Raw genomic sequence first — 72,089 nt, forward strand, 5'->3', positions numbered from 1 at the left:
AGCAATCTGGAACAATTTCACCATCCTTACAATTATACCATCTGACCAGGCTTAAATATGGGACAAATCACATCCCGTATTGATTTGATACAGGATGCATAATTTCATCTTTAAATACAGGACAATCCCATATTTTACGGGACAGGTGGGTGGACAACACGAACAGGGTGAACAACCACAATGAACTGGCATGGGACTGGAAACACAGTGAGGTTAAATAGGGAAGGAAATGAGGAGTGTAACAAGGGAAGGCAGGTGAGGTAAATTAACAAATAACAAGGTAACAAGGGGGGTGGGGTATCACTCACGACTGAACTGACACAAGTGCACATGACAATGAGAAAACACAAAGCCAAGTGCACTCACACAACAAAGGCCAAAACACAAGAACACGTGGCAATCAAAACCAAACAAAGCTGTGTTCACACAACATGACACAAAACATGAGTGTCAAAATTCAGCCACAAAAAGATCTAAACAAAACCAACAGAAGTGGCTGAACCCTGACAGTCATAATGGGAATTATTATAATTATATATATATATATATATATATATATATATATATATATATATATATATATATATATATATATATATATACTATACATGGTACAACAGGGCTAAAGGCACTCTGGAAAAATCCACATTTTATTTTATTTTATTTTCTCGCAAAACACTAAATAGCAACAAAAAAATACCACAACACTTTCCTAAACACCTGTCACCCACACTGCAAAATTTTCCTGATCCATGAAACTTTTTTGTTTTTTTCAGTCTTGTTCAAGAAGTGAAAGAATAGTAACGGGGTAAAAATCCCCCCTGTTGCAGGGCTAAATGTCCCCATAAGTGAGGCGAATAGATTTGATATGAAGAATGTTCAAAGTGGGCTCACATTGACTGATCCAATCACAATGAAGGATTTGTTTATACAGTAGAATAGTGTACAATGGGGCTAAAGGCTCTGTGGAGTAAAAGGCTCCTTTGATTTATTTTCTCCCAAAACGCTAAAATTTTCAAAAAATAGCACAAGACTATCCCAAAGACCTGTTTGTCTCTGTACAATGGATCATTGCATGTAAAGTCTAACGATCGATTTCAAGGTAATTTTTTTATAGTTTTTAAAATGTTGTAAATGTTTGTAGCTAATGAATATCCTGAAAATTATCACATTTATTTTGAGACAAAATATTAATTTGTCATTTTCAATTTGTTCAAAGTTTAAATAACTGTCCAATAAGAGAAAGGATAGCATTTGGGGTTAAAAGGGGTTAAAGGCCCTTATTAAACACATTGTTTTTCTTAAGTGAGGGGAATATTTGTTATGAAAAATATTCAAAGTGGGCTCGCATTGACTCATCCAAACATAATAGAGATTAGTTTGTTTATAGAATACTTGAGATGTAATAAAATGCCAAATGTGTTTAAAATTAACAGGAAATGGTTGACTTTTCTGAAGTTATTTATTTTAAGCATCATCTTAATTTTTTACTCAAAAAAGCACCTTGGTGTCTCAAAATTATTAGCATTAGTTGACACATTTTTTCACAATAACTATTGCCGCTGTATCTACATGATATAATTTAAAACCCCCATAGGGGCCTTTTACCCCAAGTTTTAATCGGAACAACCTAAACAATTAAAAAACGTAACATTCATAGTTTTATTAATTTCATTTTTTACCAGGCTACCAGGGTGCTATTCCCCTCAAGTGCCGAGGCCAAGGGATTAATGAGTACACTTTAGTAACTATTAACTAATATGGAAACATGATTAACCATTCAGTACGTAATAGTGAACTGATGACTGAGGTAGTTCACTTTTAAGTAATCACTAATTACTGAATTTGATCTGCCTCATTAAGAACTATCTACTAGCTGTGGCTAATTTAATAACCTCTGTATGTGCCCAACCTATGTATTCTTATATCTCTTCTGTTCATTAAAAAATACATTCTGCATGTTTCATATTGCTTTTTTTTTTATATATATAATTTTGGTAACCCATAAGTAATGAGTCAAGTGTTACCTCATAAGTATGACAGAATTACTAATGATCTGGACCATTATTTTAAAGTGAGGGCCATGCTAACAAATTATTAATTAATGAGATCTTACTGTTTCATTCCTTGGGAGTTAAAGGTTATCTGGACCATTATTCTAAAGTGAAAACACATTATAAACCATTAATAGTAACTGAGGTGTTACTTGTCAGTTAGAAATGAATACTCAAGTGTTTGTTCCTACATTTTATTCATTAAATCAAACATATCAAGAATTCACAGACATTTAAAAAAAATCTGCCATTGAATTATGATTTATTTAAATAATTTAACATAATTGCAAAGGCTACAAACCTTTGAATGGCTGGTGCTCACGGTTACTACATGCTTTAAAAGTCTTGTATCTTAACATAAAGTAAAATAATAAAATAATGTTTCTAAAGGACAAGCATGTTGATCTCTACAAGACTTCAACAGAAAACGAAGTGAAAACCGATGTGCAGCATGAGGCCGATTCCACATGTGTAATTCCGCCCTAGAACGTCCACTCTGTAAATGCGTAGTTTTTAGCAAATTAATTTGAATTGTTTCCTTTTTTGCCTATGTTCAGTATGAACAGAACAGAACCTATGTTAAAGTTTACCGCGTTCAAGCGGATCGACGGGAGGGCCGAGCAAAATCGCTCTCACTCTTCTTTCAGTTTCAGCATGAGCATTGAATATGGTAAACCCTGACTGGATTAGAAGCTTAATGGACCAAGCACTCATTCTTTTCTTTTCACAGGTTAAGCACATACATCTGTAAGTTGACTATGGTACACTACCAGACACTGTAGCCATGATTTAGAGAGCTGTTATGTTCATAAATTAATTCCCATAAAGGACACACGTGAGGTGCTTGTTTTTCATGATCATGCTCACAATAAAAACATAATCATTCACATGTTTTGATTACTAATTAATAAGGAGTTATTTTAAATTAGCCATGAGGAAAATCAAATTCAGTAATTAGTGATTACCTATCAGTTCACTATTACTTACTGATTGGTTAATCATGTTTCCATATAAGTAAATGGTAGTAACTAAAGTGTTAATGTAGTACTACTCATGAATCATGTATTCATTCCTGCATAATTACCTATTAATGACAGACCATTATTCTAAATTGTTACCCCTGATATTACTCAGGCCCCTGAAGCTATGGACGAATGCACAGTGCAGACACTGCACCGCTTGCCTATGTAGAATCCTGCATGTTGAGTATTTATAGCTGTACTCATGCAGCAAAGAGCCTGGTGTCATATCCCAGATGACTATGTGTGCATTAATATTGAGCCTCTGTATCTGTTACAGACAAGGGGACTAAATATAGTCTGAGCCAAACGACAGCATGCACATGGAACACACACACTCACATGTGACCTCACACACTTCGGCTCGCTTTAGAGAATTTCCAATTGTACACTGCTCCTCTGTCAGCTGTTCACTGGTCCTGAATGTTTTGTTTTAGCATGATTCACGTCTGTGCACAAGAAGGGTAAGTTACTAGAGCCTTTGCTGTAGTGTGTAGAGTGTTGTGTACTTCTTAGTATGCAATTTGATGTTTCCAATGATTGTTAAACATGCTGTGCCAGTAACAAAACAATGCGGACATAAATAAATGGTAACTATTTACTGCTCAACTATTTTCCTGAGTTTACATTTTGAAAACTGATTTTAAGAAATATTAAGACTTTTTAGGACCCTAGAGTTAGGTAACCCTGCAACTGCAGATTGTAAAGTTTCAGAACCTGGCAAAAACTGTGTGTTGAGCATCCAAAACGGTTGCTACTCCGGGACATCGTAGGACCATAGTCTGTCTTTGTGAGCATGTTTGTTGGAAACATCTGATCTGTGAATTTTCTTTCTCATTTACAGGGACATGAACCAACAGTCCTGGACACTGAATATCAGTGACAGGCAGTTTATGTAAACAATCCATGGCATGGAAGGTGACCTGGATGTCTAAAATGAGTGGGTGCTAAAGTGAGACGCCGTTTGGACATTGACATTGTAGCTTTAACTACCTGTTGATTACAGATTGTTGTTCTTTGAGGTTATGGGTCTGTCAGATGACACTGTGATTGGCCGGGGCATGAACAGCCCTGACCCACTGGTGCGTGAGGCCTATATGATGGCCTACGACTATATCAACTATGTGGCGGCAAAACCAGACAACCCACTAGGTCCTGCACCATCCTCTGCGACTGCTGCCCTGCGCTACGCGGGAGATGAGCTGCTTGTTCGCTTCCCCATCTTCTTTCGGCGCTGGCCAAGGGTTTTTCAGGACGTGACTGAACAAACGGCCTGCCCGACCCTTGTTTCCATCCTGGATGAGCACTTTGCCCCTGCACGGCGTAGAGACCTTGCCTGGAGTGCTGTGCTGTCCGTGTTCGTTCTAGCTGGCCAACTTGCTCTGCACTGTCAAGAGAGGGGTATGACAACAGTCCTGCCTCAGATTCAGGAGTGCGTGGGCAGCTACGTAGAGAGAGTCATCTGCCCAGAGATTAGGAATAAAGGAGGATGGGTGAGTATTAAGTGTAAAATTCAGTCTCCCTAAAAGTCAATGGCAAGAGACTCTTGTTGAGTCTCAGGATATGGTTCCATTCTAAAAACACTGATCTTGTCTAGATGGTAACCTTTGTTTTTCAAAAAAGTCCCACGTGCGTTATCCATTCACTGTGAATTTGGAGTCTGGCATCAACCCAGCCACTAACCCTAACTTAGCCCCTACTACTAAATTTGGTTGCAGCAAATGTACATTTTGCAAGTTACCACAATATGGAGGCTGTGGGAAAGGAAGTTCTGCCTTTAAGTTAAAAGAGTCTATTGGGTGAGGGCCACGTGGTCACTGTGCCATTCACCAACAAATATGCGCACTCCCCGATAATTATATGTACGAAAAGAAATAATAACAGTTCTTTTGATTAAAATGTATTTTTTAAAAAGGTGGCATTTTGCACCACACTTGGTCATAGTGATATAGTGTACAGTAAATATAGGGGCAATAGTTATAGTGCAAAATTTGTCAACTTATGAAAATAATTTTGAGAGAGCCAGACGCTTTTTCAGAATAACCACTTCAGAAAAGGGTGCAACCTTTTCTCTTAATTTCAATCACATTAGGTATTTCATAACATTTCAAGTATTTTCAAAACCTGAATCTGCATTGTTACTGGATCAGTCAATGTGAGCCCCCACTAATCACATATGTATTTAGTCTTAAAACAAAAGTAATGATTTCAGATTCTGAAATTCTCATTAGCTACATCATTTTGCAACATTTTAAAAGTCATTCAATTTGAGATAAAATTACCTAGAATCCCATCCTTTAAACATTGCATGTGATAACCTCATGGGACAATTTTTTAGTGCATGGTGACAAACAGGTGTTAAGGAAATTGATTTGATTGTTTTTGTTGCTATGTTTTGAAAGAGAACAAGTGCCTTTTACCCAAAGGGGCTTTGGGCACTTTATACCCTACTTGCCCGCCTTAAGGAATTTTACTCAAATAATTTACTGTCAATCACCTCACTTTTTTTTTTAAATTTGTGTCTGTCTCTATACATTGTTCTAAGTCGGGTTTCATCAGTCGTTTTGGAGAGAAGCAGAATCTTGAAGACCAGGTGAAGAAGGTGTGCTGCTGGTCTCTACTCTTGCTGACTGTTGGGATCCTGAGCTACTTTGTATGGGCAAGAGGGAAAACTTAGACCACAGCGCCATCTGCTGAGAAAGTGTGCCAAGGACACACTTTTGAATGTCAGCTCTACAATGATTGGTTGGGTTAAAATAGTACACATATTTAGGGTGGCAAGTAGATTGTTTTGAAAATTGTAAACTGAACTTTGCCGTAAAATTATGGAATAAAATGTCCAATGATGACTATTTGTTTACACTTCCCATTTAGAACAGCTCTAGTTACACAAAGGCTGAAATCCAGTTATGATTTAGAATTTATTTTCAAGTTACACGCAAATGCTCCTATTCAAAATCTTCCTAAGTGTCAAAAACAGGGACACTTAACATGTTTAGCATTCTTAAACTCACAAGGCTAATTCTTAAAATTAGTTTTGACAAATACCATTGCAATGTATTTACCAAACTAGAATTTTTAAAGAGTTGACCCAGATACTGATTAAAAAGCAGTCAAGCATTGTTGAGAAATCCTTCTACCCTGTAGGAAAGTGTCTCAGGTTGAGTTAATTCGGTGTACTAAACCAACTGACTAAAATAGGCAATGAGTGGCTACTTTCAAAAATATAAAATGGGTTTAAAATTTTTGTTACTACAAAATACCCTACAATTGTTAATTCATTGTTTTTATTTAGTCACCCACAATCCATCCCAGATGTGGATGACTTCTGCAGAACACAAAGATTTTTAGAAAGATAGCTCAGAAATATCTGCTGGTCCTTACAAGAAAAGTGAATAGTATTCATACCATTATAGCTTTAAATATCACTTAAATGAAACCACAGAAGTGGTAGGTGTGGGAGAGAAACAAATAATATTGGTCTCTTTCACTTCAAATAACCACTTTCATATGTGAAATTAAATCCATATGTGACATTCAGATGGAGTAAAAAAATACTTCAGGTTTGAGGTTTCTCACCCACACCTATTATCCTGCTTGGAATATATGGATTAAACACTTAAGTATTATGGATTACTTCTATGGTTCCTCTGTGATTTTAAGAGCTACAAAAGGTCTGATAATCATTCACTTGCATTGTATGGACCAGGCCCATAGTCTTTGTATACGTTTAAAAAAAAAAAAAAAAAAAAAAAAAAGACACACTGTACCAAAAGGAAAGCCTTTTAATGACATGACATCTGTACAGACAAGAGACAAAAACAGCATAATTGAAACCACTTAAAAGAAAAAAAACATTTGAGCTTTGGAAAGGTTTATCATGTAGGTCAGCAAAATGATACATCCTGGAAAACACCACACACGCATATTAAGAGATTCAAGCCAGCTCTTCCTCTCCCTCTTCCTCAAACTCTCCTTCCTCCTCTGCAGTGGCATCCTGGTACTGCTGGTACTCAGACACCAGGTCATTCATGTTGCTCTCGGCCTCAGTGAATTCCATCTCATCCATACCTTCTCCTGTGTACCAATGGAGGAAAGCCTTGCGCCTGAACATGGCAGTGAACTGCTCTGAAATGCGCTTGAAGAGCTCCTGGATGGCTGTGCTGTTGCCGATGAAGGTGGCGGCCATTTTCAATCCTCTGGGTGGGATGTCGCAGACGGCGGTTTTGACATTGTTAGGGATCCATTCAACAAAGTAGCTGCTGTTCTTGTTCTGAACATTGAGCATTTGCTCGTCCACCTCCTTCATGGACATGCGGCCACGGAAGATAGCGGCGACTGTGAGGTACCGGCCATGGCGTGGTCGCAGGCGGCCATCATGTTCTTGGCATCGAACATCTGCTGTGTGAGTTCTGGTACAGTAAGAGCGCGGTACTGCTGGCTTCCTCTGCTGGTCAGAGGAGCGAATCCAGGCATGAAGAAATGGAGACGAGGGAAGGGCACCATGTTCACAGCCAGCTTCCGAAGATCAGCATTGAGCTGGCCAGGGAACCTGAGGCAGGTGGTGACACCGCTCATGGTGGCGGAGACAAGATGATTGAGGTCACCATATGAAGGTGTGGTAAGTTTTAGTGTGCGGAAGCAGATATCATACAACGCTTCATTGTCGATGCAGTAGGTCTCGTCTGTGTTCTCAACCAGTTGGTGGACAGACAGTGTGGCATTGTAAGGTTCTACCACAGTGTCGGACACCTTAGGAGAGGGCACCACGCTAAAGGTGTTCATGATACGGTCTGGGTACTCTTCACGGATCTTACTAATAAGGAGGGTACCCATGCCGGACCCAGTGCCCCCACCGAGAGAGTGGGTGAGCTGGAAGCCCTGCAGGCAGTCACAACTCTCTGCCTCTTTGCGAACAACATCTAGGACGGAGTCCACCAACTCCGCTCCCTCTGTGTAGTGGCCTTTGGCCCAGTTGTTTCCAGCACCACTCTGACCTGTAGATTAGGCAAAATATTTTAAATCTCACTTTTCTTCCCTTTTGACAAATATAAATAAAAAAAAGAAAATGAAATCAATACAAACCGAAAACAAAGTTGTCTGGTCTAAAGACTTGACCAAAAGGCCCAGACCTCACAGAGTCCATGGTACCAGGTTCCAAGTCCACCAGCACGGCACGGGGCACATATTTGCCACCTACAATAAAAGTCACAAAACAGGTTTAGAAAGAAAATAAAATGTTGCATGAACACCAATGCACTCTCAATTAAAGCATAAACTGTGAACAAACCCGATGCTTCGTTGTAATAGACATTGATCCTGTCGAGTTGAAGATCGCTGTCTCCATGATATGTGCCAGTGGGATCAATTCCATGCTCGTCACTGATGACCTCCCAGAACTGCAAAATGTTATAGATACATTATTGCATTTGGGGATTTGATTTAAAACAATATATATATATATATATATATATATATTTTTTATATAAATTTACAATATTTTTCAAAGGGGTAATTAATGTTGGATTCATATGTTTTGTAAATTGTAAGGCAACAATGCAGTCTTTCATGAAGTCGAATAACATTTTCTTCCAATGTGCATAGTGCTTTCATAACCGAGGGGTCATAAAAATGGCGCCAATTGTTCTCGCAAACTCCCACGTTTAGAACAATTGGCATGTAGTTGATGAAAGTATATGCCTTGTACATTGAATGAATAAATTGGATACACTTGTTGCATTTTTTGTACAACTGAAATGTCTCTAAAAAGTTTCCCATGACGGCTTAAAACGTTTTTTTTTTCCTTGCTTAACTCCTCCCTTCTGAAAAACGCGCGCGCGGCAAGCACCTCTGTTGGCTGAAATCCATATAAGCCGCGAGCTTTTTGAAAATTCTGCCTACGTCATAAACCTACGCATCACTTCCGGCTAAAGTTCCTGCGCGCTAACGCGTCATTAATGATTTTTCGAGGGCCTCAAAAAATCTTCCAATAAACAAATCGAAGCGATTGTATTTAACAGTATTTTATTAAAATCCGTTCAATTTAGTAATTCAAAAAGATGCTGTTATGACAGTATTTAGACAGCGGTTATTTCCTTTGTCGCATTGCAGTGAGGTTAACAAAGGGGAGTTCCAGACAGATGCCGCATTAACAGATGGCATGAAAATAGTCGCTTTGGAAAATAACTACTCGCATTCGTTTTCTTTGAAAACATTTCAAACCGCTTATGGTTTACATTTAAAATAATATATTCAAAGGTGGAAGCACATGTTTGACCCAGTTTGAACATACGGTTCGCGTTTTGACTGCTCGATTGCAGCATTATTTACTTTCAATAACTGCGCGCAATAAATGAAACTATAATAGGAAGAGGAGAATAGAACGTGCTGCTAATTTCATAAACACTACAACGATTAGTTAAATGTTGAAAATCTAATATAAATAGTTAATTTATTTAAGAGCAAACGCAAGAGTCATAAAGCACATACTTTGGCTCCAATCTGGTTACCGCATTGTCCGGCTTGAAGATGTACAATTTCTCTCATTTTCGTTCGGCTGTTCACAGATTTCAGGAAGCAGAAGAGCTCTTCTTTCTTCAACTGAGTTCAAAGAATAGGCACGACCCCCCTATTAATAGACTCCACATCTTCCGCCCCTGACTCTATGTATTAATATGTATCAGCATTTCATTGGACGTTTATTTTTAAAGCCCGCCCAAAAGTAACCATGTGTCCAATCACAACAGAGAAAGAAAACGCCGATTGGACATCTCTCATCGACAATCGCTCAAATTTGATGTCAACGTATGCTTTTCTACGGTAACAGCCCGTTGTAAGAAAAGAACATAGTTGACATACCACAGAAGCAAAGTACTGTAAAGAAGCTCACATATGAAAAGCTGTAAATAGGTCACAAGGGACGGAAACACTTGTTTCTTTATGGCGGTAAAATACTCGGTGTGCCACTGCAGGCTTTTCTGCTCAAGGCTCATTCTACAGTAAATAAAATACAAAATACAGCCGTGAAACATCATAGTGAACAGTAAGAATAAAACTTAAAGCATTCTTTATAGACGGTTATGTATAAACAGTACATTTGTGACGTTAACTGTATTAACGCGTTTGCACTAAATGCCAGTTTCATATTTAAATATACACCGATTAGCCACAACATTAAAACCACCTGCCTAATATTGTGTTAGTCCCCCTCGTGCCGCCAAAACAGCGTCAAACCGAATTCTGAGATGATATTCTTCTCACTACAATTGTACAGAGCGGTTATCTGAGTTAACGTAGACTTTATCAGTTTGAACCAGTCTGGCCATTCTCTGTTGTCAGTCTCTCATCAAAAAGGCGTTTCCATCAGCAGAACTGTCACTCACTGGATGTTTTTTGTTTTTGGCACCATTCAGAGTAAATTCTAGAGACTGTTGTGTGTGAAAATCCCAGGAGATCAGCAGTTACAGAAATACTCTAACCAGTCCATCTGACACCAACAATCATGCCACGCTCTAATAACTGAGATCACATTTTTCTCATTCTGATGGTTGATGTGAATATTAACTGAAGCTCCTGACCCGTATCTGCATGATTGCATGCACTGCTGCCACACGATTGGCTGATTAGATAATTGCATGGATGATTTGTATAATATTTCATAATTTTATTTGTATTGTTATTTTACTGCTTGTATTTTATCAGTCGCTTGTGCAGTACTTTGAATTATATTTAATTTGTTTGAAAGGTGCCATATAATTAAAGTTAGATTAATTGATTGATTGATTGATTGACTGATTGATTGGTTTTCTGTCTTTAAGTACTGAACTTCATAGATATTTCCTCCATTGTCTGGCGATGGATAAATAAAATAAATACTGCCCACATCACAAACAATGCAGAAAGGATGGATGATTCCTTTGTGAGAAGCAAACACCAACCAGAAAGTGACCTGCACACTTTGTACTGACATACAATCTTTATAGGCACTGGTGTACAAAGCATAATTGAAATAGGATATATACAGTACCCTTTTTTATGATACCAATAAAGCTTATAGAATATGTTTGTGTGTATGTGTGATAGTGAACGTGAAATATGGTTTCATGTTCACTGACAAACAGCTCTGACGTGGGTGCAGTTGGATTATTAAAAACTAATCTGACTTTAGGGCAAAATATGAATGGTAATATAATATCTTCCCTGGCCCAGTTGCTGTGAGTGACTTAAATAATGACTGATAAAATGAGGGTTTGCCCCAGTCCTCCTGTTGTGTTATGGGCAAAGGCCTAAGTGGTTTTACTGTAATGACCAGAAAAGATGGAATATGTTGCAGAAGCAGATGATTATTTGAAATGAGGCTAGTAGTACTTACAATAGATATCATACTGTATCACATCAATCCACAGGCCCTTGAGTAATTATACATTAACTGTCATTTGAAATACAGTTGATCACAGAAGTCACAGACATTTATTTGAGTAACCACCTAAGGGAGTTAAGTTCTTTCAGTTTTCATGAGTTCATGTTTCAGGCTTTAGATCAGTCTAAAGCTTAAATAATAACAAAATCATGTTTGCACTTTTTCCCTTTTAGCTTTTTGCAACATTGCAAGAGAATGATAATGGATTAGCCTCAAAGGGCCCTACTTCACACTGAATTTCAAAGCATATCCAATATGACTGAGTAAGTAGTACTGTATCAGAGGGAAAGAGACAGTAAGGGTTATGAGAAGAGACAAACTGTTTAAGAGACATTCAAAAGACAAATTCTGATAAGTTTGCAAGACTAAAATAGTAATAGTAACATTTTAATTTGATGTTAATTGTTAGGATTCGGTTTAAAATATCAGACCTGTTTTTGTGTATGTATAAATGTTTACTGCCTTTCTCTACTGATGCAATTCTATTGAACTGTTGCCTTCTACTTAAAAAAAAAACCCATTGGTCTCGGAAAAAATATATGAAGTTAACATGAAATCAAAATGGCCCCAATTGACCTATTTATTTACTAACTTGCTTACTCACTAACAGGTGATATCATCAGTCCCAATTAATTTTCGAACCCTTTCCTCCAGCCAACTGGCTCCTTTTTTATCAGATCCCCAATGAACAAAATAATTAATGTCCTAGCATTATTCCTGTAGTTTCTCTGGAGATTCCATCAAATTATGGAAGTAAAATGGGCTGCAATAAGCATTTCATGTTGACATTTATTGAACACGCCCTGTCGGTACGCTTGTGCTTGCACACAACCTGTGGTGATTTTCAAAATCCCAAAATATTAAAGCACACTAATTTAGCCAACATTTTCTTTTTGTGAAAAGGTTGACTTTGTGTAATAAAAGAAGTCATACATAAAAAGCTTATGTTTTGCCTTCACTTGGGCTTCAATTTCTCACCACTTGTAACAGTAATATGTTGGCTGTTCAAAAAATTATTTACGTAGTGAGCAAGCAGAACTTAGAACATGTGTGAAAGTGATTCTTGCTCTGCGAATGTGAATTGTTGCTATATAATAGCATTACTGAGCCATATAAGGACTTTGTTGCCTTACATCACATATCCGCAATGCTTTGCCTTCTGTTGGCTGAATATCTGATTCGATAGAGATGATTCAATGAGGTGACAGAGTGATTGTCTCTTGTCCCTAACTGAGCATATGTGCTGCCAGTGCACCATATTAGTTGAATTATTGAACATTATTAGTGCTGCTTGCTAAGGCAAAGGTCACCTCATATTTAAGGTCAGGATTTTTCAAAACCCTTAATCCTAAGAATTATACTTATGCATATAATTCGTGCATCACATTTTGGCCATGGATATGAATGGAATGGAATGATACCCAAGGCATTTTGATCTTCAGGGTGGACAAGTGGTTATCTCTTTGACCAGTGGGGGTATAAGAAGTTTCTGGGGGGCACATCTAAGTATCATTGGATTTGGAAATGGGCCCTTTTGCCTTGAGTCAGTAAGGCACACTGGAAACTATGTTTTAACTTTATGCAGAAATAATCTTACAAAAATGTTCTAAATTGTAAGTGGATTAGAATGTGCATGTGCCTACCTTAGTATGTACTCTAGTGGTGTAGCCACGGATCAGCCACAGTGGGCCTGTGCCCACCAAAGTTAGATGCAGGCCCACCCAGAAAATTGGAATTATTCTCTGACTTCAAAAATATATTTTTAAAATAGTAAGAAAAAAGCACAAATTCTGATTTCTGGCAGTCTGTTCTCAATCAGATTGTGAAACTGAGAAAATAAAACCTGAATAAATAAATGGCATTATGATCTAATTGGCTACATCGCTGTCAATCAGCACCCTCTAGAAAAGTCATCAGTGTAGAAATCTGCCTGTAAGTGACAGTGCGACTTCTTGGACAGTGATGAAATTATCACTATAGTCAATTTAAATCTCTGATGCCTGTGTGTGTACTGTATGTGAATTAGATGACTCAGTCATTTTGGAGCTAGAATATATCACTTTTCTTGTCTGAAATCCCAGTGTGGAATATCCTGTATATGAACAGCTGCTTTTCAAAGAGCATCTACTGTAGAAGGGAAATTCACCCAGATCCAATAGGATATTAGGTTGCCTTGTACACACAAGTCATGGTAATCTACCATTCCGTGCACCTTGGAGATAACACATTATAACTATAATCAGCTGTGTCAGATACACTTATGTGTCCCTTTTAAACTTTGGTCTCTGTTACTTGTATAGTAAAGCTGCCCATCTCCCTGTAATATTCAGCTTCATGAGTCATAGGGATAGCATTATTCCCTTTCGGCTGTTCTAGACGGTTTATATGCTGGAGACACTGAACGTCTTACGTGTGCAACTGAGCACAAAAAAAATTCTGTTGTGTCTTTTTATACATTGTTAATTAGCGGTCTCGTTCAAACTCTGTAAGTCAGTTTTAAAGTGCTCATGAGACACTGTGTCAGGTAAACAAAGCTGTCATTCTCATCTCAGTTTGTTGCTTTACTATTTGAATTCTGGGAGAGGTGTGGTTTGAGGATCGCACATGTTCTCAGCTTAAAGGGAATTAGTCCATACATGTATGAATGACATGATTCAATAGTTTTGTTTCAAAACCAAATGAGCTTTGATGTCTTGACCTAGATGGAACCTCACAATCGAATTATTTAAAGCGTTCTACATAGGCACCAAATTCATTCACTTCGCAAATACACTGCCTAAATCCCATATTCTAATTTTTCATTGGAACACCTTTAGCTTTGATTACGGCCTGCATTCAGCATGGCATTTTCCCGACAACCGTATTCAATGTCTCAACACTAATTTCCATCCAGAGATGCATTCAATTTTGGCTGAGGTCTTGTATTGACGATGGGAGAGTCGAACCAATCCGCAATGTCTTCTCCAGCACATCCCAAAGACTTTCAATCGGGTGAAGGTCAGGATTCTGTGGTGGCCAATTCATGTGTGAAAATTAGTCTTTGTGCTCCCCGAACCACTCTTTTACAATTTGAGCCTGATGAATCTTGGCATTGTCATCCTGGAATATGCCCATGATGTCAGGGAAGAAAAAAAATCCATTGATGGGATAACCTGGTCATTCAGTACATTCAGGTAGTCAGCTGACTTCATTTTATTGCCGCATAACATTGCTAAGCCAAGACCTGACCAATTGAAGCAACCACAGATCATAACACTGCCTTAAATCCAAACGGCAACTTATTTTTTTGTTTTGGCAGTGTAGATTGAATGACTCACAATAGAGTTGGATATTAGCATGTTGCTAACGTAACAATATGATTGCCTACTCCAATAAGCCTAAAATTGGGCATTTGTAAATGTCTTTAACTAATTAATTATTTTCAGCTTTGAATGAAATATATTTATAGTGTGCAACAGTCTGGTTCCATAAGTAAAAATCACGTTCATTTTCTCCATGGGAGGAATAGACTTTTAATGACAGCTTACTAATCTTTAAACACAGTCCTTAGTGAGCTTAGTTGTTAATCGATTGTATATGCTTGAATCCGTATGCATTATTTCATATTTATCTTTTATGTTTAATAGTGGAACTATTACTACTGATTATCCTGAAGGTTAACAATCGACCAATCAAAGAATCATGCACAATTGAGTGTAGGTTTTCCTACACTCTAAAAATGCATTCATTTTTGCATAAAACAATATTTTGCCATAAAAGTAAAATATGTTTTTATCATTATAATCAACATTTTTATATCAATAGTTTTATATTTTTCCATCACCATCCCCTGCTTGTCTCACCAACACCTTTACTAGAATTCGAGTTTCCCACTCATTAATATGACAACAGGGTCATTCATGTTCACATTCAAAAGAAGCACTTCTAATGATTCCTTGCCAGGCCATTTAAAATGGATGCTCTCCATTCATTTGCAGTGGTCAGAGTGCCTTTTATAGCAATGAGTTACGCAGAGACACATCTGTGGGGATTGAGACTCCTTTAAAGCTGCCCACATCTGATTGAGTTCTGTTCTTGCAGTCTCTCCAGGGATGTGCTGGCAGGATATGAGTTCTGATAGTAATGCAAGTGTATTGTCCCACCCCCTCTGCTTTCCTCTGAGGTCAATGCCTGATGAGCATTTGGATACATGGATAGAAGATCAGGAATGGAAGTCAGTTTTTGGGAACCTTGTAGAACATTAATTATTGCAGTGAATGATCAGTGCAATAAGAGATAGATAGCACACTTGTCAAACAGGTCTGTTATAGGGCCTATTTACTCAGGGGCTCAATTACACATTTCCGAGAAGGTACGCAAAACTACATTTTGTGCCCCATGTATCTGCCAAGTTGGCATAATCCCACTTCATAATCATTCATTTGATCACTTGGCATAATCATATGGCATATGCACATCCCATATACATTTAGCAACATTAATGTTTCACTGTAATACAGATAAAACAAATATATATATATTATCTCCTTGCTAGGGGTACTTATATAAACAATTTTGAAACTTCTATTACAGCACTTACTTACTACTGCCTCCCTAGGATGATTAGCTTCTGTTGTTCTCCTCATTTTTAAGTCGTAAGTGTAAATGCAAGAAGAAGAATGCAAGTCCCCCAAATTGACAAGCGCCTGTCTGGAGAGAGGAAGCTGTAAGGGCACTTGCACCTGAGCTAAATTATGTCTAACACCTGTCTCTAATTCCAGTGAGCATGGGAAGAGCGGCATATAAATGGCCACGCCACCGCCAGACGAGAGAGAGTGACCGAGCACAAGAGCTCAGCTGACAAGCTACTTTGTGTGTGTGTGTGTGTGTGTGTGTGTGTGTGTGTGTGTGTGTGTGTGTGTGTGTGTGTGTGTGTCCTTCTGTAAAACAGAAAGCTGTCTTCGTTGCACTTAAAGCGAACGTTCTGTGTACAATAAAAATTGACATGAACAAGGAGAAAACCTGTGTTGTGGGCCCTCCTTTCCCCTTGACTCTTTACAATCTTCAATGCACATTTTAGCTTTGCTGCCAGAGTGTTCCTTTCTGCAGTGAGGTTCTTAGCTGTTTAGCATTGTACAGGAAAGATATTGGTTTTAGGGGAGGGGTTTGCATCTTCTCAATCAATAGCATGACTTAGATATGGCTCAAGTGTCATTTGTGTGCGAGCTGCTCTGTAGCCAAGGGAAGTAATTTGCAACAGGTTAACATTTCGAAATCTGCTTTACACAGTGAGGCTATGGTGGTCAGAGCAATGTTTATTAGGGGTGCTTGTTAAGGCACACATCAATATGTATATTGATAACAGTCAGGGTTAGGGATTTGAACGAGCCCCCTAACCCCAGTTATTAAATGTGTGTGTGGTACGGGCATGAATGATAAATCAAATAAAATGGCTTGAGGAGAGGTGTACTACGTCGCAAAAATGTTTTCTTACCATTATTTACGTATTTATTGAGCACTTTATTAAACCTACATATTCATGCGATTATATAATTAGCCAATCATGCAGCAGCAGTGTAATGTATAAACTCATGCAGATATGGGTCAGGAGCTTCAGTTAATGCAAACATCAAGCATCAGAATGGGGAAAAATTAGTTCTCAGTGATTTGGCATGATTGTTTGTGCAGATGGGCTGGTTTGAGTATTTCTGTAACTGCTGATCTCCTGGGATTTTCACAGTCTCTAGAATTTACTCAGAATGATGCCAAAAACAAAAATCATCCAGTGAGCGGCAGTTCTGTGGACAAAAACGCCTTGTTGATGAGAGAGGTCAACAGAAAATGGCCAGAATGACAGAAAGACTATGATAACTCAGATAACCACTCTGCACAATTGTAGTGAGCAGAATTTCATCAGAATGCACATGTCGAACCTTGAGTTGGATGGGCTACAACAGCAGAAGACCATGTCAGGCACTTTATTAGGACCATAGTGTTCCTAAAAAGGTGCTCAGTGTGTGTGTGTGTGTGTGTGTGTGTGTGTGTGTATATATCTAAAAGCCCCACCATTAAAACAAGATAAATTCTCTTGGCAAGCAAATTGACATGAGATATTGGGCTCTATTTTCGATATTGTGCAAAGTGCACGCTATGCACAATGACCGTGTGCTAAATCATATACAATTTTTGTGAGAACATTAATGCTTTCGTGCCAGCGCATAGCACACGTGTGTGGGAGTGTTTGTGCTAACTTTCCTAAGAAATAGAGAAATTGCGCTATGGCATTTCTGAACCACATCTGTTTTTAGCACAAAGTCTAAATTCAGTTTCTACATTTGAGGTTTGGATGTTCCACCAGCAAGTGGTATTAAAGAAATAATTCAACCAAAAATGAAAATTAGCTGATCATTTACTCACCCACAGGCCATGCAAGATGTATCTGAGTTTCTTTCCTCATCAAAACAGAATTTAAGACTTTTAGGTTTTCATTTCAAGGCCTCCTCCTCTAAAAAATACAAGTGAATGTACTCCATTTTTTGACGGTCCAAAATGAATATTTAGGGTGAATCAAAATAATCCACATGACTCCAGTCAACAAATAACATTTTTCTGAACCCAAACGATTGATTATTTTGAGAAACAAAACAATACTTACTGTATATACTTTTTAACTACAAACGTTCACTTCCGTAACATCTCTGCGATGTGCGCTCATGAGATGGAGGACGTTAGCTCATTGGTAAGGTCTCACGTCATGTGGAGGAGGAGTCAGGAAGCGCTATGACAGCATGCTGCTCTTTAACAAGCGCGAGCGCTTCGAGAGAGACGGTTACAAAGTCCCTTTAGAAGGGAATGTATGAGGCATATTTTAGGAGAGTTATAAAGATGTAAAGAGTAAAGAAAACAGATGTAACAGATGTACTTTTTGTCTAATACTTTATTTTAATTATATATTAATATAATAATACATCTTATATACTCTGCACCCATCTACTGAGGTACTTCAACTTGGGAATTATCATTACTTGCGTTTGAACATCATATTTATGGACAAATTGGCGTTATTTAATTTTTTTAGACATTTCCTTTGAAGCAAAGAATTGTGGGTTGTGAGTGCCCACGAAGGATACACCTCATGCATCCTCCGAATTCCTGTGAAAGCAGGTCACATTCGAAGGCTGCATTCGAAGTGTCTTACTCACTTTTATGAAACGAGACTGCCTCGGTGATGTATGCGGCCGAGAAATGCGACCTCCGGATGACGCAGCCTTCCAAATGAGACACAGCCATTGTTTACATTGTATTTTGTTTTCAAATAGAGCCCACAAATTATTGTTTTCAGAAATATCCAACAAAGGTCTGTGAACTTTATGCTTTAAAAACATCTGCCAATGCCAGTTTATTTTTTAATAGTGTGGGACTACCCCTTACACGAATCAAGATTTCTGATAAATCTCTGTGGCAAACTTGCCACTGATTATTTTCACATGCAAATGAGCTTTGCAGCAAATTCTTAATTAACAAAATTTTGCCTTAGAATTGTTTATCAGTAGTGGAAAATTGTCCATTGTTGCCAAATGTTTCACCACTACTGGTGATAATTTGCGGCAAATCACAATCTTATTTGCATGTGAAAATAATGTTTTCCAGAACTCTAGATTTTTTAAAGGGTAAGTGATTAGATTTTCCCATAGCAGATGATGAAGCGGGTAAATGTTTTTATAGATTTACATTAGAGGAAGAACTAATTTGTCACGATTGACGGTGAAGGCAGACACGGGACGAGGATATACTTGCAGCAATGTTTATTTAAATAAAAAGGCAACACGAAAAAACACGAACAAAGGAAACATCCACGATGGGAAAAGGTAAAACAAAACACGGAAGGCAAACAAAGGGTTAACAAAACACGGAAGGATAACAGAAGGGGTAACCGGGGAATAAACCAGACAGAGAGCACGGATAATAGGCGTCCACATTAGGGCTGGGATAAACGATTATTTTTTTAAACGATTAATCTAGCGATTATTTTTTTAGATGCATCGATTAATCTAATGATTCATTTTCCAGTCCGATTCGATTTCGATTCGATTATCTCCCCATTAATTGACTAATAGCAATTTATACATGTTGATTTACATATCTGCATGAAAAAAACATGAATTCCTTAACATTGCAATATACACTCACCTAAAGGATTATTAGGAACACCTGTTCAATTTCTCATTAATGCAATTATCTAATCAACCAATCACATGGCAGTTGCTTCAATGCATTTAGGGGTGTGGTCCTGGTCAAGACAATCTCCTGAACTCCAAACTGAATGTCAGAATGGGAAAGAAAGGTGATTTAAGCAATTTTGAGCGTGGCATGGTTGTTGGTGCCAGACGGGCCGGTCTGAGTATTTCACAATCTGCTCAGTTACTGGGATTTTCACGCACAACCATTTCTAGGGTTTACAAAGAATGGTGTGAAAAGGGAAAAACATCCAGTATGCGGCAGTCCTGTGGGCTGAAAATGCCTTGTTGATGCTAGAGGTCAGAGGAGAATGGGCCGACTGATTCAAGCTAATAGAAGAGCAACTTTGCCTGAAATAACCACTGCTACAACCGAGGTATGCAGCAAAGCATTTGTGAAGCCACAACACGCACAACCTTGAGGCGGATGGGCTACAACAGCAGAAGACCCCACCGGGTACCACTCATCTCCACTACAAATAGGAAAAAGAGGCTACAATTTGCAAGAGCTCACCAAAATTGGGCAGTTGAAGACTGGAAAAATGTTGCCTGGTCTGATGATTCTCGATTTCTGTTGAGACATTCAGATGGTAGAGTCAGAATTTGGTGTAAACAGAATGAGAACAATGATCCATCATGCCTTGTTACCACTGTGCAGGCTGGTGGTGGTGGTGTAATGGTGTGGGGGATGTTTTCTTGGCACACTTTAGGCCCCTTAGTGCCAATTGGGCATCGTTTAAATGCCACGGCGTACCTGAGCATTGTTTCTGACCATGTCCATCCCTTTATGGCCACCATGTACCCATCTTCTGATGGCTACTTCCAGCAGGATAATGCACATGTCACAAAGCTCGAATCATTTCAAATTGGTTTCTTGATCATGACAATGAGTTCACTGTACTAAAATGGCCCCCACAGTCACCAGATCTCAACCCAATAGAGCATCTTTGGGATGTGGTGGAACGGGAGCTTCGTGCCCTGGATGTGCATCCCACAAATCTCCATCAACTGCAAGATGCTATCCTATCAATATGGGATAAACATTTATAAAGAATGCTTTCAGCACCTTGTTGAATCAATGCCACGTAGAATTAAGGCAGTTCTGAAGGCGAAAGGGGGGTCAAACACAGTATTAGTATGGTGTTCCTAATAATCCTTTAGGTGAGTGTATGTTTATTGCTCTTAAAATTCCAAAATAAAAGACTATACAAGTGCAAAGTAATGCATTCTTAGTCAGAGGTAACATTCAATAAAACCTTGAAGCCTTGAAAACACATAGGCCTAGCTTACTGAAAAAAGTGCATCTTGTAATTCTTCTTTCAGATTAAAATAACAACAACTTGATGTCTAGCATTCAATAAAAAAAATAAAAAGGTCACCCAGCCACCCTTTCTAAGAGCTACTGAAAGAATACAGTAACTATTGTAAACTTGGGGGCTTTAAGCTAATACAGAAAGTTATTTTCCAACAAAAATAAATAATAAAAATAAACATTCAGAATTCAACATTTATGTTGAACATAGGCCTAGCTTACTGAAAAAAAGCATCTTCATTTACATGCAAATAACAACTTACACTCTGACACTTTCCTTTCACCTTAAGAATACTGTGTGTGTGTGTGTGTGTGTGCGCGCGCGCGCATGCCGGGTGGCGCCTCTTCAGGTGCTGGTGCATTGCCGTGGTGATAGAATGGAAGGCCATGCAAAGATGACATATCACGGAATTGTTTCCTTTTAAATTAAAGAATTCCCATACTTTAGAGGAACGAATGCGTGCCGCCTTGCACTTCTGATAGTCTGAGGAGCCACTCGTGTTGCTACTACTCTCCGGCGCCGCCATCTTTGTTTTGGGTCTGACGAATCGTCGCGCATATTTTGCGTCGACGTCATCGATGCCGTTGACGCGTTGTCCCAGCCCTAGTCCACATACATCAAAGACCGACAGGGGTGCTCTAGAGGCGGAGCCCTAGAAGGCTCTGGAGGTGGAGCCCTAGAAGGCTCTGGAGTCTCTGGGAGCGGAGCCGTAGAAGGTTCTGGAGGCGGAGCCGAAGGAGGCTCGGGAGGCGGAGCCGCAGGAGGCTCGGTAGGCGGAGCCGTAGGAGGCTCGGGACGTAGAGCCGTAGGAGGCTCGGGAGGCAGAGCCGTGGAAGACTCGAGTGACTTGAGAGGCGGAGCCCTGGAAGGCTCGAGAGGCTTGAGAGGCGGAGCCCTGGAAGGCTCGAGAGGCTTGAGAGGCGGAGCCCTGGAAGACTCGAGTGACTTGAGGAGTGGAGCCCTGGGAGGCTCGAGAGACTTGAGAGGCAGAGCCCTGGGAGGCTCGGGAGGAGGAGCCCTGGAAGACTCTGGAGGTGGAGCCCTAGAAGGCTCTGAAGTCTCTGGGAGCGGAGCCGTAGAAGGTTCTGGAGGCGGAGCCGCAGGAGGCTCGGGAGGCGGAGCCGCAGGAGGCTCAGGGAGAAGGGCCGTAGGAGGCTCGGGACGCGGAGCCGTAGGAGGCTCGGGAGGCGGAGCCGTGGAAGACTCGAGTGACTTGAGAGGCAGAGCCCTGGAAGGCTCGAGAGGCGGAGCCCTGGAAGGCTCGAGAGGCTTGAGAGGTGGAGCCCTGGGAGGCTCGAGAGACTTGAGAGGCGGAGCCCTGGGAGGCTCGGGAGGAGGAGCCCCGGAAGACTCGAGAGACTTAGGAGGCGGAGCCCTGGGAGGCTCGGGAGGAGGAGCCCTGGAAGACTCGAGAGACTTGAGAGGCGGAGCCCTGGGAGGCTCGGGAGGAGGAGCCCTGGAAGACTCGAGAGACTTGGGAGGCGGAGCCCTGGGAGGCTCGGCAGAAGGAGTCCTGGAAGACTCGAGAGACTTGGGAGGCGGAGCCCTGGGAGGCTCGGGAGGAGGAGCCCTGGAAGACTCTGGAGGTGGAGCCTTAGAAGGCTCTGAAGTCTCTGGGAGCGGAGCCGTAGAAGGTTCTGGAGGCGGAGCCGCAGGAGGCTCGGGAGGCGGAGCCGCAGGAGGCTCAGGGAGAAGGGCCGTAGGAGGCTCGGGACGCGGAGCCGTAGGAGGCTCGGGAGGCGGAGCCGTGGAAGACTCGAGTGACTTGAGAGGCAGAGCCCTGGAAGGCTCGAGAGGCGGAGCCCTGGAAGGCTCGAGAGGCTTGAGAGGTGGAGCCCTGGGAGGCTCGAGAGACTTGAGAGGCGGAGCCCTGGGAGGCTCGGGAGGAGGAGCCCCGGAAGACTCGAGAGACTTAGGAGGCGGAGCCCTGGGAGGCTCGGGAGGAGGAGCCCTGGAAGACTCGAGAGACTTGAGAGGCGGAGCCCTGGGAGGCTCGGGAGGAGGAGCCCTGGAAGACTCGAGAGACTTGGGAGGCGGAGCCCTGGGAGGCTCGGCAGAAGGAGTCCTGGAAGACTCGAGAGACTTGGGAGGCGGAGCCCTGGGAGGCTCGGGAGGCGGAGCCCTAGAAGGCTCGAGGGGCGCTTGCTCTTGGACGGTCATGGCTACTGGCGCTGGCCCTTGGACGGTCATGGCTACAGGCGCTGGCTCGCTGACCGTGGCAGGCGTGGGCGCTGACTCGTTGACCGTGGCAGGCGTGGGTGCTGGCTTGCTGACCGTGGCAGGCACAGGTGCTGGCTCGCTGATCATGGCCGGCGTGCGCTGGAGAGCGGAAGCTTTTCTTCTCCTCCTCCTCCGGGCAGACGAAGTTGGCAGCGCTGGCTCATCGATCTGGGTAGGCATGGGCTCAGGCTCGAAAGCCGGAATCACGAGGGGTGGTTCCTCGGCCGCGAGCTTCTTCAGCACGAGACTCACGTACTCCCTCCACATGTGCTCTCCAGGTTCCGCCGCTTCCCTCCGCCGGCATGATGGTAGCGCCGTCGAACCCGGTGTGGATGGCGACAGTGGAGAAGAGCCGTGAGTACTCGCGAACGGTCAACTTCGTCTGGGCCAGTTCGGTGAAAACCGCTGCTAGATCCATTTGTGGTCGGTCTTTCTGTCACGATTGACGGTGAAGGCAGAGACGGGACGAGGATCTACTTGCAGCAATGTTTATTTAAATAAAAAGGCAACACGAAAAAACACGAACAAAGGAAACATCCACGATGGGAAAAGGTAAAACAAAACACGGAAGGCAAACAAAGGGTTAACAAAACACGGAAGGCTTACAGAAGGGGTAACCGGGGAATAAACCAGACAGAGAGCATGGATAATAGGCGTCCACATACATCAAAGACCGACAGGGAAATGGAGAAACAAACGGGGTTAAATACAGCGACACAGGAGGATAACAAACGATATTCAGGTGCAGACAATAACGCTGTGGCAGTGGTGATGAGGGCCGGGAACCATGGGAAATGTAGTTTGTACACAGACAGTGAAACACGGGGCAGACAACAAGGAAAACGTGACATGGAACGTGAAAAGTGGCATGTGAAACAGAAAACCCGGGGCAGATAACACAGGAACGTGACATCATTAGGCACCAAATTATAATTGAGACTAAGGTGGACTCTTTTGACGTAGGCCAGTAAGCAACCAATACACTGTAGCATTGTGGCTGCAGCTTTTTATTACAATGCACCACATTTTCTTCAGAAGATGTACATTTTTTACATAGATATAAACATTTTATTTTATTTTTTTCATTTTTATTTTTATTTTTTTACCCAAACCCATGACTGGCATGAATACAATTTTAAATGTGATTTTCTTCATTGGATTTAAAGGGTTCATGTCATGAGGAATCAAACATTCCTTTATATTTTGACATATAACAGCTCTTTCTACTATAAAAACATACTGTAAATTTCAGAACTCAAAACGTAATCCCCAATGCAATAAAAGCTTTTATTGAAACCAAGCTGCCAAAACGCTTCCTTCTCTACATCTGTATATTAGTGATGTCACAAAGGGGACTCATTAATTCATGACCACCTCTACAGTAACTTTAAAATAATTTAATACTTTAAATCATTGCACCCTTGGCCCCACCCACTGAGGGCAGCATATGGACCTACTGATCTGCCTCTTGTTGTTTTGTGCATAAACTGCTCAACAAAATGTTCTTTCGCCCATCTGTGCTATTTTTAATTGTTGTATGATGTAACATCATACACCATACAATGATGTAAACATGCACTAGATGGATGTCTTTGACCAATTTAATGTGTTACCGGCGATGTACACCTCAGTGCAGAAACTGGATGTCTGAGTCTTCAGGGTGTTTTGCACTAAGTATGTGCATAATGAGGATGCTGGATTTCAGCTTGGATTGCATGTTTTGTCGACCGATATCAGCGTGGATTGCTTGCGAACCAGTCATAAAACAATGCGCGCTTTGCCAAGTAATTGTCATCGAAGGATGAGGCAGTTAAAAATATTATTGGACTCAGTCAAAAACGTGCTAACATGGTGCTGACACCTTGTCTACTCCGGGCACGTCCATTAATGCGACACAACCGTTTGAGGCTGTTTACACCGGGCGCATTGACATGAACTTTCTAACTGTTTATTTGTGTTGTTGGCAGTAGTAGTAACACCAGGCCAAGATGGAATGGGACACCTGTTTACTGTTGGTGTGACGTGCTGCATCTGACACTTCCATGGTAGACAGCATTATTGAATATATAATGGGTTCTAATGCTTTAGACACGATGCAACTCTCGTGTCCGGTGTAGACAGGGTGTAAGTGTTAAGAGTTGTGCTTGAGATGAACAGTTTAATGCAATATGTTGGATGTGTTTTATGTACAAAGTTTTATAATATTGTGGGATTATTCATTCTCTGCTGATTGAATTTCAAATATGGCTGTATTTGAGGGGCTGCACAATGTTAGCTAATCAGAATAGTGGGTGTTGACCCTGACATTCAAAGGAGGAGCTCAGGCCAAAACCGAGAGTTCAGACAGAGGGCCGTAAAGAGGGTGCAAAATTATAATATATATCACTAATTTATTACTGTTTCATTTCATGACCTCTTTAAGTTCTGTTTAATCAGTAATTCAGTAATTTACTGCTTTTCCATTTGGAGTCACCAAACATCTTGTGTTGCATGAATTCAGCTGGATGGCTTTCTTGTAAGGCCTCCAATGCACTTGTTTTGCTAAAATGCTAACCTTAGCAATGAATTGCAAAAGCCTCGCCCAACTTTACCTCAAATATTCTGGTGGCTCTCTCTAGTGCTGAAAAGTGGTATTGCAGCACTCCTTGGCAAATTTGTCACCCCAGTGGAAGAACAACAAATATACTGTAGAATACACATCCTTGGGCTTGTTAGAGTACTGTGACTGAACTTACACTAACAGTCAATAAAAATAAAATAAAAAATTAGAATTTTGAAGATCAATTTTATATATATATATATATATATATATATTGTATTTAAGTGTAAAACAAATGGTAAAAATTGACAAATTGGTAAATTACATTTATATAAAAAAATCCTGCAATGGTTTAGTATGATCTTTCATGAAATAGAAAGTTTGTTAAATAAATGTATATTTATACACGTTCAGTTTAATTTAATTATATTACTATAGCATATAAATATATTATTACTACATAACTACATCTTAAATAATGTAACACTGTAGGTTTGAGTTTCACACCTGGTATAGAGGAGAATACGAACTACTAAAAAAATATTTTATTTCAAAATTCATGTCTGCCTTTTTTGCCAAATCCATTTCTTGTGATTATCTTACAATCACTTTGGTCTTCTTTAAAGTGGATCAGCAGGCTTAGTGACTGACATCTGCTGTCTGCAGCTGCTGTGCTGATTATCCTCCAAATATCACAGCTTATGAATATGACAAGCCTGTCGAAATGACTCAGAGTTAATTTATGTGCACTGATGGGAGCACATACTGTAGATTCCAGATGTAGGAAATTAAGTGTGCTATGAAATTAGCACAATTTATTGTCATAATTTATTTTGAGTAAAGAAGAGAGAAGTTGTAATTGCAAAAAGTTTTTTCTTAATGTAAAGTTTACATGATAGTGTTGTTGAAATGGGCAAATGCAGAACTACATAATCAAACCTAATCCTTTGCTACACTGGAGTACAATGCGGTGGTTGGAAATATATTGTTGATATAAATAACATACTGAGGATGAATGTTACCATGTGATGAGTAATGGGTTTATTCCAGGCGCGGACTGGCCATTGGGAAGTTCGGGAATGTTCCCGGTGGGCCGGCCGTGAAACGGGGCCAAGATGAACTAGACTTCTTAATATAGTAAGATAGTGTTTAACAGTACCATTAGTCTGTTCAGAAAATGCCAGACAAAGGCAGAATACAGATGGGTTACTAAACAGTTATGTCTATTGCAAAAACATTTATTCAGTCAGAATACATGGCTACTTTTGAATGACTGTCAAGAGAGAGAGATGCTTTTTGCATCATGCTTTCAGAATGATGAAGTTACAGCATCTACCAGCAGGTCTCACTGAACCATGCTAACCAGCCAAACCTTGACCTCTTGGCCCCTACACTAGATCAGCCTTGCAGTGGCAGTAAATTGAGAGCAGGTGGCAGCAGAGAGCAAGTGGTTCTTTTCTAGGTGACTCACTTCACTTTGGCCTTAGACATTCTGCCAAATATATTTCAATGTTGCTTGTTGATTTAATAAAATTAATTCAGAAATGTATTTTACCCAACCACAATATATTTGCCTCTTTTTAAGGTTGCAGTCTCTTGCAATCCAACTGAAATGGGCTCACATAAACAAGGCTCCGAAATTAACTTTTTGCCACACCTGTAATGGCGGGTGAATTGTCAATAAAATCTTATGGAGTAGAAAAAAACTTTAGCTATTCTAGATACAATTTTGATTGTAAATGTACTCTCATCTAAGTGATGTGTGCTTAAAGTGTCATGATAGATGTCTTCTTAAAGCTGAAGTATGACATTTATGTGCCACTAGCGCCACTAAACGGAATTGCAAAAATAAACAAAAAAAAAAAGCTTTCTGAATATGCAGTCTGCCGTTGGTCAAACAAAGAGTTAGTCCCACCCCCAACTCACGCCATTGGTTGAGTTACATTGTTGGGGAAGGTCTATTGGCACTTTTCCACTGCACGTTATGGTTCCACTTGCCTCAACTCTACTCGCTTTACTTTTCTGAGCTTGCATTTCCACTGCAGTTTAGTGCCCCTCAACGTGGGTGGGATTATAGTTTGATCGTCATAGAATCGCCGCCTCTACAGCCGTGACATCATCTTAAACACGACACAAACTGACCAAAACAATAACACAACCTCTAGCTGTTAGCTACTAGCTCATTGTGCTGCATAAAGCAGTTGTTGCATGGTGATTTTACACAAGTGTAACAGTTAAATTGGCCTGGTTGTTTTAGAAGCAAGCTTCCAGGAGCTGGTCAACTAACTAAGGTGAAGCTTTCAAGCAGAGTATAGAGTTAACAAAACGTACCATCCTCCATCGTGGCTGAGTCCAGGGCACTCTTCCTCCCATTGCTCGCCGGTTTAGATAGCGTCCATTTGGTCGAACCACTTCCACTTTTCCTTGATGGTTCTGTAGTCACTTTTATTTATTTTTAATTTTTTCCTACACTGTTGGTAGGTCCGGTGGTAGGCGTCTGCGGCCAACAGCTGAGACACTTCCTGGGGGACTTTTTAGTTTCACTCATCGCTAACGAGTGGACCGTCTGCACCTCGATAATTGATCACGGCGTGGTTTTGCGCACAGCCATTTCTTTTTGCACAATTCGAATGTCATGTGAACAAATGATACTGTTATCGCTGTTGCTAACTTTAATACGAGTGGGTTGATTCTCCCAGACCAATCAGTGATCTGCAGGATTTTGACATCACATTTATTATTGGCTAGGCTCGCTTGGAAACTCGAACAAGGTGGTACTAAAATAAGTATCAGGTACAAGGTACTCAAAACCCCAAGCTTTGAGTAGATAGTTTACATAATTTAAATCACACACATCACTCACAGTATATATATATATATATATATATATATATATATTTCACACTGAAGATGAGTTCTTCACAGTTAGCTAACAATTAATAAGACTCTTGCAGACTCTGTGTATTTATTTGTTCCATTTCTATTCAAGACACATGAGGTAAGGTCAAACATCTTTGAAACTGATGTTGATTTCTATTTCATCTTACATATAGCTCTTTTACCATGTTTAATATTTAGCATGTTGTCTTTAGTGTCTTTACAAAATAATCACGCAACACGCATACAAATACCACCTTAATTAAATATATACATTCTCTTTTACTATCATACCATATTTACAGTCAACCCTTTACAATGAGCATCCATTCAGTGATGTTGGCATTTTGCAAGTCCATTAAGTACGAAAATATATAAAAATTAAAGCTGCCTCTTTTTATTATTAAAAGGAAAAAGTCTGATGAGTCCGTGTGGCACATTGTTAGGAAGGAGCGTGGGATTTTCTGTTGCGTTTAGCCCGTCGGTTCGGTGGAAAGCTAATAAACTCAAAGTGTTTGGGTTGGTCCGAGTTTGGGAAGGGAAGGTGACCTTTGTGGAGGCGCTTGATGAAGTGAACCTCTCGCTGGTTCTCCCTGGTTTTGGAAGCCTTGATGGGCTGACCTTTCCTGCTGAAGGCCACGTACCAGCCCTCGTATTTAGCGTTCTGGAAAGCAGTGTAGTTGTTCTCCAGCACAATCTCTGTGAAGATGCAATCCCTTCCTCTGCCATTGAGCTGTGATAAAGAGAGGAGATTTTAGTCAGGTTTTATTGCACAGAACACGTTTAACAACAAATCAATGAATCACATATATTTTTTTTAAAGGACGAAACTACTTGATTGGCTGATTTGTATGTGAACTTGTTTTTGGTGAAACAGTTAATCATAACTAGTAGTCCCTAACTGTGTTTTTACACTGACATTGTCTTGACATTTTCTGCACAAAAATCAACAAGCGGCATATAAATGGAGCAGACTGATTAATTTAAACTATTGTGATTCCTGGTTAAATACATTTATGCTGCCTTTGTGCTGCATTATAAAGTCTGTAAACGCATAATTTTCGTATAGAGAAAAATGACCATGTATATATTAGTTGAGAAATGATTTGCAGTCCATCTACAGGAAACCCTTTGAATTTTTAAAGACAAACACATCTCCAAAATTCAGAGTATATAATACCTAAAAATCAGCTTTTGTACTGTGATAAGGGAATTAAAGGGAAGGGAAACAGTCGTTTATATTTCACAGTCATCTTCCAAAACCAACAGACTGATTGACAATTGTGATGAACTTTATACTGACACCTTTCAGCATGGATGTATGAAGTTTTTGTCTATTGATCAAATTGCAAAACACGGATGGTAATTTGATCTCAACATAGTGACCACTATAATAACCAACTAGAATTTTAAAGAACAAAACAACCTTTTTGAGGCTACTGATATGACTGGAATCTTAATTTCATGTGAGTGTACATCATTTAAACAAAAAGCAATTGTCAAAAGCAATACCAAAAGGGATAGTTCATCCAAACATTAAAATTCTCTTAATTTACTCACCCTCATGCCATCCCAGATGTGTATGACTTTCTTTCTCCTGCAGAACACAAATGAAGATTTTCAAAAGAATATTTCAGCTCTGTAGGTCCATACTATGCAAGTGAATGTTGGCCAGAACTTTGAAGCTCCAAAATGTACATAAAGGCAGCATAAAAGTAATCCATTCTGAAGTGATCAAATCAGTTTTGGGTGGGAACATACCTAAATGTAAGTCCTTTTCACTATAAATCTTGACATCAGCAGTCTCCTTGGCGATTATGATTTCAAGCTTGATTACACTTCCTAGTGCCACGTAGTGATCTGCACATGGATCAACCACTAGAAAATGTAACTGATCTTGAAATCATGATCGTGCCTAGACCGTAATGGCAAGAAGTACAAAAAGATGGTTCAAAAGACATGGATTAAACCACTGGAGACTTCTGGATAACCTTTATGCTGCCCTTATGTGCTTTTTAGAGCTTTAAAGTTTTGGTCAACATTCACTTGCATTGTATAGACCTACAGAGCTGAAATATTCTTCTAAAAATCTTTGTTTGTGTTCTGCAGAAGAAAGAAAGTCATACACATCTGACATGAGGGTGAGTTACTGATGAGAGAATTTTCATTTTTGTGTGAACTTACTTTAAATTACAACCTCTGAATTCAAGCATTTCCAAAATGCTTAGAAAATTGCTTGGCTTTTAAAAAGCAAGTCTCACACAGTGCTATCAGTTACACAGCAATGCCTGATGCCTGTCATTGCTTATTCTTAACTATTGTCTGCGCCCTCATCTTTCAACACAGTATAGGGGCAGCCAGAATGTCTCCATCTAGCTCTCCCAGCACTGTGTCTCATGGCAAATCCACAGTGCTGAAGACATCTTTTCCACTTCCGTGAAGGAAGAAATGGCGTGACATCTGACCAAGCACAGAATGGGTGTGAATGCAGTTTCCTCTACAGGCATGGCAGTTGACTCTCAGCCAAGCATACACTGATCTTCACTTCTCTTGGAGAAGTTATCATTCACACCATCTCACTATAGTTTCACAATAATACTACATACAAATACAAATGTGGATTGTAAAATAGCCGCACTCTGTTTTCCCGGAATCTGAGCATATTTGAACCAAACCTGATTGTCACTGGACAGATCATAGCCTAAAACACACGTTTTTCATTATAACAAAATTTTGACAACATGTGAAGTTACTGCGTTTTGCCTTTGCATGGCAGAGTAGCTGTTTAATCCTTCTCAACGTTTGCACACAGCTTTTTTCAAAATACTGTACATAATTGTGAACTTTAAGGGATTGATACAGTTTGTCAGTTTAAATATTGAATGCTAAATGTTCACTCTGACTAATAATCATCATTAGAAAAGATGAATTGTTCCCATGCCAACTTTTCATACTTTATCTCAATATCCTATGATTTTATCTATGTTTAGTTATGCCAGTATTATTAAAATAAATATTCACTCAATGTTTTTTCTTTTGCAGTGGAACACAGAAGGAGACATTTTTTAAGAAAATGTGTTCAGCTCTTTTCTATCCTACAACAGTTCATAGAGCACTGTCATAAAAAAATAAAAAACACCATGAAAGTCATTTATACGACTTCAGTGCAATATACCAAGTCTTCTGAATCCATACAATAGCTTTATTTAAGGCAGTGGTTCTCTATCCTAAAATAGTACAGACTTAATTTAAATCGTTGACATCTTCCAAATGTGATTCTCCATTCCTCATATTAAAACTGGCATGTTGTGTAAAAGAACCAATGCCGCTTGCCATCAATGACGTTAAACTTGGTGCAACATGTCTGCGTGCTCTTTTTGAATCTGAGCGCAAATTTCAGAGCTTTGACATAGGGGAAGATTATCAGTGAATAACAACTTACATTTTAATCAACAGCTTCAGAGGACTTGAAATAAAGCACACAAGTTGTGTGGACTACTTGCTTAAGCTTAGATGGTGTTTTTTGTCCTTTTGGGAGCTCGACAGGCATGGTCACAATCAACTGTTGTTGTGTAAAAAAAGACAGCTTGATCTCATGAACATTACATGACCGTGGATTTTTACAAAACAAAATTACGTGGTTCATTACACATTTTGCTGAAATGTCCGGCATCAAACGTGAGTGAAATGGTGTATAATCTAGCAAGTTTTCAAGTAGTTTTTATTTAGATGGGGGGTTTTAAAGCGTATCTCCTTAACCTAAAACCAAAACTTAGACCTAACCGATAGTGTTGTAAAAGCAAATTAAGTGTTGCTTCTATGACACTCTTGTATCATGTGTCTCCTTGTGTGCTTTGCTTGGCTCAAACCGTGGACCTTTGGGTATAAAGTCACACTGCAGAAGCTAATCGCATTTAAATAATTGTCTTAATTTAGGTGGGACTGTAATAGAAGTTGATACATTATAGTAGCCTATAAGTGAGTGAGTAACAGTGTGAAAAATAAGTGTTTATGAAGTCATAATCAGCCATTGTAGTCTTGATTTGTGTGAAAGTGACTAAAAAGCACAGTTGTAGATGCGTCTCTTGTGTTATTTTCACCAAGAAACTGCAGTGAAATGTAGATTGTGGCATGTTTATTTTTGTGGCGAAAATAGAGTAATAGTTATGTTCATTCTATGAAAGAGCTGGGTAAATATTTCCACGGAAACAACAAAAGCATACCAGTTTTGGAACGACACTATTCCTTTAAAATACTTGTTTTCTTCTTCTTAGGAGTCTCTTGAGTGACAGTGTAGTAAAGGTTACATACCTTGCCCACTAGCTTCCCCCTGCGGTTCATGCACAAGTATCTGCCACTCTCTGCTCCTTTAATTCGAACGCGACTTCCAAAGGTGTCTGTCTCCACATATAGCCTGGCTGTAATGCAACAGAAAGGGAAAAGATTAACAGCCATTTATGAATAGCAATAAAAAGGTACTAATGGTACTCTAATGTAACTGAAATGAAAACACAACAGGTTTGAGTAGTAACAAAAACTCTGCCCTTGTTAAGCAGTTCATTCTCTCTGTCCTGACTCTGAAAAACCTAATGCAGCCAAGTTGAGTTTGTCATATTAAATAATTAATTTGACCCTATGAAAATTAGCTATAAGTTAGTTAAAATAGATATTACCACATGCAGCAATTTATAATACCATCATGTAATATTTTACATGTATCCCAAAGTGTGTATCTGTTTTTTAAGGATATAGATTGAAAGCATGTTGCATAGTGATAGTATCATTAATGGCATATCATTAATTAAATCAGTTAAATATTCTAGCCTAAACAAGAAACTGTTATCGCACTGCTTTTCAAAGATGACGTTGTGTATTTAGCTGCCCATAAATCCTGGCTGGCCAAATCAGTCCCATTTCCACTTGCTCTTTGAAGCAAATTATCACATCCTAACCAACACAAAAGAGAACGATTAAACAAAGAAATGTCTTTTGAACCATCAACAAACAGTGTGTGCGTCCTGTTCTAGCCAATAAACCAATCAGACGCTTTAAATGTGACAACAGCCCTATCTGCACCGAAACCTACCGTGAGTGAATTACTGTAAATGAATAAACGACTCACCGAAAGTGTTTCCGTCCTCTGCGGTGGCGGTCACTCTCTTGCCCTGGATCTGCACGTGTCGGCCGCTGGTTCTGCTGTACAGCTGGTAGACTCGGACCTGCCGCCGGCTCAGCTGGTCCGTCAGTGAGCCCTGTTCCCTCACATACTGCTTAAAATTAGGAGAAGGGTGATTCTTCTCCCCCTTTTCGGTGCAAAGGGAAAATAAGATCACATATAGTTCTCTCTATTGCCGGAATAAAAAAAACCGTTTATATTAAAAACATCCCAATTTGGGTTATTTTGGCAACCCAGCGCTGGATCAAAAAGGGTCCCCATACTTGTTGACCAATGAATTTACATGACATTTCCAGTCGTGTGTGGTAGAAGCATATATATATTTATATACATTACACTCACAGATAGTAATTTTAGCCGATTAAACATGTTAAAGCTAGAACAAGTATATCAACTATATAGAAATGCATATATTATATTACATATTAGATAAAACGAATATAAAATTATATAGGTATATATATTTTTTAAATTCTATAAAATCCACCACCCTTTCAGCCCTGGAGATCACAATTTAAAAATTCCCAGAAGAATTCCCTGTTTCCATAACCGCAGGAACACTGCTTAACGATATGTGGAAGTGACTAATAGGCTACAGAAAGATCATTTAGAAATAATCTTAAAATAAATTAAAGTCCCATGCAATTGTATAACTACATGACACGTTAAATGGGCCTATAATTAAAATTAAATCCTTAAATCCATGAAATAAATACAAATAATATAACATGTAGACAGTTTACCTGTGCGTGACACCAGACCACGAATAGATGAAAAGAACTATATAAAGTAAAAGAGAGAGAGAGAGAAAAAGTTAGTAGAATGGCTATAGATACATTTTCACATGATATATAGCCTAGTGCATTGGATCATATGATGCATCATATATGCGCATAATAGGCTTATAACTAAATGTGAATATAGGCCACTCACATGTACAAGCAGCTCTGATTTATTCCATACATTGTGGGAACAGAAAGTAATGTTCCAAGGCTTTCCTAAATAGTAATCCAGCTCGCTGTGATCTCCTGATTATTTGAGTTGAGTCAAATCCATACGCTAATAAAGACTGCAGAACCGGTAGATCTTTAAAACCTCCTCAGAAGTGCGTCTGCGCAATCAAATGCACAGATAAATCCGACTTGGAAAAACTTGCCCAAGGATAGTCCTGAAGACTATGGAGTTCCATCATATGTGTTATTTAAAAGCCCGCTGCTCTCTAAATCATAGAGTCTGCTAAAAAGCGATGACGCATTTGAATGGTGCTATCGGTCCAGTGCGCTCTTGATGTTGTGTTGGCACTGTCACTTCTTAAAAGGCACAGTGCGCTCTGCGTGTCTGGATACCTCACTGCGCCAAAATGATTGACATCAAGACCCCTCCCACGAGTCTTTCACCTTTTCTCTCCAGAGACTCTTGCGCTTTAAAACAGACTCTGCTGGATAAATATGCGGTGTTAAAATAGTTTAACTTCTCAACTTCACCATGAATCCAGAGACAACTCATGGGTATCTCCACACATACCATGGAACAACATGGGAGACATAAACGAGGCAGAGATACAGTTATGATGTCAAGCCCATTATGTCTTCTTAAGCTTGTTTTGTCCAAAGCCCAATTTCAGTCTCATTTGGTAGATGATTAATCTTTCTAAATAAACCCTGATGTATTCAGTTCATCCCCTGTATTTAAAGCTTTGAGGCTCCTTCAGAAAAGTGGTGTGCCGCCTTAAGTTTGTTAGGGCCCATCTCATTGTTAGTCTGTTCCCATGAAGGAGCGACTCACACCTTTTGCTAACCTGGAAGCTCTAATGAGAACACAATGGTGGCTTTTAATCATAGGACTCCTGCTGGCTTTTGTTTAGCTCCTGCAGAATCAACATCAATCACTAACGATATATCGTCAACAGGATGCTCCCTTTCCAACACATAGTTAAGTTGCATCACATGCATTTTTGTTGCTATCATGCAAGTGTGACTGTACCAGGGCAGCCACTTAGCCTCCTCAGATGACTTTGAAAAATCTTGTGAACTTTTTCACCCCAAGAAGAGTGAAACTGTTCAAGGATTACATGCTGTAAATCACTGGATTTGCTTCAGGATGCAGTTTTTACATTGGATATTAAATGGCAACACAATGCCAAATTGATTTTAATGAACAATTCACCCAAAACGGAAAATATGCATATCTTGAAATGGATGTCAATATTTTAACTTCGTTGTTTCTTACCAAATCTGATCGTATGCCTTCAGAAGATTCAGAAAATGATGCATGAATCGCATAGATTTCTTTTATAGTACTTTTGGGTACTTTTTTAAGCTTTAAAGTGAGGCACTATCCACTGCCATTGTTCTAAAAGGATGGCCTGAGATATTCACTAAAATATCTCATTTTGTGTTCCACAGAACAAAGTCATATAGGTTTGAAATAACATGGTGACGAGTAATTTACGACAATTATGAAATTCATTTTTGACCAAATTATTCCTTTAATGTAGACTGAATCATATTTTGTATGCCTTGCATTGTTTTTCTAAGGATGAGGCCATGGCACATAACCTTCCCATTTTGGGATCTGCTTAATTTGATTAGTCAAAATGGGCTATTAAGTTACGAATGGCAAAGTTTGATGAATTTGCGGCAAAATACAGAAGAGTTTGATTGGATAGGCTATGATGTCAACAACAAACGGTATGGGAGGCCTGTGTCTGTTTATTTTGCTATCCTAAATGCCCAATCATATGGTTAGTTGCATTTTAATATTTACATTTAGCATTTTCCATGACTCAGTTTGAACAGATTTAGAACCCATTCTTGAGTCTCAACCCACCAGTTGAGTATCAATGCTGTAAATTGATGTGATACTTTGTGTTGTAGCCCTGATTTCAGGTGGCAGAATACACATTTGAGCTATTCTAATTTTTAGATCTTTGTTATTTGTTCCTTTTCATTTCATATTTAGGCTATTCAATCTTAATATCTGTATACTGAGTAGTTTGTGGAATTATTTTAAATTTGTATAAAGGTGATTTGTTGACTATCTGCCTGGGCATGTTGACAGACTCGACTATTGGCGTTTATTGCCGTGTGTTCTCCACCCATCAGTTTGTATGCTGCTAACGATGGACAGATAGTCAGGAGGGTGTGAATAGTTATTGGTGATAAAGACGAGTGAGACAGGTGTGTGTTTGATGTGGATGTAAACTGAGGACTGAATAAGTCTATATATATAAATATAATATATTTAGTATGCATTGAAATTTTGAGCCTAACCTCTGTACGTTTTTCTCGACTGATATCGTAGTGATTTTAAATGGGATTTTAGGATTGAGTTTATAAGTTTAGTCTGTTTATTATTCACTTTCTGGTTTTGTTGCTGTTGATTATTTTTTGGTCCTAGTTGAAATCGGTGGACTTGTTTAGTTTTTAATGCACTAATTTGGAGGGGAAATTATGCAGAATAGAACAGATCAAATTTAAAGAAGAGACAATGTGTGCTAAGAGATCAAGGGACTAAAAACGGATTAGGGAATAAAAACCGAAAACGAACAACATTTTAGTAGAATGTAACTGAAAACCGGAACTAAGTGATTTTCAAATGTTCCTGAGTCAAAATGTTTTTTTTTTTTTAAATTGCTGGTAACTGGTTCTAACTGTTTAATTTTGTTCCGATAATGTTTTCATGAAACCAAAGGCCAAAGGTTTTTATCATCGTACATTTTTGGAACTACACAACTTCATGTTGCCCAAAAAAATTAGGCATGTGCTTTGAACCTGAAGGAAACCCCTGCATCATAGTTATTTGCCTTATTGCCGTTGTGGATGAAGCATTCAGTGAATGATTTTTTTTTTAACTATGAATAACTATGTATAATTACTACATATACATGCACGGCTAATCCAGATACAAGGAAAACATCATTAGAGGTAAAAAGTTAATTTCTCAGTTGTTTCCAAGTCTTCACTCTGTTAGATTTGATGCGTTTATACAGATATGATGCTGCTGGGTTTTGACTCGGAAGCAGATCTGTAAATACAATTATACTGAACAGTGCATTAACTGCTTGTTATGATTTCTGTGCCGATAATTCCACCACACAGGGGAAAAAATTAATTGCTTATTTTCTCTAATTTTGGTGAGGAAAGTGGCTAATTTTGGACTTGTTTTTCCAGACCATGTAGCTTGTTTCACTTGCAAGATCTGGCAACACTGCAATTGGTATTTCACCCACCCAAATCTCAGAATACAGTGACTTTAAAAAGAATGTTATTAACCATTCTTTTATTTTGTTCTAACTGGTAACCTTTTGGAAAGGAGGCTTTTCAGGAGGATTTCGCCAACATAGTCCCCTGACAACTTGTAATAATTTGTACGAGATTGCGAAATCGTAAGGATAGTGCGACTTAGCTTTATTAAAATCATGGTTAGGTTTGGGTAAGGGGTTAGACTTCATGGTTAGGTTTTGGTTTGTTCATTACGGAGCCACATGGGAATTTGGGAAGCTAGGTGGGAATGAGTTTTTACTGATTTTTTTTATTTTTACATTTACATTTACATTTATGCATTTGGCAGACGCTTTTATCCAAAGCGACTTACAGTGCACTTATTACAATTTTCTTTTGCATGCCCTTACAATAAGTTTTGCGTGCCCTGGAAATAGTTTACATTCCCTCACAATTAAATTTACCATGGGTTTTCTACAGTAACCATATTTAAACCATGATATTCATAGTGAAACCATGGTAATAATACAGGAAAATGAAAACAATGGTAAAAAAAAAAAAAATCATAATTTTGTGGTTATTTGTAGAAAAACATAGTAACCATGGTATCCACAAAAAACAAACAAACTACAGTCACTGTTGCTACAATTCATAAAACCATGGTCAATTTATTCCAAGGGAACTAGTAACCATGTTTTTTGTGGTAACCATGATTTAACTATAGTAATAGTAACCGTGATTGTAGTAACCATGCTTTTTTTGACGGAAAGCATGTTTTAATACAGTATACTTTATCCATATAGTAACCATGGTTTTTACTATACAGTAGATCATATAGCATATAGTCATCTCGTACGATTTCTTAACAATGTCTTTGGTTATTATGACTTGTCATGAGACCTAGGGTGGATTGGATTTTGTAAAAAGCTCTCTATTTCTGCTTTATTACTTTGTAAAACAATGACTTCAGGCAAGTTAAAATTGAGTTTTCAAGCAAAAATGGATAGTGTGCAAATGGCTTGTCATTCCAATTCTTCGTAAATTCGTAAACGGATGTTTTGGCACAGATTCCATGGACTTACTCATTGGATCTCATCATAGTTTAAGCAATGTCACCCGATCAGTGAAAATTTGTGCTGGCTCTTACAGTTATAAGGATTTATGTGAATTCCTCACCTATTAAGAGACAATCTACAATCTCAGTGGTGGGGAATTAAGATGTTTATTAAACTGCGATCTGACACCCACAGCTGTTCTTTGAGATGCACTGTACATTTAAGCAGTCACACCCTGGAAGGCACATATAGGCAAATTAGCTTTTGCAAATGCCTTAGAGCTGAAGACCCATCGAGGTAATCTAAGTGTGTGTGTGTGTGTGTGTGTGTGTGTGTGTGTGTGTGTGTGTGAGTGAACATCAAGCATCAGAGGGCTTAAGCTGTGGATCTTCTCACCAGACCGGAATTCCGTTGGCCCCAGCAGGATGCGAGGGTGTCGGCCATGTTTTTTTGGAAGCGGGTGTCTCAGAGCAAGAGCGATTTGATGTGTTCTAATGAAACACCACATGTCAACCACCCTGCTCCATCTTTGTTCTCCCCTTGCTACACCCTCCTTCAGTTTACAAAGTGCCGGTAAGATCTGAGAGCCTAAAACCCGATCTTATTTATTCATGTCTCGAGTAGCTTTGCTGGTGCTAACTTAGCAATGGAAATATCTCAATGAAGAGTCTCACTCGGGCACCTGGCAACATCAACTTAGGGAGCAGTTCTCCCCACCAGAGCCCCAGCCCAGAATATACCCACAGGTATCCCTTTAAATAAAGTCTTTGAGATGCTGTAAAAACACAGTTGACAAGTGGGCATGGATTCTTGTTTGGGTTCAGAGCTTCAATGTCAAAGTGCTGACATGTGATGACAATGCACAGACATGTTGAGCCATTCGTTTCTACCACAGTCATGTCCCAAATGGCCCAAGTCCAATGTAAGCACCTTCTAAATTGAACCAGTTATAAAACATAACACAGCATTAATCTATTTACTGAGTGATTACTAATTGACGACTCATATGGCATGTGTGGGAAGCACATGTTGTTTGGTCATCCTTGTATTGTTAGAGCATGTTGAACAGTCTCTTCTTTCAGTACAGAGTGATCATACTGACTCTGTTTACATGCACATAAGAAAATAGTTTATTCCAGGGTTTTTGCATAAAGAGGCGTTCTGAAATGTCAACACCAATTAGAACCTAGACCCTAACTAGAACCCCGGTTCCAGAAAGCGGTTTAACACACCTGGGTTTTTCCAGGAGAACGTGGCTAATGTGGTCATGTAAATGCATAAGCGGTGTTCTGATGGACATTTGAAGAGTGCCCATGAAACAGACTGAATAACTAACGTCATAGGATGGAGTTAACACAGCTGAAATAATTCAACATTTCTGGGAGTATAGAGGGAAAGGGGAAAATCACACATGCACGCAAACAAGCATGCACACACGCACGCACGCACACACACACACACACACACAAACACACACTATAAACAATACTAAATTATAAACACCAATTTAAAATATTGACTACTGTCACTCACATCTGTGTATATGTAGTCAAGTACTTTGAGCAGGGAAACCTTATAACTGAGGTGCAATTCACTGCAGGTCGCAATGGAAAGTTAAAGAAACAAAACAGCAACAACTCTGCAATATCTGGAAATAAATCAAAGCAACAGAGAATAAAATAGTGAAGTCTTGCTTGAATGCCATGTTTGTTATTTACACAAGCGTTGTATGTATTTACACAAGAGTTGTATGTATTTACACAAGAGTTGTATGTATATGGGGCAAAGTGCAAGCCAATATCACAGTACATGTAAATATGTATGATGATTTTAGGTCTTAAGCAGCTTTCAATAAACTGCTTATTTTGGTGTCCGTGTAAACGAGCTCACTGTGAATTTGGCGACAGAAGGCCAAAAGTTTGCTATTTAAAGAAATTCAAATCACTGCCCCCAGTGGCCAGAGCTGGAAGTGTTGTTGAGCTGAAATGTCCATAGGGTGGTGCCAATAAGCGAGTTGTATTTTTTGTGTTAAGTGGTATAATAAAGTCAACACAAATCCATATTTTATGAACCCTTCTTCCAAACCCCAACTCTAAACCTAATCATCAGTGGATTTAAAATATTATTTTAGAGCAAAAACCACTTTATTTGTAGTGAGACGGTTGGGCTACAACACCAGAAGACTGAGTCAGGTTCCACTTTTGTCAGCCAAGAACAGAAAGCTGAGGCTGCAGTGGGCCTACCATCTGTGTACCTCAAAAGAAACTGAGATTCATCAGACCATGCTATGCTTTCCAGTCTTTAACTGTCCAGTTTTGGTGAACCTGTGTCCACTGCAGACTGAGCTTTCTGTTCTTGGGTAACAGAAGTGGAAACTGACGTGGCCTTCTACTGTTGTAGCCCAGTTGCCTCAAGGTTTGACGTGTTGAGAATACTGAGATGCTATTCTGTGGATCAGAGCGGGGAGGGTTTGGCCTAGATAGATGCTTCGCTGGACCAGCTCCTCTGACCCCAGGCGTAAGTTAGATTTGTCAGCAGGGGAGAACAGCACGCGTTGTGGCCGAGGGGCTAGTGGCTGGGCCGCCTTCCCTTCACACCTGCTGCAGGCCTGGGAGGACACGTGTGTGGCCATCGGGCCCCGCTCATGCCTGGGCCATTCCACGGGCACTTCCCCGCCCTTCACAGTGCCCAGTCTTACTGCGAGGTTCCAGATTATGCCTTAATTTATAACACTATTCCCCTTGGACACTATTTTCCCCTTTTTATAAACATTTTGTGTTTATTGTTATTTTTAATAAATGCCTCTCTGAGGCTTGACACCAAACCCACTGTGTCTGTCTCTTGCTCACCCACCACAGAATATATATAATGAGAGATAGATGTACTTTAGTGCTGAAGCAGTTAATAGAGATCATTTCTTTGGGTTAAATTCCCTTGCTTAATGGCACAATGATGACCTCTGTTACACTGACATTCTTGATGACCTCAACATAGATTTGAACCTGTTACCTTCAATTTGACTGCCCAGATCCTTCACAACTACACTACCACCAGCAATAACTAAAACATTCATATTTGTGTAGCACTGACAATAAGACGACAGTCCGTGTTTAACGCTAAATTCCATCTACCTTGGCAACTCTACCTCTCTTGCTCTCAGTTTTTTCATCAACATTCACCTTTAGCTGTGTGTAGTGTACTGCAAGTGAAAGGTCGATTGGTGGTCTCCCAAACAGCTTAAACCACATCGTAAAAAAACTGGACCATAAAGAACAACTGGCTACTCTTCTTTGACCTCACAAAAATAGAGACAACACTTCAGAAAGTGGGTGGTCCACTCTCTATGACAAAAAAATTTACATTGTGAGTGCTTAAGGGTCAGGTAGAGTTCTTCATCGCACCTTTATTATGTGCTTTGATTAGTGTACTTTAGCAAGGAATCAGAATGCTGCCCACAATCATGAAGCAATACAACAAGAATCTGTAAAATGTTTGTGAATAGAAATGAAAACCTTTAGACAGCCCACACATAATATTCCCCGATAATGAAATGTGCAGAGTGAATTAATGGGTAATTATTGCACAGTTCGCTGACCTCTAGTATTACCCCAGCCATTTGCAAGCTGACCATTTGAGCTTGCCAAATTTGACAGCTGACACAGGCAATAAATTTGAACTAGTTCCACCTCCCCCTTGATCTGTAATGAGGCTATAGCCCCTCACCCTCACACAAAACCCACTTTTTTCTTCAGTAGCCATCCCTTGCATATTCTTCTAGATGATTAATGGTTGATATCACATTTAAATACTATTGGAGATGATAGGTAAATAGAAAAGTGGAATCAAATTGTAATCTGATTTTTCCTATTTTGATGGTCATGTTACTATGACATGAAAGAGGCTTGAGATGGCTCTCAGAGGCACAGTCACATGACCATTTGGTCTCACTAAATGGGGTACTTTACAATATTAACCATCCTAATAAAATATTTCACAAAATATAGCACATATATGTAATAACTACTACAAGCATAATTACATTGATGTATCTATTTGTTACATTTAATTTAACGTCAGGAGTAGGACAGCATAAAATGAAGACTGTATCACTATAATAAACAAAATAAAATATTTTGGGAAAACTGATCCTTTAAGAATGAATAAAACATTAAAACAAAAGTTCACCATTGCTATTACACTATAATGCTATCATATCGCATCTTAACTTGATCTAATGGGATAAGGAGATCTCTGTATTCAGATTGATTAAACATTGTAATACTACTCACAGTACATTAACAGTATGTTAACTTTAGCTAAAATCGGTCTGTGCTTACCGAAATGTGAGACACTGCCCCCAGTGGCCAAGGAGGTAATTGTTGTTGGGCGGATGGACATGTGTGAGCTCCAGTTTCCGGGTGTAATATCCATAGGAGGGCGCCAAAAGCAAGTTGTGAAGCGAGTTGTTTTTAGCTGTATAGGCAGTAATACAGTGAAGATGAATGTACATTTCATAAACTGTATCCAACAACCCAAATCTAAACCTAACAATCAGTGGAGTAAAAATGTAATGTTAGAGGGGAAAATTCAACCAACGAATCATGCTCGTCGTTTATTTTTTAAATTACAAATGATATTATCAGCATACTGTAAATTATATATTTGAGTGAAAATTTGAATTGAGATTTCTTATTATTTGGTGTTGCCATTTTGCTTTAATGACAGCATGCACTTGAGCTAGTATGGACTATACACGTTTGTACTAAACCTGATGATCATGTTATCCAGCTTGGTTTGAACATGTTCCCATAAGCATCTTATGTGCTTTAACGGAAGCAAGGAAATCTGACCTTTTGTAACAAGGAGTTACCATGGTTAATGTGATAAATTTGCTTACATTTCATGAGTGATATAGGGGTAGTTCAGGATCTTAAATATCTTAAATATTCTTCTTAATTTTATGACAATCCTTTCTTTTTTAGATTGTTCAAAATCCTAAAACTTTCTGTTCTATTCTAAATTTGATTGTTTGGGAGAGAGAATGTGAGAACATTCACTCTCATGGAGAAACTTCAGTTTTGTGCTCTCCAATTAACTCCCAGTAGGTGCAGACAGCCATTGACTGTTTCATTTCCCACCTGCACCCGCCAGCATCTCAGAGCCCAAATCCAGTGCTGTTACTCAGTATCTAGTCATTCTTGTACCAGCAGTTAAAATAGTCACCTGCTGGACATTAGGAGGGGGTTTGACCAGCAATGCCTGACCTGCTTTGTCCAACAGCACTCAAACATCTGTGTTATTTTTAAGAGGCAAAATGTCAGCGTGCGGTGAACAGACGGAAAGAAGGACCATGTGTGACTAAAACCAGGACTCTGGTCAAAGCTTTATAACTGGATCGAGGTGAACAACACTGGTTAAGGAGGCAGATGGCCAAAGCAGTGTTGCTGTGTGGTTTTGCTGATTTCTGCAGAATTTTAAATAGTCATTATTGATGTTATGTATACATTTATATATATATATATATATATATATATATATATATATATATATATATATATATATATATATATAAACATTCATGAAACGAACATTAATACAAATATTATTTTATATATTATATATGGTGTATATAAGTTTTATTGGGGTTACAGTATGGCAGTTAGATAAGTTAATATTTGGTAACATAACAACGCCATGCTATAAAGTGGTCAAATTATCTGATCAATTATCTGACTGATAAACATAGGTGTTTCCAGTAACAGTTCTATTGAGTTCAAATTGAATTCAAGCATTTTCGAGTTTCATTTTGCCATTTGATGTATATTTCCCCATATAGAGCAATGTTCCTTATTGTGTTATTTTGAAGAGCTCTGGTACATTTAGAGTCTATTTCTTTCTTCAGTGAGTGGACCAATAGCTGTACCTTTCTTCTGGTAAATTTAACCTGTAAAACATCTCTTCATATTGGTCACACATTTATGCTTTAGCATCCCTGAAACCACTTTGACTCACCCCACCAGGAGAGAGCATACCAACATAGATCATAAGCATCGTTTTTAAGAGAGAGAGACGTTAGAGACTGAAATTGCAAGGGTTGACCTCCAGTAATGATTTGCATGGAATTTCATTATCTTTGCAGATTCCCAAATACCCTGACATACCTTGAATAAGTAACCCAAGCCACATCAAGGCAATATTCACTGCAAATTTGCCGCAAATTCGCCACAGATAATTTTCACATGCAAATGAGCTTTGCGGCAAACTTGCGGCAAATTGTCCTTCGTTACCAAAGGTTTGTGACCAGAGGTTCACCACAACCAGTCAAGAGCTGCAAACTTCTGCCAAGCATTTGTGGTGAATCACAAGCTCATTTGCATGGGAAAATATCAAGCTGCAAATTTGCGGCAAGAATGCGGTTAGTTAAGGGTGATTTGAAATTAGATGGCTGGTGGACTTCAGGGCTCCCACTTTTTTTTTGATAATGGGCTATGGTTCTAAAAAAAGTATGATTGAGTCAGCACAGGTGGTCCCCAATATTCAGCAGGTGGTGCAAAATTTAGAAAACTTTTATTTCGATAAAAATTTTTATTTTGAGTATCACGTCCAGTCTTGTTAAATGGATTTTTTTTTTTTTTTATGAAAAAGGAAATAAATGCAGAATTGAAGTAATCCATTCGACTCCTTTGGTTTAATGTTTGTCTTCTGAAGAAATACGATAGGTGTAGGTGAGAAATAGATAAATATTTAAGTAATTTTTTTCTATAAATTCTCCTCCCAGTAGGTGGCGATATGCATGAAGAATGCGAGTCAGCAAAAACACAAGGCTGTTCCAAGATCCAGATGCAAAACTAAACAGCCTGCATTGAGATATTGGGTTTGTTTTTAAGTCTTGTTTAAAACGCATTTGTTTAAACTTGCTTTTTTACTATGAGAATGTGTTTTGGTTCTATGTTTTTAAAAGCACTTTGTGCTATATTACTGAAAGGTGCTTTATAAATAAAAGTTATTATTATAATAATTATTATTATTGTTACACCCAAGCACTTTTTGCATGGGCACGCAACACTTGCATTTTATTCTGTGTTTATCATATGTAAGACACAAGTCATTAATAGATCAATCCCCTAATCGATTGGAAACCAAAAAATGGCAGAATGGTTCAATTTGTAAATTTTGACTTTTAGCCACAGACTTCAGCTGGGTCTGTGCTGTCACATGGGGTGTTAAGTGTGGATCGGTGGCAGCTGTCTAGCCTTTCACTGCACCCCTTCTCCTCTATCCCACCCTGCCTGTCTCTTTCTCTCTCTCTCTCTCTCTCGCTCTCTGATCTCTCTGCAGTTCACACCTGATCACAAACCTCTGCACTTCTCATAGGATTTTTCCATTTTCAATTTTTTCTTGCAGCAATTTCAGCCTCTCCTTCACTCCCAATGACCTCTACAACCACCACTGCAATCATACCTAATCGTAGGTCAGCCATTGCTTTAAAAGCCTGCTTTCCACCTACCTCTTAGCTGTTTCTGTATGCCAACACGGCAAGCTCCACCTCCCTACCGCCACCGGTCGAGTCCCTTCCTGCATGTGGTTAGGCTCCTCGTCACCGGCCTCCTATCTCCAGCAGGATCTGACGGTTCAAGTAGCAATCTCATTGGACTGCCAGATGGGGCTTATGCCAAAAGGGAACATATATTCTATGATTCACTATCATTCCATCAAATAAATGTCACATCAACCTTATCAAGTCTGCGAGTCTTTCTGATAGAAATGCTATCAACAATTTTATTTCTCAATAAAATTTCAGTTTATATTTGCTGACACCAGGCATCATGCAAAAGCCGAACCTACAATGTCATTGTAGAAACTTGATATTCGTCATTGTAGAAATGTGGTATTTGCAGTCAGCCATTAATCATTTTAATGAATCGGTTTGTTGGGAAGATTCATGTAAATGAACATTATTAAAGATAATTGAGTTTCACGAATACTCTATACATTATTTCACATCTGCTCATTTGTTGCTAAATATTTAGTTAAATGCTGCTGTTCACCACTGTTTTCAATTAATTTGCTTACATGGATGCGTTTACATTTATTTAGATACTGGTATATCTGTTCAAATGCTGTTTAATACTGAAAGATAGATATTTTTTAATAAAGATAATACTTCAGAGTAATTAAGCCCTATTGTTAATAGCTTACAGTGTAGCTAACTCAAAATTGTTTATTAAACTTATAATAAAATTATTGATATATATTACATAACTGATGTAGATACATTAAATCACCTTGCACATAACTGTATTTCTGTATGTAACATATTTGAACAACGTTATTGCCGTACTGTAGTTTCCTCTATATATGTATCTGTAATATCTGATTTTGATATTCTTATTTTACTGTTAACATATATATGTTTTTATGTATATTTCAAATGTTTGTATGTATATGTCCTATATGTATATTTTTTGTATTCTCTTTGCACTGGAAGCTTCTGTCATCATGACATATTCCTTGTGTGTGTGTAAGCGTACATGGCAATAAAGCTCATTCTGATATTATTGTGTGAATGAATTAGCTGTTCATGTTTATTTCCATGAACTTTTAGCATATTTTCTGAATAAAATGCCCTGTGTAATCCACTTGAGATTTAGCTTTACTTATTGTATTGAACTATCACAATTTGGTCTCTATGAGACTTAATAATACGGCTTTAAAAATGACAACATGAATGTGTCACATGTTAATTTTTACTTTTGATACTTAAGTATTTTTAAAACCAGATACTTTTACCCAAATAGTATTTTAATGGATGATTACTTTTACTTCAGTAATACATTTGTGTGGTATTTGTAATTTTACTTAATAAAGAAATTGAGTACTTTTTCTACCACTGACTGGAATAAATCACCTCTATTTTATACTCACCTGTTTTTTAGAAAAAAGTGTCACACCACAACAAACATAAATCTTTCAAAAAGTGTTTTGCCTTTCGTTGTTGCCTTGATTTTGAAGAGTTTTAAAATGGAGTCTCTCACAAATCGGTACCCGCCACCAATGTGAGATTACCCGCCACCTATGTTTAACAATGTGAGATTATGATGTGAAGGTTTAGAAGACAGGAGGCTGACGACAACATCTGTTTTTAGAAAACATGGATACTGAGTGTAATTTTCACATTTGCAGACGTAGCGAGACAAGCGCTACAGGCACTTTTCTCTCACCTGTTCTGGACGCTTTACTAGATGAAGAGGAGAAAACACACTAGATGTTAAAATAATATTTCTGACTTCCAGACAAAGAGATTGAAATGATGTCTGGGGGTATCTGAGGATGTCTGCATCCTGAGGCAAAATGATTAGCACTCTTAATGGTATAGTTCACCCAAAAATGAAACTTCTGTCCTCATTTACTCTAATGTTGCTGAATTTAAGAAAAGGTTTACAGTATTTTACCATATTTGTCCATTATTTAATTTGTTTTTTGACAGCATGGATAAGGTGTGTATCTTTGGCCTTTTTGAGATAATTTACCATGGGAATTGTGTGGTTTTATTCGGGTCAGCCGCCATACCCTCTTACCTGTCCCTGACCCCCTGAACTCTCAGTCAATCTCTCCTCACATTTATTTTCTATCATTCCTTCTTCCTCTTCAACGATCTCCTCACCTCCACAATCTAAACCCACATCTCTGCAATGACCTCTCACTCACACCAACTCAACAGACTTTCAAAGCAAAGTAATGTGGAGAAATGCAAACAGACCTTTCACAAAATTCTGGTTGAAAATGTTTTATTATTATTTGTGTGTGGGCAGGCCTCCATGGTCCAAAAAAAAAAAAAAATAAAATGACATATAGTATATATGGTATGGTATATATGAATCAACTATATTCAATTTTTTTTAAATAAAATTATTTATATATTTTCCTTCTAATATTCCACAAATGCCACTTTTGGGGAAATTATTTTACAGTGCTTGCCAGGCACAGTGGTCATTTTTGAAATGGAATACTTGGTTACATATTACTGGATACTACTCAGTATATACTGTATACTACCTACAATTTTTTTAAACAGCATGCAGACGGAAGGAATTAAGCAACCATAAATGCTTCAATCAATAGTGTGTTACTGTACATACTGTCATAATTTTGTCATATGACCTCATCAAGTTGCTTTTTTAATTCAGCAAGTGATGTCCAGCCGTCATCTTGAAAATAAAAATATTTAAAACAATTTATCATCCTTTTGTTTTTATATAAATAAGAAAGAGTCAACAAAGACATTTTGAAAATTGCATATGACACTATTTACAGTTCATGGAACTGTACTGGAAATTGTGCGCATCTATCTGTGTGCTGTGTTGAAAACTGCACATTTTGGCAAATGTAGTAGGTCATCAGGGCATTCCAGGCATGCAGAAAAATGCTCATACTGTGCACAGTATACAAATGATACTACAGAAATAGAAAGAGTGGTATGGTAGTTTGCTATCCCGAACATAGCCTCTGATGCTTGTGGGATTAGACCGGCCAGAGTTAGCACATTTTAGTATAGCTTTTTGCTATATTGCACAGAATTTGGAAACAACACAGAGCTGCCTTAACTTGGCAGACACATTTCCATATGTTAGTCCATCAATTCTGCATGTAACTACTTACCTTATTATTTTGCTGCATTCCAATTTGCATACTTCTGTACTATTCTACACTATTTAGCATGAGTAAGTGTGTTCACACTGAAAAATTCCACAAGAATAAGACTACCACAATGTGGAACGCTCTCGCTCTGAGAGAGGGAAAACACAGGAAAACTTCTTCAGGTAACAGGGTTTTTAATATTCTTTTTACAGGGTACACAATAATGTCTTTCATGGGAACACTGGGTTCCCTTGTCATTCTCTCTCTCTCTTCCCCGAGGCTCTGTCGCTGCTGCTTTATATGCCGCTCTCCCCATGCTTACTGAAATTAGACACAGGTGTTAGACATAATTTAGCTCAGGTGTAAGCGCCCTTACCGCTTTTCTCTCCCGGACGGGCGCTTGACCACGCCCCCTCTGCCACATACCCCCACCGCCCGACTCAGGCCGGGGCATCATCCGGCCATCCTACCACTCCCCCTCCCCCATTTCTGGAGAGGAAGACAGCGGCAGCCATCTGCACCCCCGGTCTGTGGACCACCTTGAACTTAAAAGGCTGGAGGACCAGATACCAACGGGTGATCCGGGCGTTAGTATCCTTCATGCGGTGAAGCCACTGGAGTGGGGCGTGATCCGAGCAGAGGGTGAAGGCCCGCCCCAGCAGGTAGTATCGGAGCGTGAGGACCGCCCACTTGATGGCCAGACATTCCTTCTCTACGGTGCTGTACTTGGTCTCCCTCAAGGAGAGCTTCCGGCTGATGTACAGCACCGGGCGCTCCTCCCCCTCCACCACCTGCGAGAGTACGGCCCCCAGCCCTCTGTCTGAAGCATCCGTCTGCAATACAAAAGGGAGAGAGAAGTCAGGTGCATGCAGAAGCGGCCCCCCACAAAGTGCAGCTTTAATCTGTATAAACACCTGTTGGCACTGCTCCGACCATTGAACCGGATCTGGAGCCCCCTTTTTAGTGAGGTCAGTCAGCGGGCTGGTGACATCCGAATAATTAGGCACAAACCTCCTATAATGGCCAGCCAGCCCCAGGAACTGCCTCACCCCCTTTTTGGTCTTTTTGGGTCTAGGGCAAGTCGCAATCGCCGCGGTTTTGTCAATTTGGGGACGCACCTGGCCATGACCCAAGTGGAACCCCAGATACCGTACCTCCACACGCCCAATCGCGCACTTCTTAGGATTTGCTGTGAGCCCCGCCCGCCGCAGCGATCTCTGGACGGCCCTCAGATGTTGCATGTGCAATGCCAGTCATTGCTATAAATGATGATATCATCTAAATTGGCAGCGGCATACGTGGTGTGAGGTCTGAGGATCCTATCCATGAGACGCTGAAATGTGGCCGGTGCTCCAAACAAACCGAAAGGAAGCGTCACAAATTATTGTAATCCAAACGGCGTGGTGAAGGCGGTTTTCTCACGGGACATTGGTGTCAAGGGGTCGCTGCTGCTTTATGTGCCGCTCTCCCCATGCTTACTGAAATTAGACACAGGTGTTAGACATAATTTAGCTCAGGTGTAAGCGCCCTTACCGCTTTTCTCTCCCGGACGGGCGCTTGACCACGCCCCCGCTGCCACACACACAACTATCCGTATGATGTACTTCTTCAACCAAAATAATGGTGTGTGGAATGTTGAACACTAATGCACTCAACGGTCGCGGTTAGCTCTATGTAGTAGAAATTGCGATGCCTTCCTGACTGAACAACTGTAATCAATGGTGAATGTGGTAACTAGCGAAACCTCTGCGAAGAAACCATGCAGATGTGAGTTGAATTTTTTACCATAACGCATGCTGTACCAATATGTACATTATTCAAGATAAAAGTGTTGGACTGAGGTTGGTTACAGGGCTAACAAGCTTCAAGCTAATGTGTTTAACTCTGAGCTTAACTTGAGGATGGGATGTTAAATCATTATGAGTTAGCCACATCATTAGTACACAGAGCTAAGGACAAAGATAAGCATGGTAATCTGCTGTGGAAGGAAAATTCAGTGTGTTGAACTGGGATATACAGGTTTTCACTAAATAAAATGTGAAAGCAACTTTATGCAAAAGAAAGACATAAGCAGAGAGCATTTAGCAGACAAGGGCCACTTCTATTTAAATGAATGCTCTGAGCACCCAACTGTCAACGGATATAGAAAGAGCCTATCACCAGTTAGATACAGACATCTCCTGTCAATAAACTCTAACACATGCGCATTAGCTTTACAAGTCTGGAATATTGCATTTTATTTGTGTAATATGAGGTAAAGAATCACAAGTTATGATTCCAGTTTTGTCCGATTTTATTGCTGATTTGAAATATTTTCTTTGATCATAATCTTGACCAACCATTTTTGAGATTTTGCTCTTTCTCCATTCAAGTAGATTGGAGCTGCACTGGCATGACTTAAAATAGCTTCCTGAGAGCGTTCCAAAGATGCCCGAGAGTGGACTGACTTGCTAGAAAGTCTTTGCAGAAGTCAGTGTACTGTAAATCCCTTTTATGCTGGCTTGACTGAGTCAACATACTGCTGTCCTACAAACTTGTTTTAGGGTTTTCTGAAAATCCCAAAACTGAAATCAAAGTTTCTAACAATTGCTATATCCACCAAACCTGGTACAGACCTTCAGACTCTTCTGGAATAGTGTGCTATGTCTTTTCTAACTGATCAGACATATGGCTTTCACATAGCAGATGATCAAACATCACACAAATCCCATAGACTTACATTGACGGAATGTTCAAATGGACTAACGGAATGTTCGTAAATTCAAATTCCAAATTTCAAAACAATTTAATGTAAACAAACTCACAAAAGTCTGTTTTTTATCTGACCGATCTATGGTCTTATATCAATTTATCTTACTGTAATGTCTGTATAACAATCAAACTTCAACATTTATGACTTGTTTCAACTTTTAGACAAGGCTTTGTCAAGTCAACATAAATGTTGGTCTTGACAAAATTTTCCTATCTAGTTATCTCTATAATGTGACGTTTTCTTTAATAAAATGCATTAAATGAAATTCAACAAAAAAAAGAAAAATTGTAATATTGGACAAACCTAAAAGTGAGTTTGCTAGTACAATGTGTTTAGCGTAGCTATTTGGCTATTGGAACATTATTCGATAGCCGGCACGGTTTGTCAACAGAAAGTATCAACAGAACTGTCAAGATGATTCAGAGGAAGTTATTACATTTTGAGTAGAAATATTAATTTAATTTGCAATAAGACCAGGAGCATACATTAAGAGAGTAAATGGTTTGTTGACTTTACACTTTCCTTTGAAATGTGAGAGCATGGGAAAACTTAGCATTTGACTTCTAAAATGCATTCAGTTGTGGAACTTTTTAAACACAGCAAATCAAACACTCTCTCTAGCACTGACACTGGCACACAGGGATTGATGGAGAGAGGGCTTTGATTCTGTGTGTATGTGTGTGTGTTTGAGGTCGGGCAGAGAGCAGAGTAACAGAACACCACTGCAGACAGCACTTAAATACTCAGCAACAGACACTCTCTCAGCTCCTGTTTCCAGTCACCTGTGTGGATGTGTGCAATCAAGAGAGCTCTGCAAGTTACTACAGGACCCCCAACAGAGACGGCACAGGGACTACACTCATCTTAAGGAGAAAAGAGTGAGACAGGGAGAAAACAGTGAGTGAGTTAACGAGAGGGAAAAAAAGACCAGCCATCACTTATGATGTTCTTAATGGTTTCTCAATGAAATCCAAGCAACTACGGATGGAATCTGACCAAAGCACCATGTTGTTTTGTGTCATTATGACCTTGTATGTTATTAGATCTGATTCTGTGAGTCACATTCAAAGCCGCTGTACAATAACTGATATTTGCACCCCTAACATCACACATAAATTACATTTTATGTTTAAAGGTTCACCTAAATATGAAATTCTGGCATCATTTACTCACTCTGATGTTGTTACAAACCCATATGACTTTCTTTTTTTCTATGGAACACAAAAGGAAAAAATTTTGAAGATTGTTCCGATTGCTTTTTTTCATACAAAAATAGCACACAATGGCAAAAAAATGGGGCTGCCAATTGAATTTTTTTTAATAAAATTAACTATATGACATGCCGATTAATTTCTCTAATAAATCACAATTATTCGCGTATAAAAATTAGCTAAGAAAGTCCCACAAATTCAAGAATTCAATACAAAAAAATACATAATAAATAAAATAATCCTAAAAATAGATAACAAGTATATTCAGATTGAAATGCAATGCATTATTGTGGCAGATGAGTAAAGGATTGATTAGACAATAAATAAAAGGATGACTTCAATATACAGTATAAGTCTATATATTGTTTATTCCCATTTCATTAAACATAATCTTACAGTCGACAGCAATACATTTAGCAATTTGATTAGGTCAGTCTGTCACATTTTTGCCTTCCCATTGCACTATTTTTAATTGTCGGTTTATTTACATGTGCACAGGCCCGGTTCCAGATCAAAATCTCAGATGGCCTCACATTTCCAATGCAGAAATGGACGATATGGGGCCAAAAACCTGGTTCCGCACCGGCCCCAAAAGCTTGCTGATCTCCACACTGGAACCAATTACATCAGGGGGCGGAGGCCGGGATAATGTTCCTTCACCAGTTAAAGTTTTCCCAAACAACAACAGTAGATACCGTCTGCAGCAAAGAGTAATTCTTCACTCTATAAAAAAACAAAAAAAAACAAGATTAACTAGAGAGATCAGAAAGGAACAAAAATATTGCTGGTGTCCTCTGCAGCTGATCTCATTAAGTTATTATATTTGCCAACTTTGTTAGCTTTCCTTACACTGTTATCCTCTTATTTTGTGTGTTGTTTTGTTCAGTAAGTGGGTTTTGGACCAGTGTAACCGGTCCTGATCGCCCCGCTCCGAGCAACGTAATAACTTCGGATTGCATTACTCTGCATGTATAAATATTTCTTCAAAAACAAGAGTGAAAGCTGTATACAAACACTGTGACGCACCATGTTTGTTTGTGGGCAGGTGCGGTAGTCATTTGAAACTATCACGTAGCACATTACATCATCGTTCTGTTCTCAAGTCTGGCATGGCCAATTTACAATATGCTCCAGATTCCCCAGCCGCGAACCAGCACAGCACAAGCTTGGTACGTGAATCGTTGCCATTTCAGTGAAGAAGATGGTGCCTCTGAATTTAATTGGGGTGCTCTAGTAGGTAAACTTAAGACACAACAATGCACCAGTGTTTTACAATTACAGTCCCTTTAATGTCCTACAAATGCATCAGACAGGCACTTTTGGAGCATCTTAATGGTTTTCAGGGTCATAAATACCATGTTTTAGAACCCTGTGTCAAATTAAAAGTAGTTTGAAAATTGCATCTCAAGATTCCTGCATTCTGTTGAGCTTCGCCCAGCTGTCAAGAACGCCTCCATCCTGTGTGGCCAGGTCTCATTCTGTAGTTGCGCTGCTTGTGTGGTTTGTTGAGGCGCTGACTGCCTGCCCCCTGCTGACATGTTTAAAGCAATAGTTAATCCAAAAATTTAAATTTCATGCGTGGAGGAGGAGGCAGGAATTTTACAAGAGAAACTTGCACAGACCAAAGACCAAGCACCATTCACAAACCAAAATATTTAATTTCAAACATGATGTCGGAGGATTTTGATTATAGAAGATACGTTTTTGCCCAGTGCTACCTATTTGAGACCAATACACCGATGAGGAACTGAGGGAGATGGAGGAGACTGCAGCAGCGGTGCAATCACAAGTCTCGGGGAGGCAGAGATCTATGGAGACATGGTGCAAATTTTGTATACATGTAGTAAATGCCAACCAATGCCAAAAGAGGCAAAGAGCCTGTGCTGCCATGATTGGACCATAGCAATTCCACCGTTGGAAAAAATTTGCAAGACAGCCGGTGAGAACACTCCTCATCCTAGTTGCATTACCGAACATAATGTTTTTCCACCATTACTGAGTCCCAGCGTTTTAGAGGTGTTTTTCAATTTGCCACGAATAAACTGGAAGCGCCATCCGAGGCCAGAAGGACCCAATGGCACTAACATCAGTAGAGTAAATGTCATGTTTTGTTTGTTACTATAGCTTCTATATAAAAATATATAGGCTATATGACAAAGTTTTCACACATAACTGGGTTTTGCTTAAAAAAACAGCACAGGCACAGCTGATGAATTCAGATATCGACCCTTTGTTTCTTTCGAAGGTCTGAAATCCTCAGGGGCAATATGTTCACTGCACACCCTCCAATATCTGAGAGAATGTAGGGGTGTACTGATATCCAGGTTCAGTGTGATAAGCCAGAGCTTCAATTGCTCATGATCATGTATATGCAATCGATGAAAAGTTCATATTTATCCCGACATACATTTTCTTTGGGGTTTCTGAAGGTTGAAGCATACAGGATACGCACACCAAATTACCATTTTGAACAATACACTTCTAAAAAATACAAATCTACAGCAAAGACAATTAAGCTTTTGTACAGCTCTCCTCTTGTAAACAATTATGCGCTCCTGCCTCCTCCTCCACGCATGACCTTACCAATGAGCTTACGTCATCACTCTCATGGTCACGCGCGACAGAGATGTACGGAAGCGAACATTTGTAGTTAAAAATTATATAAGTATTGTTTTGTTTCTCAAAAGAAGAACTTTATTTGTTAAAGGTGGATGCCTGAAATGAAATCCTAAAAATCATAAATTCTGTTTTGATGAAGAAAGAAACTAAAATTTTTGGGTGAACTATTCCTTTAACTTTAATTGCTCTGATTGAAGGAAAATACAGTATGTGCTTTTATTACAGTATTTACATATTGGTCAGGAGGCAAGTTTAAGTGCATACATTTTTTAACGCATTCTTTTTTACAATTAATTTCATTTTTCATACAGGTTTACTGGGTAAATTATGTCCGAATTTTCCAATTTTCATATTTGGGTGATATATTATTTTATAGTCACCAAGATTTTGATATATATATATATATATATATATATATATATATATATATATATATATATATATATATATACACTCACCTAAAGGATTATTAAGAACACCTGTTCAATTTCTCATTAATGCAATTATCTAATCAACCAATCACATGGCAGTTGCTTCAATGCATTTAGGGGTGTGGTCCTGGTCAAGACAATCTCCTGAACTCCAAACTGAATGTCAGAATGGGAAAGAAAGGTGATTTAAGCAATTTTGAGCGTGGCATCCAGTATGCGGCAGTCCTGTGGGTGAAAATGCCTTGTTGATGCTAGAGGTCAGAGGAGAATGGGCCGACTGATTCAAGCTGATAGAAGAGCAACTTTGCCTGAAATAACCACTCATTACAACCGAGGTATGCAGCAAAGCATTTGTGAAGCCACAACACGCACAACCTTGAGGCGGATGGGCTACAACAGCAGAAGACCCCACCGGGTACCACTCATCTCCACTACAAATAGGAAAAAGAGGCTACAATTTGCAAGAGCTCACCAAAATTGGACAGTTGAAGACTGGAAAAATGTTGCCTGGTCTGATGAGTCTCGATTTCCGTTGAGACATTCAGATGGTAGAGTCAGAATTTGGCGTAAACAGAATGAGAACATGGATCCATCATGCCTTGTTACCACTGTGCAGGCTGGTGGTGGTGGTGTAATGGTGTGGGGGATGTTTTCTTGGCACACTTTAGGCCCCTTAGTGCCAATTGGGCATCGTTTAAATGCCACGGCCTACCTGAGCATTGTTTCTGACCATGTCCATCCCTTTATGGCCACCATGTACCCATCCTCTGATGGCTACTTCCAGCAGGATAATGCACCATGTCACAAAGCTCGAATCATTTCAAATTGGTTTCTTGAACATGACAATGAGTTCACTGTACTAAAATGGCCCCCAAAGTCACCAGATCTCAACCCAATAGAGCATCTTTGGGATGTGGTGGAACGGGAGCTTCGTGCCCTGGATGTGCATCCCACAAATCTCCATCAACTGCAAGATGCTATCCTATCAATATGGGGCAACATTTCTAAAGACTGCTTTCAGCACCTTGTTGAATCAATGCCACGTAGAATTAAGTCAGTTCTGAAGGCGAAAGGGGTTCAAACACAGTATTAGTATGGTGTTCCTAATAATCCTTTAGGTGAGTGTATATATATATATCTATAAATATATCATTTTTTTATAATTTTCTTTTTTTTTTTATATTAAGACCATAAGCCCATAAAGTTGCCCGAGTGTGTAGCCAGATAACATAAACACAGGTGGAGAGGTAGACAGCATGAACTACAAAAACATGCATGTACACATCTCTAAATGGTCAATGGTTACGTGTCAGTCCTCTATGACAAGAACATTCCAGGAAAATATCAGCCTCTCACATTTTTTTGTCTCAAGTCCTGTATAGCTTTTTCTTTTTCTTTTTTTTGTGTTCTGTCACACTCTGTTTCAAATACTCTGAGACTAACACTGTCAAGTCTGTGGCCTCTCATCGTACACTACATTCCAGCTAGATATCTCTCATATTCGTTCTATACAGCATATCATTACGGTTTAAATAAACCGTGTTGTTGTTTCAAAGTCTTTGTTGAATTTGCATTGTCTGTTAAAGAAGTTATTTAAAATGTTCATGCTTTTTCTGTAAACCCTCAGAATACGATTTTACCTGAACCAAGATCCTACCTGAACCAACATCTATCTGTTAGAGTTTTTATTTCCAATGTTAATAAGATTTTAATCCAAATTATTTGCCTTACAATTCAAATACACAACTTAAATCAAAACCATGATGCAAATAGTGCCAGATATAGGTTGGTGCCATTCTTTCTGCACACCCTTCTATCCTTTGGCCATTTTCCAATACACAAATTGACCTAGCCTCTGGAAGGAGGACAGAAATGAGTCCTTGGCTGAGGGGCATCATTACAGGGGTTTGGTTTATCTCAATCTTAACCAAACAGAACGAGGCATGCCCTCCCAAATCTGACACACGCTGAGCCACAGAATCTGTTCTGAATGGGAAATGGGAACAAGCATGTAATTTCTTTACAAAAGCACAGTTAGGAACAATTAGTTCATCAGGCGGAAGTTTAAATACGTTGGTTAACTGTTGGTAGGAGGTGGAGACTGAAGGCGGATGTTTATTGGGAGGCCAAGGCATGGGAGAGAGCTAAGTGATAGAGTCAGGGCTTCACAATGGCTGCCTTTCTTTCACATTCAGGTGCCACAAAGCAGGTATGCTCAATAGGCTTAATCCCACTTTCAGACCCCTGACAGTACAAGAGAGGTCTTTCACACAGGAAGGTGGTGTGGCTGTGTTTCAAGTATGCCCTTTCCTCCTTCTCTTGCTCTGAATAGTCCATGCTTCCTAACCCTAAACTCTCTTGCTCATGTCACAATACAGAAAAACCATAGCTTCAAAAATGTTTCCTGAAGGAAATAACAGTGCTTGCAAAGTGGCAAATTAATAGAGTTAAAGTATTAGATAAGCTTAGGTTTAAATTAAAATACTAGAGCCGCTGTTGTCTTGACAAGTCATGTTGTCAGTTGGCACTGTGTAAAGGAAAGGCAAATAGAAATGTTTAAATACAAAGTCTACAATACCTGGAGAGAGCTACCTGTTAGCATAACAATTCATCTCAGCGGTAGTTGGTTGTTTGGCACATCAGACATACGCGACCTGTGTGCTGCCATCATGATTTTTAGCCAGTCACCTGAGCCATTAATGCCATGTGACTTATCACTCTGAAGCAATAGGAAAATTAAGTCCTGATATGCAGTTTGGCTGATGGCACCACATGAACATACACAGACCCAAGCACTATACTAGCGACTATTCTGACCCGGGATGTCAAAGGAAGCTGACAGAGCCCAAAGCTCTCCAAAAAACAACTACTTTTGAATGGCTATCAATGGTGAAACGGCCCTTATGCCCACTTTATAGTGTAATTAGAAGTGTCTGCCAGCGGGGGCAGAAGTGTAGTCCGGGGCATACACAAGCATGACTGACAGTCCGAAATAGCTGAAAAACCAATCAGAACTTTTTTCAGCCGAGACTAGATATTTGCTGACAATCATATTTTTCCTTTCTGGAAGGGGCATAACATTTCTAGCATTTACAATGAAGATCTGAAGCGACAGCAGCGCTTAAGCACAAGAGTCATCATAATATGCACTTTCCTACTAAATGTGAACATATTTATGCATTTACAAATGCACCCATATTTTCCCTCTGACCAAAAAAACATAATTAAATAATTCAAGTGAAAGGCATTGTAGGTATTACTCATTGCATCAATTTTGTTCACAGTCGTTTAAGCTATTAAGCCTTTTTTGTTTTTTTCTTCTCCCATTTTCTTCCCAATTTGGAATGCCCAATTCCCAATGCGCTCTAAGTCCTTGTGGTAGCGTAGTGACTCACCTCAATCTGAGTGGTGGAGGACAAATCTCATTTGCCTCTGCGTCTGAGACCATCAATGGCGTTTTAGATTTATGACGTGAATTGTTGAGCTTGTCACCACAGAGACATAGCACGTGTGGAGGCCCATTTATTCTCTGCACCATTTGTGCAGAACTCACCGAGAGCGAGAACCACACGTTTTAGCGACCACAAGGAGGTTACCCCATGTGACTCTACCCTCGTTGGCAACCGGGCCAATTTGGTTGCTTAGGAGACCTGTCAGGAGTCACTCAGCATTCCCTGGATTCGAACTCGCCACTCCAGGGGTGGTAGTCAGCATCAATACTTGCTGAGCTGCCCAGGCCCCCGCTATTAACACTTAAACAATTTTAGTATGTAGTTTTTCAAGATAAAGTTTGAGTTATGAGCCCAAAACTTGACATTTCAAGTAATAATGCAACTTGATTTTTCCAATAATTAGCCAAGACCAATCACAATTCAATATGTAAATAGATGAAAGAATATTATTGGCCACACTGTGCCTTTTGACATCACATCTCAGATTTGCAAACAAGTAAGTTAAAGAAATCTGTTTTTGTCTCAGTATTGGTATGTTTAGGGTTTCGTACATCCAAAGAAGTGAAAGACAATCAGACATGCTGTGCTTTTTACATCACCAGAGTATTTGAGGAATAACAATAGTGCTGTACTGCAAGCATTATATGAATATTATTTTATTATTATTATTATGTTATTGTACACGCCAGGCTTTCTCTCCTTATTCCAAATGTTTGTGCAGAAACCTAAGCTGGCTTCTTCATACTTAGTCATACTAAATAAATACCCATTCATGCAAACCCAAATGCAGAAAGATGTCAGTCTGTGTGTTTATGCATAGAACATGATCTTTTAGCTTCGCCTATAGACACAGAAGCAAATTCACTCTCTCGCTCTCTCTCTCTCTCTCTCTCTCTCTTTTTCCTCCAGCCAGGCTTCACATGCTAAGTACCCCTTGCACTGAAATATCACCTGCTCTCTGCTCCTTTAATCACTTGACTTTGCATTCCTTCATGCAATTTAGGAAAGCCTTTCGTGTACAGGTAAAAGGAAAGAATTTCCAAAACAAAAAAGTGAAGCAATCCAAGCAAGCCACAACTGACATCAGCTCCTCAGCAGAATCCTCTCCAAAACCCAAGTGTGAAAAAACAACAAAGTATGATATTTTAGCAATATATGGTCTCTGAACTTGCTAGCAACACAATTTTTATGATGATGAACAAAGAAATTACCTTACTGAATATTCTAGTACATTTTTAGTAAATACATGCCTGAAGTTGCATATTCTTGCTGTAAAATGAGAACTAAAATTCATTCAATAAACTTTAAAGGGTTGTTTCTTTGGTCAAAATGTAGCATTTCAGCATTTGGCAAAATTTTAAATGAGCTTACTTTCAAATCATTGTTTAGAATCTACAAGGTCTCCTACCAGAAGAGAGCTATCTGTAAGCGTTCCCATTCATATCAATGGCAGTTGCTTGGCTGGTGCATGCAGCCAATGAGGTTGCTCATTTAAGTGCTCAGTACTCAGGTATTTTTTTTTTAACCAATTACCTGAGCCATTCATGCCATTTCTGATCATTTTGAAGTTTCAGGATAATGACATTGTGACATCGCTAATGGGCTAATAGCACCACAAGAACACAAACAGGGTGCTTCTCATTTCTGAAATTGTGCATCCTCATTTGCAAGGTAAGGAAACGAGGAGGATGGAGGAATCAAAGCAAGACAGATTTGTAACATGGAATGCTCAAGATGCACTATTAAAGTATGTCAAAATTATGGTTTATTTAAACTGCAAAGGTGAAACATGTCTTAAAACTGTTAAGTTGTCAAATGTGAAGGGGGAGGTGAATTTATGGGTGCCTCAAGTGCTTAGACCAAAAAAAAAGGGTGGCAAAGCTTATTTTTAGGGTGGAAGCTGCCACCCCGTGCCACACTTCTGGACACGCTCCTGGTGTCAGTAGATCAATACGATTAAATATACTTACATTCTTCATATTTTAACACAGCCTACATCCAATTAGTGCTGAGAAGCACCACATTTTCCTTACAAATATATAGAGTGTTATCATCATTTAAATGTGCCTGACATTCAACAAGGATCTAGTTAATGTACAAAAGAACATAAGACACAAATGGTCCATATTTTTATTCTTCTAATGCATTGCAGACAGCCAATTTACACTACTAAATTCTTATGAATGTGCTGCCTTCATTTATATTGACATTGCTTGACAGGGAATGGCATATACAATTACACTTGGCCAAACCTTTTCACGCTTTGTACGTGCTATTCGCCAACCCACTAATGCCTAAATCTCCGTACACACATGCAGCGACTTGCAGCGACATTCATTTACAATGAGAGCTGGGGACAAGAGCAACAGCAACCTCTGTTGACTAGATGTGGGTGTGGCGAGCGACACAACAAAGTTGAGAAAAGTTAATGAAGAGCAAATTCTGGGAGTGGCAACCAATAGGAGTGAAGATGGTGTCAGTGGAGCTCATGTCACCTGTTTCCTCTGAAATATTGTCGAGTGCCGGCAAGGGAGAGTTGAAATTTCTGTGTGCAATTACACTGTTTTGTATGATTTGTCTGTTACCACATAAATTAATGTAATAAAATGATGTTTGATTTGAACATTGATAGCTTGTTTATTTTATTAATGATATGATGCATTGAGCACTGCTGCAGTTCATATAAAGCACCCTCCCCTGCAGAATGTGGATTTTTAAGGACAAGAAAACGGATCCCTTGTTTTACTGGAAAATGCCTCATCTGTGATCAGATTATCAAGCCATATGGCCAGACATGGTTTCCACCAATAATGTTAGAGTGACAGCAGTAGGAATGCCCACAAGCAACTTTACAGTTCAGAGACTAGTGACATCAAGCGAAAAAGTCTGAGATTAAGACATAGCGAATGTTTGCATGAAAATACCAAAACTTCATGGCCATCCCCTTGTACATATGACATGTTGCATAGCACTGTACTTAACACGTAGCAGTCTTAAAATAGACCAATGTGTGTGCGTCATGTTTTACTCTGCTATGGACTGTTTTTGCGAATATCATCGTGGACTGCTTGTGAACCAGTCATAATACCATTCTAGCTTTGCAAAGGAACTGTTGAAGAATGGGGCTGTTAAACACACTTGGACTTGACTGCAGAATCGTTTCATTCATGAATACTTTATGTCATGACTGTTTGATATTTATGGAGCAGGTGTGCAACTTCGTTACTGTACTTGAGTACAGTTTTGTAATATTTGTACTTGAGTATAAATATTTCTTTGGACTTCTTCTTTCTTACTTCACTACATTTTGAAGAGAAAATTTATATTTTTACTCCGATACATTTCTTCAGACCCTTTCGTTACTCTTGCGACTGTACACTGCAAAAAAGAACACATCTGTACGTGTTAACTGCATGCAGATCGGCAACAGTGATGTCTGATTTGTGAAAGAATAATTTGAGTCTTCGAATCTTTTACATTTATTTCATTTGAACCTATCAAAACGATTCAAAATGTAGCCTGAATGATTTGTTTCACAAATCATGAATCTGAATCAAAATCACAAGCGAAGAGTGTGCCAGATAACGTGTGTTCTGTCGTATCCACTGGGGAAGACAAGAAACTGCTGATGTAAGTTTAAATCTGTTTTTTGACTAATTAATTTGACACTTTTTGGCTTAAACATTATGAATGCTGTGAAATAATGATGAAGTTTTGTGCTATCACCAGTTGCGGTTCTAGCTTGTTTGGCGCCCTGGCCGTAACCCGCTTCAACAAACCCGCACCCAAAGTTGTGACCGCGGATGGCCGGCGCTGAATCAGCTGATCAGCGGGAGATCCAGATAAAGGGGAGCCGGAGGTACCAGTTTGAGAGAGAGAGAGATGCACGTGGCCAAGTTGCATGTGTGTCTGTGTTTGTTTATGTTTGTAAGTTAAGTTTGACATTTGTTTACTGTTCAACCAACTCCCACCTCCTCCTTGCCCGTTCTTGAACTGTTACAGTTGGTGCCAAACCCAGGAGGGAGAAGGGATGTGCTGTTGTGGAGTCCTTGCCGCTGCCACCCGCCGGGGTGGAGTGGGTGGGGGGAGGGGTTTGTCAGACCAGTGGCACCCTTGCCTGAATCGGGCAGGGGGGGGAGTGTGATAAGGAGGAGGGGATGGCCGGGCCATGCACCATGGTGCTGAATCAGCTGATCAGCAGGAGAGCGAGATAAAAGGGAGCCGGGGGCACCAGTTCGATCGAGAGAGAGAGAGAGAGAGAGAGAGAGAGAGAGAGAGAGAGAGAGAGACGCACCCGGCCATGTTGCATGTGTGTCTGTGTATGTTTATGTTTGTTTTAAGGTAAGTTTGACATTAAAAATGTATGTTTACTGTTCAGCCGGTTCCCGCATCATCCTTGCCCATCCTTGAATTGTTATAGTACATTATGTGTGTCTTATTTTCATCTTTCTTGTTTTGGCCACATATGGTGCGCAATGCTATTTTGTTGCATGAGCCTGTTACCTCATAAACAAGCTAATTAAGTATTATTTTCTGACAAGCTTTATTCTTCATCAAAAGCACAAAAATGCATTCAATATAACATGTGCAGTAACTCATTTGATTTATTCTTACCATGCTTCATAAATAGACATGCCCCCATTTGAGAAAATCTGCAAATTTGGCTGAATTTGAGGGGCTGCACGATGTTAGCCAATCAGAACAGTGAAAGTTGCATATACGTTTAAATGAAACGCTGAGGCCAAAACAGAGCATTCCAGACAGAGGGCCAGAAACAGGGTGGAAAAGGATCCTTTATTATTAAACTATGACTGTTATGGTGCAAAAAACTTTACTGACATTATCAGTGGACCTCAGGGAATATAATACATACATACATACAACTTTGTCTTGTTGCAGTTCAGTCAGCAGTACTGATCTTCTGTTCATTTGCCTGTGGCTATAAAAGCCGCAGTTTACATCAAAGGGGGCAATAGAGAACTGGGCCGAACAAATGTACATGTAGTAAAACTTAACAAGGTGTGAATGTCCTCATGTTGCCTTGGCCAAGTGATGTAACAGAGGTCTGTTCTCTTCCTTGAATTTGTAGAATAAGCAATTTATTTGACTGTGAATGCATATATTTCGAGGTGTATGCTTATATTTGTGTGTTTTGGAGTTACATGTGTGCATGTGTTTGTGCACATAATATTCAGTAATGTGTGTTAAATAGAGAAAGCTGGCGGTAGGTGCCAGCTCTGGTGGGGGTGGAGCAGTCCGATCTGTTTGTAAAGGAAACATCAGGTGTTTGAAGCGGCTCTGTCTGTGCTTGCACACACTAATTTATCTGTACATTTCAGAATTATGTTCCCGACCTCTTCACCTCAGTGCCATTTGTGTTCTTCTCCCTGCTTTGTTCAGGCAATAAAACAAGCGTGCATCTGCAGCCCCCCTGCACACCTCCAGAGCATTTCTCCTGCCCTGGTGTCACCCACAGTTCAACGTCCATGGACGAATGCCCTATTTCCCTTGCCAGTCAGTGACCTGATGGGGATTGGAGTGGGGCTCTTCAGAACTGTGCATTCCAAGACAGAGTAATCCCCTCTTTCCAATCCCCAACACACACTTTGTAACTGGAAGCCACAACACAGACATGTAACTGCACACAAAAGGAGCTGGTGAGCTGCAAGGCTGGACACAGTGGACACCGGGCGAGATTGATAAGCTGTGAAAGCATGAATCAACAATGAGAAATGTTAATGGGGTTATTATGCCATTAAGCTGATCAATGAGGTTTCTCAGAACTTTTAATGACTGATAACGGCATCACTTATCACTGGAGATATACCTCATTAATGTCACAGGATATTTGATGTTTGGATCTATTGGTGTCTTTATTGCCTAATGTAAGCACCAAGTATGGATTATGGCCAGGGCCAATGAGGCCAGTGTCCTGGGGCCTCTGACTGCCCACTGAGGCCGGCAGAGGCCTGAAAACCGAAAATAATGTACTGCAAATGTAAAATTTACATCTGTATATTAATGGTGCTTAAATGTATGCCAATGGCTCCTACAACAGTCCTACAACAACCACTGCCAGGTGCTGTACCTCTTCCCTGTAGGCCATCTCATTGTTGCTGCTGATCAAGTCTACCACCATGGTGTCATCTGCATACATGATTATGGAGTTGGAGTCATGATCAGGTATGCAGTCGTGGGTGAAGAGGGAGTAGAGGATTGGACTCAGCACACAGCTCTGTGGTGCATCAGTGTTCAAAGTGATGGTGGAGGAGTGGTCGATGTCTGTTAGTGAGAAAGTCCAAGGCCCAGTTGGAGAGGGAGGGGCTGATGCCATGATCAGTAAGCTTAGAGATCAGCTTGGATGGGATCACATTATTGAAGGCAGAACTGAAATCAATGAATAGCATCCTGACATATGTGTTGTTTTTGTCCAAGTGAGTCAGGGCGGAGTGAAGAGCTGAGGCGATAGCATTCTCAATTGACTTGTTGGGTCAGCCAGCTGTTCTGCACAGGCCCTGTGCACTCAGCCATGGATGCCATTAGGGCCAGCACCTTTTATGTGCATTCGCTCAAGGTGGAGCATGTGTCACTGGTGGAAAATATGAGCAGCAGATCATCAGGTGGGAGCTCAACGTTTATGGGTGGTTCTATGTTTACACGATCAAAATGAGCATAATATGTGTTCAGTTTGTCTGGGAGGGTGGCATTACTGGTTGGGGAGGGGGTAGCTGGTTTGTAATCTGTGAGGGCATGGATGCCTGTCCACATACGTTGGGGTCGTTGTTCTTAAATTTGTCCTCAATCTGCAGTTTTCAGTTGTATATGACTGGTTTATTTCCCCTCTTCAGATTGGCCCTTGATATATTGTAGGCTTCCAGGTCGCCAGATCTGAAAGCAGCATCACGTGCCTTCAGCAGGAGTTGGACTTAATTATTCACACAAGGTTTCTGATTGGGGTATGTGTGAATTGTTTTATTGGTGGTTACCTTGTCGATACACCTGTTGATGTGTTGCAGAACAGAATTTGTGTAGGTATTAATGTTTGTGTGTAAGTCCAGGTTGGCCTGAGAAGCAAACGCATTCCAGTCTGTGTTCTGGAACTCATGCTGTAATGAAGAGTCTGCTTCTTTCCACCACACTTTTACAGTCCTCACTGTGAGTTTCAAACATTTGATGATTGGGGTGAATTTGAGGAGTAGGAACAGGGTGATCAGATTTTCCAACATGGGGGAGGGGGGTGGCTTTGTAGGCATCAGAGATGTTTGTATGAACATGATCAAGAGTGTTGTCTCCTCTTGTAGAGGAAGAAACGTTTTGATCAAATTTGGGGAGTGCTGTCCTCAAATCAGCATGATTGAAATCCCCAGCAATGATAAAAGTGCCGTCCGGATGCATTGTTTGCAGTTTACTAACAACAGAAGAGAGTTCCTTCATGGCTAGCTTAGCATTAGCATCCGGGAGTATATATACTGCAGCGATTATGGTAGATTTAAAGTCACAGGGCAGGTAAAAGGGTCTGCACTTGATAAAGAGGTACTCAATATCAGCAGAACAGTGGGATCGGGTAATAACAGCATCGGCGCACACCAAGTTATGTTTACATACATGCAAACACTCCCACCTTTGCTTTTATCGGAGTCCACAGCCGTTCTGTCAGATCTGTAGATATTGTGCCCCTCAAGCTCAATCGCACTGGTTGGAATGGAGCCAACCTATTGAGCCAAGTTTCTGTGAAAACCATAATGTTGCAGTCCAAAGATATTTGCTGAGTAATGCAATTTAATCACATGCAATTTAATTTGGAGGTCTGCATACTCTTACAGTATATATTCCATTTTCTGGACAACATTGTCTGAATGATTGTATGAAGACAGCCTATTTATATGAACTTGGTTGACTAAAGGGGCTGTATGCAATGCATCACCTGCTCTGCTACTGCATTGTCACCTGCATGGCTCTGGACCTTGATGTATTATGTTTTCTATCAGCCTCTCTGGGGCTATTGGCTTTCATCCTGCTCACCCGTGTCTCACCTCTGATTGAAATAGGCTTTGCATCTCTATTATTGTTCATTGTTTTTTAATGTATACTTGTTATATGTTGCTCTGTTTAATATTTTGTTTTGATGTTCTGTACAGCTTCCTTGAGCTTTGGAATGGCACTATACAAAATACATTTAATGTAATATGAATTATTATTATTAATCAAATTGACCTACTGACACACAAATCATGGCCAGTATTAAAAGTGATTGATAGCTCTTTAATATCATCTGCTGGTGGAATCCACAAACTGCAAATACTGGAACTGAGATTAGACTTTGCACTGAGATTAGACGTGTTTCTGAAACGTCTAAGCGCAATTATCTATATCTCAGGAAAATAGCAAATTTTGCATTGTGCCACTTTATTAACATACAATACACCCACAGTTTGCGTGCATACACCCACATATAGCGTAAACACTCCCTCCCACGCCCACATACGCTGGCACGAATATTGTATTGTACTATGTATTATAATTTGTACTCTGGATAAGACGTAGCGCACAGTTGTGGTGTGTTCATTGTTGGTCTTGTTCATTCTCCTTTTCTTACAACCAGGGCCATTTCTAGCTATTCGCGGTATAAGCGGCTGCTTAGGACACCACGAAGCAAGGTTGTTTATACACAAACATATATATATATATATATATATATATATATATATATATATATATATATATATATATATTCTAAAAGCAGCAAGTAAGAATTAGGCAGCTGTAATGGCTCAATTAGACTGTTATGTGGGGCCCCCTTGTGGCCCGAGTGGGAAGGGAGAATTTAACTGCAAGGAGAGAGTTGTAGCTAGATGTGAGAGTAACACATGTGCTCACAGGGTTTTTCATTATCACGAAGAACACCTAAAAGTCAGGAGTGGAAAAAAGGAAGAAAAGGAGAAATGCAGTCAGACCACTGATGAGAAATGAATGTAAGCCAGCTACCTGGCTAGATGGTGTTTATTCGTTGTCATGCATTCAAATGCAACAATTAGTTATCTAATGTTTTGTAGTTGTGTCCTGTTTTGCAAAGGTACATTTTTCAGATCTTTCTGCGAGCTATAACTAAGGTGTAGATAATACTATTTTCGCAATAGACATTTTGTGTACATACGGTTTTGTGCAGTTAATATTCCAATTTAAAGTTAATATATTTAAATGTTTTCATACAAAAAGTTTGAAGAATATATTGTTTTGTCGTTTGTGGGCGGGCCTGCATGTTGGATTTCGCTTAGGGCCCCCACATTCTCAGAAAGGGCCTGCTTATTATTGTTGCTTTTTCTTGCATTTGCAATGCAAGTTATCATTATCTGAAATGACATCTTTCATTTAAATCACTGTAAGATATAGCTTAACCTCATCAATTACATTTTTTTTTAACTTGACATTAGTATTTACAAAATAATTTTTTTTTATTATAAGAAGCTAAAGCTGTAATTCCTAGCTAAGCATAGTTTTTAAATATGAAATAAAATACATTGAAATAATTAATTGAAATATTTAAATGACAACATGCAAAGAAATAGTAAGTTTTTTTCTGGTGGTTTACAGCCCCTCTATCAGAGTTTCTATAAGGAGTTTCAATGAGGCTCTGATGCTCTGAGCTCCCTTAAATAAAATCTTGTCATCCAAAAACGTATCCTACTGAGTCCCAAAATACCTCAGACCTGCTCAACAACACACACCCCACTGGCACACAGTGACCCCTGCAGAGAGTGTAAACACACTCACCTGGATCACACTCAGCCCTCAGTAACCCCACATCAAAAGAGAGATGCCGTCTGTCTCAATACATGAAAGCACAATGAGCAAAACAACTGTGTAAAATTGTTTAGCCTTCAGCCATTCCTGCAATGACATTCAACCCTGTAATGTATCATTTCTAATGTAACTGGGTTGACACAAATGCTTTGAAAAATAAATCTCCCTATAAATATATATAGAAATACTGTATGTGATTTTTGTTTTTGTATGTGACTGTATGTGGCACATGGAAACTGAGTGATCCTAAGAGAATCCAGTAATAGGGTTAAAATAATGCAGCACATTAGACTTTAGGCTTAGGGTTAGTAACAATGAATGACCATTGGTTCTTGGTAAGGTTGTAATCACATATTTTGGATTGGGGTAGTGGTTAAAGAGTCTGCCATTTATTAAGGGTGTAGTCGCAAAGTCCCAATCTTCAAAATGTGATGCGCTCAGTATCAAACCTCTTTATAGTGCTCAATCTAATACTATTCACTGATAATTAATCAAAATAAAACAAACGTGACTGAAGCTCTGACTTAAGTCAACAAGTGACTGATGTTGTAAATGGTAAAGAGATTTGTTTAGCAGTGTACTCTTGTGGAGGGACAGTGTATTGTGGTTTAAAGTATGATTAAATCTGGTCAAGGTGGAGTAACTGAGCTACTTTTCAAAATTAAATGCAAATTTATTACCCAGCTTTCAATTTTGTAGTTATACATTTTATGCTGGGAAGAATATTTATACCAAAATTAACAATAATAATAATACAAATAATTATATAATAATTTTATTAATAATAAAATAATTAATAAAATAAATAAATATGAAGATAAGATTAAAAATACTACATTAATTTGAATAAATAAATAAGTAAAAGTTATTGCCATTTTAACTTCCCCCTCCTTTTTGAAGGCAACGCATTGACTGACGGTTTGGATTGTTGCACTACACTGAGTTGCCACAAGGCGACAGTGTGTTACTGAAGAGAGATATAAGTACAGTTTGAAAAATGCAAAACACTTTTTGAAGAACTTTGCAGAGTGTGTATTTGTCAAAGTTTCCATCTAAAATATTTACATCATAGAATTCATCTAAACTTTAAAGACTGACCTGGAATATTCACTATCATTCTCTCCTGTGTTGTTGTTGTTGTTGCTGCTATTGAATGTTTCACTTCTTGCTAGTCACAGGTGTTATTAGAGGGAGGGACAGTCTCATTTTAATTTACACAAAAATCTGTGTAAAATTAAAGAATCATCTGTATTTTTGGGTGTTTTTTCCTGGAAGAGAAAGGCTGAAAATGTTCAATGCTTTTGTCTGCTTTTTCATATTTCTGTATTTTAGGAGAACACTAGCATATAAATGCCCTCAAAGGTAATAGTCATAAATTATAAACCACACGACTCAAATCTTAACTTCACGGGGTATTCGATTACATGCCATTCAGGCTTCTGAAATGTTTTTGAACACATTCACTTTATATCAGTTAACACAGAGGTGACTGACTGTTTGGCAAATTACAAAATGAGAGCCAAAGCCATTGTACATTCCCCTCTGTCCCATTCAAGCATATGTCCTCCCACTGGTCCATTATGATGCTCTGAAGTCAGGGGTCAGTTAGGACAAATTAGTCATGTGACTAAAGAAGCCAATCCAAAACCTGCACCTAAAGCTGTTCAGCATTTTCTGATTGGCCCAGACTGTTTCTTCTCTCGCCTCTTTGTCTCACAACTGACACCCTCAGCATTTATGGCAGACCTTCTGAAAAAGCATCTCTATGGTGAAAGTTTGGCCGCACTGATGTTCGAGAGTAAGAATGGTCATAAAGCATGCCTGCTGTGGACAGATAGGGGTTGACAAACATTCCATGAACAAATTGTCTGACAGGACTGTTTGGACATGGCAGAACATTCAATTATTTTTACATTAGTAAAATAAAAATCTACATATCATCTAATACATGTAATTTAATAAAAATCATACAGGGCTGTTTTTGGTCATATATTCTGTAAAAAAAAGAAGGATAATCAGTTTACTACTAGTAAAAAAGCCAACTGTTGAGCAAACTGATGCCAGTGGATCACAT

The 72,089-nt window shown here is 39.3% G+C and overlaps 3 protein-coding genes across 3 annotated transcripts; 1 reads left to right on the forward strand and 2 right to left on the reverse strand.

The window, feature by feature from the left end:
• The first annotated feature begins 3,388 nt into the window (after window positions 1-3,388).
• On the forward strand, window positions 3,389-6,212 carry LOC127630742 (apoptosis regulator R1-like). The gene is made up of 3 exons (XM_052108482.1): window positions 3,389-3,537; window positions 3,918-4,566; window positions 5,619-6,212. The coding sequence occupies exons 2-3, from the start codon at window positions 4,099-4,101 to the stop codon at window positions 5,748-5,750; spliced, it is 600 nt and encodes a 199-aa protein (XP_051964442.1). The 5' UTR covers window positions 3,389-3,537; window positions 3,918-4,098; the 3' UTR covers window positions 5,751-6,212.
• Window positions 6,213-6,823: 611 nt separating this feature from the next.
• LOC127630741 (tubulin beta-1 chain-like) lies at window positions 6,824-9,634 on the reverse strand. The gene is given in 5 exon segments (XM_052108481.1): window positions 6,824-7,435; window positions 7,438-8,070; window positions 8,159-8,269; window positions 8,364-8,472; window positions 9,563-9,634. Coding segments are annotated over 5 exon segments (1,335 nt in total). The 5' UTR covers window positions 9,620-9,634; the 3' UTR covers window positions 6,824-7,010.
• A 19,465-nt stretch (window positions 9,635-29,099) lies between these two features.
• LOC127630620 (fibroblast growth factor 17-like) lies at window positions 29,100-34,798 on the reverse strand. Its single transcript, XM_052108242.1, has 5 exons — window positions 34,767-34,798; window positions 34,577-34,613; window positions 33,780-33,960; window positions 32,969-33,075; window positions 29,100-29,390 (listed from the first exon to the last, which is right to left on the reverse strand). Exons 1-5 carry the CDS (start codon window positions 34,796-34,798, stop codon window positions 29,100-29,102), a joined length of 648 nt encoding a protein of 215 aa, XP_051964202.1.
• Between the last annotated feature and the right edge of the window lie 37,291 nt (window positions 34,799-72,089).

This window comes from Xyrauchen texanus, chromosome 37 (genome assembly GCF_025860055.1).
Source record: "Xyrauchen texanus isolate HMW12.3.18 chromosome 37, RBS_HiC_50CHRs, whole genome shotgun sequence".
NCBI lineage: Eukaryota > Metazoa > Chordata > Actinopteri > Cypriniformes > Catostomidae > Xyrauchen > Xyrauchen texanus.

What these genes read in the sequence shown, in the direction of transcription:
- LOC127630742 (XM_052108482.1), top strand. Translation starts at nt 4,099, where the DNA reads ATGGGTCTGTCAGATGACACTGTGATTGGCCGGGGCATGAACAGCCCT. An exon ending in TTAGGAATAAAGGAGGATGG is followed by an intron (nt 4,567 to 5,618) that starts GTGAGTATTAAG and finishes CATTGTTCTAAG; the next exon opens with TCGGGTTTCATCAGTCGTTT.
- LOC127630620 (XM_052108242.1), bottom strand. Translation starts at nt 34,798, where the DNA reads ATGTATGGAATAAATCAGAGCTGCTTGTACAT. An exon ending in AATCAGAGCTGCTTGTACAT is followed by an intron (nt 34,614 to 34,766) that starts GTGAGTGGCCTA and finishes TACTTTATATAG; the next exon opens with TTCTTTTCATCTATTCGTGG. An exon ending in AGAGGACGGAAACACTTTCG is followed by an intron (nt 33,076 to 33,779) that starts GTGAGTCGTTTA and finishes GTTGCATTACAG; the next exon opens with CCAGGCTATATGTGGAGACA.